Source organism: Heterodontus francisci, chromosome 13 (assembly GCF_036365525.1).
Source record: "Heterodontus francisci isolate sHetFra1 chromosome 13, sHetFra1.hap1, whole genome shotgun sequence".
NCBI lineage: Eukaryota > Metazoa > Chordata > Chondrichthyes > Heterodontiformes > Heterodontidae > Heterodontus > Heterodontus francisci.
In genome coordinates, this window is record NC_090383.1 from 119,958,778 (window position 1) to 120,030,091 (window position 71,314).

Consider the following 71,314-nt stretch of genomic DNA (forward strand, 5'->3'; position numbering starts at 1 on the left):
AATACAATAAATCAAAAAAGCAACATTTAAAGGATGTAGCACAGGGGAAGAGGCTGAGGGAGAGGAAGGCCAGGAGGAATCAGTCTTTGTTGGTATTTTAAAGAAGTCTTGTAGCTGGTCTTCCAGTTGGGAGGGTGGGGTGATGTCTTCACCTGGGTCAGCTGTAAGATGCCCAGGCACACGCCTCCTTCGATGTTCAGATAAGAGAAAAGAGAAGAGAAGTCTCTTCACCTGGGCAGCTCCAGCTGTCCCAGTCTTAGTAGTTGGGGTGGGGAGGGAGCTCCCTATCCAAAGATGCTAAACACAGGAGCTCCCTATTGAACAATGCAGCCCCACCCAAGGTCTTCAGGTCTCTTCTTTCCCCACCCCCAACAATCAATGAAAAAGACTTCAGGATAAAACAAACTCACAAAAGAGCTTCCAGTTCTTCGCCTTCCTTCCTTTGTTGAAATTTGGAACAAACTTTTGTTTCAGTTTGAATCTCCCTCTTGCAGCAGTCACACAGCCTGCAGCCTCCAACCTCTGCACACAGCCACAGTCAGCTGCACCTCGTTGATGCACTCAGGCTCCCAAATCAGAGAGCAGCCAATCCCAGTTTTTTTTTTTTTGTCCCGCCTCCGTCACGATCCCAACCCCAGGATCGATGGCAGAGGAGTCCTCTCTGGGTTCTATTGTGAAACTGGAGCCTGTAGGCACCAGCGGTCCAGGACCCCCCTCCACCTCCATCCCCAGGCCAATGAGTGGTCCAGGGGAGACAGAGGTTCTGGACTCCGGGAAACCAGCCGGAGCCGAGACTGGAGGCGGAGGGAGGAGGCTATCTCCCGCTCCGCCAGCACCCACAGGCCCAGCAGATGGGGCAGCATTCTCAGTTATAACTGGGTCGGGTGTCTCCTGGTTGGTGGTGGACTCCGGCTGGGAGGCCCGACCCTCTGGGGCCTCGCCCTCCCCTTCATTCAGGGCACCCGACCCAGTAGCAGTGGCAGAATGGGCGGCGTCCCCAGGCTCCCCCACCACAAGCAGGGCCCCACTTACTCCTTCAGGAGGGGCCTCAAGTACCGGGGCCTTCCCCTCCCCTCCATCCTGAGGAATAGAGTGCTCCTGCCCGGACTTTGCAGCCTTGGTGGTGGCGGTAGGGTAACCTGGGGACCCGAAACAGGAGACAGCTCCCCTCCAACAGATGGGCCCTGCGCCTCAGGGCCCCTTGTTACCTCTGTGGAGGGGTGCCTTCTCCTCTTTTTCCCAGTTGTGTGCGGAGGCTCAGCCAATCCCAGTGCTGTACCTGTCCTGGGAGTGTTTGATGGGGACAGTGTAGAGGGAGCTTTACCCTGTATCTAACCCCGTGCTGTACCCGTCCTGGGAGTGTTGGATAGGGACAGTGTAGAGGGAGCTTTACTCTGTATCTAACCCCCATTTTTTTTTCTCGTTTTTTTTTAAGGTGGCCTTTATACCCCAGGCCTCTTTTATATTTTTCATGTCGAGGGGGCCTTTATTCCTTAGGCCCCCTTTATATACAAATTTACATTTTTAAAATAACTTTATTAAAACCAGATAAGTAAATAAAAAACTCAAATTAAAATGCCATTCTCGGCGTCAATGATGTACTCCAGTCCCTGCGGTGCCCACCGGTCGCGGAAGGCCTCAAGCTTACCGGCGGACACCGCATGCTCCTTCTCCAGGGACACCCGGGCGCGAATGTAACCGCGGGAGAGGGGCAGGCAATCGGGGAGGACGTACCCCCCGACGGCCCGCAGCCTGGACCTGTGAATTGCCACCTTGGCCAGGCCCAGGAGCAGACCGACGAGGAGATCCTCCTCCCGGCCCAAGCCCCTCCACACCGGGTGCCCAAAGATCAGGAGCGTGGGACTGAAGTGCAGCCAGAACTTGAGGAGCAGCCCCTTCAGATACTCGAACAGGGGCTACTTCGCACATTCCATATATACATAGAACACGGACTCGTCCAGGCCGCAGAAATTACAGACGGCCTGGGAGTCCGTGAACCTACTTAACAGTCTATTGCACAGGACTGCTCTGTGCAGCATCCTCCACCCCAGGTCCCCGATGTAAAGTGGGTGTACTCCCGCATGGATTTCCCCTCGTCGCCAGATGGTAACATAGACCGTGTCCGGACAGCAGGCAAGGGCGAGGACATGGAGAGTGTGCAGGAGCAGCTCATACAGGAAACCCCTCTGCTCTGTGTGGAATGGCATAGAGGGCATTTCCGAGAGGCAGCTCAGGTAGTGTGGGACCAGCACCCAAGGATGGTTTTGGGGTCTGGGTCTGATGAGCAGTTCTGGCCGAGTGGGGGTCAGCTCGGCCGGGAGCGCTCCACACTCCTGCGCCCCGTCGTCACCTGCAGTCAGGGGCATTCCAGGGGCTTCGATTACTCCTCCACGAGTTGGTCCATCCCCAGAGCCAGCGGCCCGGACAGCCAAGGCGCTCTCCTCCAGAGGGGTCCACTGGCAGGAAGGTCCCGCCCATGGTGAGCCCCCTACTCAGGGCCAGGACCATCGCCCGCTCGGCCTTCGGAAAAAAACACAGCCTTCCCATACACCTTTGAGACTGTGACAATGGCCAGGGGGCCAACAACCACGGCATTGCCTTAACATAAGCCTCAATAGTCATAGTTGTGTGGGTGTAACACTTCACCCCATGCTTTATTGTCAGGATTTTAAATGGTAATAGGGATGTAGGAGCGGCTGTAGCAGTTGCTGCAGCATAGGAAGACCACACCACCGGAGAGGACTGTGAAGCCATGCAGTAGAAGAGTCACATCCACCGTTGAACAAAATAGAGTTGAGAAAAAAATTTGTCTCACAAATACGTTGCTGGGATTTATGGCAAGGGTGGAGAGGCTCAAGGAGAGGAAAGCCAGGAGGTATCAATCTCTTTGTAGATGTTAGCTAAAGGCAGTTTTTCCGCTGGTGTTCCAGTTGGGGGATGGGGGCACGATGTCTTCATTTGGGACAGCTGTAAGCTGCCAGGCACAATTTGCTTCCGATGATGAGGGAAAAGAGAAAGTCTCTTCACCTGGGCAGCTCCAGCTATCCCAGGCTAGGTCGTTGGTGTGGGGAGGGAGCTCCCTATTCAATGGTTTTAAACACAGGAGCTCCCTATTGAAACAAAACAGCCCCACCCAAGGTCTTCAGGTCTCTACTTTCCCTCCCCCCCACCCCCCACCCCCCAACAATCAATGAAAGAGCTTCAAAAACCCAAACTCACAAGAGCTTTCAATTCTTAGGGCCTGCTGTTTTCTTTTTTTGGAATAAGGATAGATGGAAAAACATTCCTTTCAATCTCAGTCTTTTTCCTTGCAGCAGTCACTCGGCCTCTAGCCCCAAGCACACAGCCACAGTCAGCTGAACCTCATTATCCACTGAGCAGTCCTCAATCAGGCAGCAACAAACCCAGTGCTGTTCCTGCCCCAGGAGTGTTTGATGGGGACAGTGTAGAGGAATCTAACCTGTACTGTATTTAACCCTGATCTGTAAAAATGGTTAAGGACCAAAAATTGACTCCCCCCCACAACCCAAACAAAAAAATGTTCTAGTTTTCTAGTTTAGTAATGATATAAAAAGGAATTGAGAATTAATTCTACTGTCTGAACATGGAATAAACAACTGTTTCTGTATACAAACAGTCTAATGATACGTTGGTGTCTGCTAAACAATATTAATCTTGTTTTGTCTCTTACAGCCATCGGCCAGTCTCCCAGATTTTACTCATTTGTTACAAAGAGGAATCACTCAGTGTTGATCTGTGAGTCTGCCGGATGGTATCCAGCACCGAGTGTGACCTGGCAAAACCGCCGGGGGCGCAACATCACCAAATACTCACAGACCCACGAGACAGACAGCAGGGATGGCATGGTGCGAGTGCGCAGTGCCATGGAGTTTCCCACTGGCTCCAATGGCAGCTACACCTGCGCCATCTGGAACCAGCTGCTCTACCAGGGCACCTCTTCCATTTACACCCTGCCCAGTGAGTACCATACAACCCAACCCATTGACACCCTGTCCGGTGTGCACCATACAACCCAACCCATTTACACCCTGTCCGGTGAGTACCATACAACCCAACCCATTTACACACTGCCCGGTGAGTACCATACAACCCAACCCATTTACACCCTGCCCAGTGAACACCATACAATCCAACCCATTGACACCCTGCCCAGTGAACACCATACAACCCAACCCATTTACACCCTGCCCAGTGAGTACCATACAACCCAACCCATTTATACCCTGTCCAGTGAATACCATACAACCCATCCCATTTACACCCTGCCCAGTGAGTACCATACAATCCAACCCATTTACACCCTGCCCAGTGAGTACTATACAATCCAACCCATTTACACCCTGCCCAGTGAGTACCATACAACCCAACCCATTTACACACTGCCCAGTGAGTACCATACAATCCAACCCATTTACACCCTGCCCAGTGAGTACCATACAACCCAACCCATTTACACACTGCCCAGTGAGTACCATACAACCCAACCCATTTACACCCAGCCCAGTGAGTACCATACAACCCAACCCATTTATACCCTGCCCAGTGAGTACCATACAATCCAACCCATTTACACCCTGCCCAGTGAGTACCATACAACCCAACCCATTTACACCCAGCCCAGTGAGTACCATACAACCCAACCCATTTATACCCTGCCCAGTGAGTACCATACAACCCAACCCATTTACACACTGCCCAGTGAGTACCATACAACCCAACCCATTTACACCCAGCCCGGTGAGTACCATACAACCCAACCCATTTATACCCTGTCCAGTGAACACCATACACGCAACCCATTTACACCCTGCCCAGTGAACACCATACAACCCAACCCATTTACACCCAGCCCAGTGAGTACCATACAACCCAACCCATTTATACCCTGCCCAGTGAGTACCATACAACCCAACCCATTTATACCCTGCCCAGTGAGTACCATACAACCCAACCCATTTACACCCAGCCCAGTGAGTACCATACAACCCAACCCATTTATACCCTGCCCAGTGAGTACCATACAACCCAACCCATTTACACCCTGCCCAGTGAACACCATACAACCCAACCCATTTACATAAAATAAAAGCAAAATACTGCGGATGCTGGAAATCTGAAACACAAACAAGGAATGCTGGAAATACTCAGCAGGTCTGGCACCATCTGTGGAGAGAGAAGCAGAGTTAACATTTCAGGTCAGTGACCCTTCATCAGAACTGAAAGATATTAGAAATGTAAAAGGTTTTAAGCAAGTAAAGCGGGGTGGGGCAAGAGATAACAAAAGAGAAGGTGTTGATAGGTCAGGGGGTCACAGAGAATAACTGACGAGAAGGTCATGGAACAAAGGCAAAAAGTTAATGGTGTGCTGAAAGACAAAGCATTAGTACAGAGAGGGTGTTAATGGACAGAAAACTGAGCAGCCTGGCCTCAAGCACAAACATGAAAAAAACAGTGGATAGGCACAGTAGAAACAAACTAAAATAAAATAAACACAAAAAAGAAAAAAGAAAAAAAAAACTAAAAAGAAAAATAAACACGGGGGGCCCTGTCATTCTCTGAAATTATTGAACTCAATGTTCAGTCCGGCAGGCTGTAGTGTGCCTCATGGGTAAATGAGGTGCTGTTCCTCAAGCTTGCATTGATGTTCACTGGAACACTGCAGCAATCCCAGGACAGAGATGTGGGTATGAGAGTAGGGGGGGGGGGGGTTGTAATGGCCAGCAACCGGACAGCAACCACCACCGCTTTACTTGCTTAAAACCTTTCACATTTCTAATATTTGCCAGTTCTGATGAAAGGTCACTGACCTGAAATGTTAACTCTGCTTCTCTCTGCACAGATGCCAGACCTGCTGAGTATTTCCAGCATTTCCTGTTTGTGTTCCTGCCCATTTACACCTTGCCCAGTGAGTACCATACAACCCAGAGAGTGGTGAGCCTGTGGAATTCGCTACCACAGAAAGTGGTTGAGGCCAAAACATTGCATGTTTTCAAGAAGGAGTTAGATATAGCTCTTGGGTCTAAAGGGATCAAAGGATATGGAGGGAAAGTGGGAACAGGTTACTGAGTTGGATGATCAGCCATGATCACAATGAATGACAGAGCAGGCTCGAAGGGCCGAATGGCCTATTCCTGCTCCTATTTTCTATGTTTCATTGTTTCTATACCCTGCCCAGTGATTACCAAACAATCCAACCCATTTATATCCTGCCCAGTGAGTACCATACAACCCACCCCGAAATGAATAGAAAGGACTTGCATTTGTTTTGCACCTTTCACAGCTTCGGGACATCCCAAGATGCTTTAAAGTCAAAGAAGTAATTTCAACACTGCTCTCTGGCTCTTCCTCAAAGTAATTACTTTGGCATCTTCACATCCATCCAAGAGGGCAGACAGGGCCTTGGTTTAACACCTCATCAGAAAGAGGGGAGATTTAATAGAAATGTACAAGATTATGACAAGCTTAGATAAGTGAGACAAGAAAAAAACTGTTCCCATTAACTAATGGTACAAGGACGAGGGAACACAGATTGAAGGTTTTGGACAGGAGATTCAGGGGGAATGTGAGGAAAAACTTTTACACAGCGAGTGGTAATGACCTGGAACTCACTGCCTACGACAATGGTGGAAGCAGAGATGATTAATGATTTCAAAAGGAAATTGGATGGGCACTTCAAGGAAATACTATGGGGGTCGAGTGCTCTACAGCGAGCCAGCATGGACTCAATAGTCTGAATGCTCTCCTTCTATGCCGTAAATGACTCTATGGGCTGGATTTAATGGGCCCCCCTGAGATGGGGTTGGAGGCAGCAGGTCCCATAGGATTGCGAAGGGTGGCAGGAGCACAGGGCCTCTCCGCCTCCCCGTCGCCCAGCGATTTTCCGGGGGTGGGATAGGCCAACAATGGCCTTCCCATGCAGGGGCCAGTTGTGGCCCTTAAGTGGCTTATTAACGGCCAAATAAGGGCCTCTTCCCACTGCTGTTGGGATTTAACCAGCAGCAGGGAGTGTCTCCACCACGCAAGGAGGGCGCCTTGTAAAATGAGCTGGGGAGAAGGGTGTTGTCCCTCCTTTGTGGGTAATCTGTGACCCATGGAGGACCACTGCTGGCAAAATATACAACTCCATGGACTCCCCTGTCCCTGGACTTCACGCCCACCCTCCCAGCCTGCTCACCGGGGCCTTCCAGACTGGCCCCGGTGAGCCCTCTTCACTTACCTGGGCCTGGATCCAAGGCCTCTGCATTACCAGCAGTGGCCACTGCTCCCGGTGTCACCGCCAATACTGCTGAGCTGCTGGCCATGTGATTGGCCGGCAGCTCTTGGTGGCGGGATCCCCATCTTTAAAGGGATGGAGATCACGGTGCCAGAAACGTAGACTTCAAAATGCATAAGGGTTGCTCCGGGGAAGCACGAAAAGGCCGAGGTGGGGTTCCTCCCTCCTTTTCAGCCCAGAGCTGGGTTTCGTCCAGAAAATCCAGCCCTATGATGCTGTGACTCTATCACACTGACAGCATTCCCTCAGTCCCCCCTCCACAATGGTGGCCCAGCTGCTGAAGACATTGTTTAATTTAAAAGTTGAAAAGGTTGAGGAGAGGCTGCTTCAACATGGCGACTGCTGTTCCTTCCGAGCGCTCCTACGGTCCCTCCAGCTTTGAGAGCCCACTCACCCTCATTAATCGGATGGTGACGCAACCTCTGGCCACCAATTGGCCAATTCAGGGACAGTCACTGCCGGGTGACAGTTTCCCACATACACACATTGCAGGGTTGTGACTGACCCTCCCCTCCCCTCTCCCAGGTGCCATTTGACCCTGACATTGGGCTCCCAAATCAAAACCTAAAATCCTGCTTCATATTTTATATTAGTGGGTCAGAAGCTAATTACAGATGAGGAAGAGCATTTGCCCCATTTAGATTAACCTTTCAAAATATCCCAATGCACAATGGACCCCCCCACCCCACCCCACCCCATTCCAGCACCTAGTTCTTGGATGATTCAGACCTCTTTGTCTTCACTCATCCCTCTGGAATTCCATATTGCACATGTTGATTAATGGCCTTATGGAGAGCCTGCTGAGATTAGTGCCAAATTCCCCCACTACCAGTTTCAACCTGCCCTTCCCTTGCACTCCTCTTGCAATTGAATTTATAGAGATTTATTCCCATATTTCCCACTTCTCTACCATTTACAATTGTTAAAGGTCACCTCTCAGCTGCTTCCTTACAAGGCTGAATAGCCTGAGTCTTGAACTTGGGGACCAATTTCATGATTAAATGCCTCCTTTGTGTCTCTGTGATTGGTCACAGTCTTCAAAGCGCAGTGTGCCTGCCAATAGCTTCCCATGGACTAGCCAATGGCAGCTCTGCATTGGTTGGCCCTGTTTGATGTCAGGTCTGCTGACAGTTCTTTGTCTGTTCATCATTGGCTGTTTTTACATCATTCATCGCATGTCCGCCCTGCTCATTTTCTCTTCCCCAGGAGAATACATTGTTTTGTTCTGCATTGAATTTTACTTGCCCTTCTTCTACCCATTTGCAGGAATTGTTCATCTTATTTTGTAAACATTTTATGCTTGATTGTAACTAGGTGCAACGCTTTGGAGTGTGAGGTGGGTGAGGGGGGTGAGGTGAGGTGTGTAGGGGAGGCGGGAGGGAGAGTAAGGGGAGAAGGCAGGTGAGGCTGAAATGATGGGGGAGATGTGAATGGAAGGGAGGGGAGAGGGGAGGGGTGAGGGTAAACCAAACCCCAATTTGTGTTTTAATTGGGCCTAACCTGCCCCAACCTCAAGCAGGCCCCAGCCCAGCAGTAGGCCCAAGGGAGGACTGCCAGGATCCCGATGGGAAGTCATTCCCCAAGATCTAAGCGTCTTTACCATCCCACTTTATCAGGGAAGAGAAGCCTCAAAGTGACATTGCTAAAAACTGCTTATGTTTCTCCTGCGCCAGCTCTAGGGAATGGTCCATACATCCACTCACGGGTAACGGGTGGTGGACGCTCAGTGCTGACCTGCCAGTCTTCCGGCTGGTACCCTACCCCCGAAGTCAGCTGGCACAACAACCTGGGTCACACTATGACCAAGTTCTTGCAGACGGAGTTGAGCAACAGCACTGACGGGAGTGTGTCCGTCAAGAGCACACTGAAGCTGGAGGCCGGGTCAAATGGAAACTACACCTGCACCATCTGGAATCCAATGTTAAAGCAAGGATTGTGCTACTGCTTCACTGTCCTGAGTAAGTACAGTCACTGAGAGTTTTTCACTGGATAGTTTAGCATTGCTCCCTGTATTTGACCTACCTGTATCACAATCTATTGTTAAACTGACATGGTCAGTCCCAAGACTGCCCTAGAACTGCCTGCAAGTGGAGTGAGAGTGACAGAGACACTGTGAGTTAGGGAAGTCTGGGCTTAGTGCCCAGTGTGTGACAGCAGTACAGGCGAATGCTTGGATATCCCAGAAAATGTCAAAGGAATTTATTCATTCTGCATGACCCGGTGAGTCTGGAAAGTGTTTTCCATCTCCACGGTGACAAGAGTTTCTCTCGCTGTTGGGATCACTATCCTGGAATCTTGTTTCTTTTCCAGCTTCCCGATATAAGGAGATCCGATCGCATTGGTACGCTGTTGGCGCTATCGTTTCCACCGCCATATTTGCCGTTGCTGCAGTGATCAAAGCAAAGAACTTCATCATGCAGATAAAAAAGGAAAGGAAAGGTACGGACTGAGTGTGAGTGTGTCAACTCATCCATCACTGAATGTACACACATGGCCCTGTTGTGCACACACACTCAAACATACTCAAACATGGCCCTCTCGCACAGACGTACACATGAGCATGCACACACACCCTCACACTCACACACTCTAACACACACTCAGACACATATCCTTCTCTCTTGCACGCGTGCCACACACACATGAATCTTTATGGTCCACTTTATTGAGATGTTACAAACCCTGAAACTGAGAGGGATAGAGAGACACATAGACAGACCCTGAGAGAATAGAGTGAGGATTACAGGGAGAGAGAGAGAGAGAGAGAGAGAGAGAGAAACAGCATGTGAAAGAGAGGAAGAGAGAAGTTTTTTTTATTTGTTTCATGGGATGTGGGCATCACTGGTTAGCCCACCATTTATTACCCATTCCTAATTGCCCTTGAGAAGGTGGTGGTGAGCTGCCTTCTTGAACCGCTGCAGTCCATGTGGGGCAGTTACACCCACAGTGCTATTAGAAAGGGAGCTGCAGGATTTTGACTCAGCCACAATGAAGGAATGGCGATATAGTTCCAAGTCAGGATGGTGCGTGGCTTGGAGGGGAACTTGCAGGTTCCATGCATTTGCTGCCTTTGTTTTTCTAGTTGGTAGAGGTCGCGGGTTTGGAAGGTGCTGTCTAAGGAGCCTTGGTGCGGTGCTGCAGTGCATCATGTAGATGGTACACACTGCTGTCACTGTGCGTTGGTGGTGGAGGGAGTGAATGTTTGTGGATGGTGTGCCAATCAAGCGGGCTGCTTTGTCCTGGATGGTGTCGAGCTTCTTGAGTGTTGTTGGAGCTGCACCCATCCAGGCAAGTGGAAAGTATTCCATCACACTTCTGACTTGTGCCTTTTAGATTGTGGACAGGCTTTGTGGAGTCAGGAGGTGGGTTACTTGCCGCAACGCACCAAGGTTCCTTAGACAGCACCTTCCAAACCTGCGGCCTCTACCAACTAGAAGGACAAGGGCAGCAGATGCATGGGAACACCACCACCTGCAAATTCCCCTCCAAGTCACACACCATCCTGACTTCGAACTATATCGCCGTTCCTTCACTGTCGCTGGGTCAAAATCCTGGAACTCCCTTCCTAACAGCACTGTGGGTGTACCTACCCCACAGGAACTGCAGCGGTTCAAGAAGGCAGCTCACCATCACCTTCTCAAGGGCAATTAGGAATGGGCAATAAATGCTGGCCTGGCCAGCGATGCCCACATCCCGTAGAGTGATACAGCACCGAAATAGGCCCTTTGGCCCACCAAGTCCATGCCGACCATCAACTACCCATTTAATCCTACATCAATCCCATTTTCCCTCTCACATCCCCTCAATTCTCCTACCACCTACCTGCACTAGGGGCAATTTTTTTTTACAATGGCCAATTTTCCCATCAACCCGCAAGTCTTTGGCATGTGGGAGGAAACCAGAGCACCCGGAGGAAGCCCACATGGTCACAGGGAGAACTTTCAAAATCCACACAGGCAATACCCAGAACTGAACCCAGGTTGCTGGAGCTGTGAGGCTGCGGTGCTAACCATTGCACCATTAATGAATGAATTAAAAAAATGATTCCAAGCCTCTGATCTGCTCTTGTAATCATAGTATTTATGTTGATGTTCTAGTTCAGTTTCTGGTCAATGGTAACCCCAGGATGTTGATAGTGGGGGATTCAGCAATGGTAATGCCATTGAATGTCAAGGGGAGATGGTTAGATTCCCTCTTGTTGGAGATGGTCATTGCCTGGCACTTGTGTGGCGTGAATGTTACACACCACTTACAGCCCAAGCCTGAATGTTGCCCAGGTCTTGCTGCACCCGGCCACGGACTTTCGGGTATAGGGAGAGGTAGTGAGAGGCAGAAAGAGGGAAAGCAAGCGAAATAAAGGGAGAGAGTGCACAAGTGAGAGGAAGTGAGAATGAATGTAGAAAAAGATAGCATGAGTGAGCAAATGAGAGTGAGAAAGATGTAGCATAACTGAGTGAAGGGAGGGAGAAACAGACAATGTCCGGTATTAGTGAGGCTCTGAGTTCATTGCGTGATGGTCAGAATAACTTTCCTTTCTGCTGTTTACAGGTCATGCTGCTTATTCACCAGCAGAGTGAAGACACTGGGGACTGAGGAGGTGTCAGAACCTGCTGGATAATCCAGAATAACACATCTCCAGTGAAAGGGGTTTGGTCAAACAAGCTCACCACGGATTATCTTCTGAACAAGAAACCAGCACCAATGGCAAACTGTTTGGCTGACTGCAATGTAGGGCGGATTGGACTTTAACAGAATAAATATATATTGTTAGCGAGGTATTTGTCCTGTTTGTTTTGTAATTTCAATCAGAGAAGATGGTGGGTTGACAGAGCTGTGGCCCTTAACTCCCCAGTCAGTGGTCACCCGAGTCGGTCGTGCTAATGGGAGAGAATGAGAATTGAAGGGACAGAGCTCATGAGTGAGGTCAGTGGAGGCTCATTGGGGGAAGAATTGAAACAATGGCAATCCTTCAACGTAGAGAGTCTCAGAGTATTATTGAGCAGATAGAGGACAGCAAGCAAGAGGAACAGGAGAAATTTAGAGGGGATGCAGCACCTGGTTAGAGATGGATTATAAGATACTCTTGGAAAGGTGATGTGTGCTGAGTGGGAGTTATTTTGACTTTAGGAAACATTCTCTCTGGAAATAGTTTCCCTGTCTCTACCCAACAAATTGTTTGTCATTTTAAACACCGCAATCAGATCAGGCCTCAAACTTCAGATGTCTCATGATTGGGCATCCAGTTAGTGAGTCTATCTGTCACGGTAAACCTCTCGAGTCTGACTGTGTTTTGAGGATAAACAGATTCTCCTGGATAATATTAAGAGGAGCCTCAGCAATGGGAAGTCTGGGAGTGTTTAAAAAGTCTGATCTGTCAGTGAGATGTTGAATGTGATCAGGTTGGAGCTCGATCCCAGTCAGGGTGTAGACCCCCCTCCATTCCCCGTGTTGGTACCTCCCTGACTGTTTATCAGCTTCAACCTTCCTGTGTTGTAGAAATAACATGTTTGTGACCACAGTGAAAGGCGAGAAAACCCTCTGTATTCCGGGAAATCACATTATATGTATTTTCAGTTTCACTTGATCTCTGATTCCCTCTGCTGGTTGGAGCCCTGAGTTGAGCTGATTTACGAAAATGTCATCCTCAATGAGTGGGAAAATGTGGGCCTTGGTTTCACCAAAAAGACAGCAGCTGTGACAATGTAACACTCCCTCAGTACTGCCCGACATCGATGTGCTAAAGCCCCTGCAGTGGGATTTGAATCCACAGCCGTGTGACAGAACGATCAGAGAACTACCCACTGAGCCACAGGAAACAGTACAAAATAATGAGAGTGAGAATGAGAAAAGTAAGTAAAAGCAAGACAACGACACCATCCTCCCTCCAACTGTCCTTTTCTCTTCAAGGACCTTGAATGTGGTCACCACCCAACTCATCCCCATCACCCTGGTCAAAGGCACCAGTGATGCCCCGAGTGACTGTAGCCATGGCTTACTGCCAAGGCTTCTATTCTCACCATTGATACTGTAGATCAATCTGATCGTGCTCATGCCTCACAACAACAACTTGCATTTATATAGCACATTTATAGAGTAAAATAGCCCAAGGTGCTTCACAGAAGCATTACCAAGAAATATTTGGCATGACACAAGAGATACTAGGTCAGGTGACCAAGAGCTTGGTCAATAGGTCGGTTTTAACGAGCATCTTAAACGAAGAAAGTGAGGTGGAGAGGTTTAGGGAGGGAATCCCAGAGCTTAGGCCCAGGCACTGAAGTCACATCCATCAATGGTGGAGTGATTGAAATCGGGATGTGCAAGAGTCCAGAATTGGAGCAGCACAGAGGAGGGATGGACACAAAGAGAGGGGAGAGAGGGGGATGGACAGAGAGAAAAGAGGGGGGATGGACACAGAGAGGTGAGTGAGGATGGGCACACGGAGGTGGGGAGAGGGTGATGGATACAGAGAGAGGGGGAGGGAAGATGGACACAGAGAGAGGGGGAGGGGGGATGGAAACATAGAGGGGAGGGATGATGGACACAGAGGGGAGAGAGCGTGGATGGCACACAGAGAGGGGTGAGGGGATGGACACACAAAGAGCGGAGAGAGGATGGACATACAGAGGGGGGAATGGGGGAAGGACACAGAGATGGGAGAGGGGAATAGACACAGCATGGGGGGAGAGACAGAGAGAGATCACGATATGTCCTGACAGATGGATATCTATCCAAATTCTCTGAATCACTACATCAAGTGTGCAGGCAGGCATTGACTACTTGTGCAAGCAAAAATAATGTCAGATATCTCACTAAACAGGGAGTAATGGGCTTTAAACTGCACTGTGTATTGTTGGCATTAGATTGTCCGATACACTTTATATACAAATTAATTACCCCCAGAACCGTGACTGAGCCAATAATTTTGTCAAATGTCCGTGATGCAAGTTGTTGGTGATTATCCCTGCTCTGGTATCATTACCCATATTGCTACCCTGCCTTGTCCTGGCATTTTACTTTACCACATCTCCCCTCATGTGATCCCACCCCCGGGCTATTTAGTTTAAAGAACTCTCTAACGCCTAGTTTCTGACTCGCCACAACACAGATCCCAGCACGGTTCAGGTGAAGACCGTCCCCAGTGGTACAGCTCTCTCTTTCCCCAGTACTGCTGCCAGTGTCCCATGAATCAAAGCCCATTTTGCCCACGTCAATCTTGAAGCCAGGCATTCATCTCTCTAATCTTATTTACCCTTTGCCAATTTGCTTGTGGCTCCAATAGTAACTTGCTGGAGGACCATCAACTTGGTGAAAGACACGTTTTGATCTGCCTGAAATTTGCTGGTTTTCCAGTGCAAAGAGCTGTTCACGACTGAGTGTTGCAGACAACACATTCCAAGGTCCAGGACTGCATGTTGAGGGACGTACCAAAGCTTGGGGCAGCTGCTGCAAAAGCTCAATGGGGAAAGGCCAGTGACTAAGGCCCTCCTGTCATAGTATACCAAGGGGCTGGAAACTGTGTAAAACTCCTCGGCTGTATGCACCACAGAATGTTTTGACATGTATTTTAAATGTAGATTGTTAACATAACCTTAAGTGGCAAGTGTAGTGAAGTAGCTCATGTACTCTATAGAAAGGAACTGATCTACATTGCACTTTATGTATTGTCAATTTGAATTGTTATGTAATTTCTTTTCCAAGTTTTATGAATAAATTATATTTTTCGAAACCAAACAGCACGGGAGAGGGGTCTACAGAGAGACTGTGATCAGCTGTCACATGGCCAGGCCACATGATCGGATGTGACATTATCATAGGAAGATAGTGATATATAGATAGAGGAACAGGACGAGGCCATTCAGCCCCTTGAGCCTGTCCTGCCATTCAATCAGATCATGGCTGATCTGTATCGCAACTCCATTTACCCCCCCCCCCCCCCACCCCACTTTGTTCCATTTCCCTCGATACCCTTAACCAACAAAAATCTCTCAAACTCCGTCTCGAAAACTCCAGTTGATCCCCCAGCCTCAATAGCTTTTATTGGGGGAGAGAGTTTCAGATTTCCACTCCCTTTTGTGGGAAGAAATACTTCCTGATTTCACTCCTGAATGGTCAGTCTCTCATTTTAAGATAATGTTCTCTTACTCTTGATTATCCCAGAGGAAATAGTTTCTCTGTATCGAGATAACAAATCCTTTTGTTAATTTGAAGAACTCAATCAAATCACCTTTCAGGTTTTATGCGAGGAGGCTCCCAGTTAGTGACCCTATCTGTCCCAGTTTGCAGCTTGATCCCTTTTATCCCCAAAAATATGCTTTATTCATAAAAATCTGTAAAAAAAAATGCGTTACAAAATAGTTCAAAACAGCATCAAGTTGACATTCCAAAAGGTGCAAAGAAAACCAGTTTTCTTCAATACAGGAGTGAGTTGCCTCACAACCTTTCCATTCCATTTTACCTGCCATGTACATTTTACAGCAAATCCATATTTGGTGTATACAGCCCAAGGGGTTTTCCATGGATCCGGCCTCTCAGTTCACTTTGGTTGGAGGACCTTACACTGTGGCCTTTCCCCATTGAGCCTTTACAGCGGCTGCCCCAAGCTTTCGTGCATCCCTCAGCACTTAGTCCTGGACCTTGGAATGTGCCAGTCTGCAACACTCGGTCGTGGACAACTCTTTGCGCTGGAACACAAGCAAGTTTCGGGCAGACCAAAGAGCTTCTTTCACCGAATTGATGGTCCTCCAGCGGCAGTTGATGTTTATCTCAATGTGTGTCCCTGGGAACAGCCCGTAGAGCACAGACTCCTGTGTTATAGAGCTGCTTGGGATGAACCTCGACAAAAAGCACTTCATCTCTTTCCTCACTTGCTTTGCAAAGGAACATTTCAGAAGGAGGTGGGCAACTGTCTCTTCCCCACCGCAGCCACCTCGAGGGCTGCGTGTGGAGGGGGCGAGACTCTGAGTGTGCATAAAGGATCTGACGGGGAGGGCTCTTCTCACCACCAGCCACGATACGTCTTGGTGCTTGTTTGAAAGTTCTGATGATGAGGCATTCTGCCAAATGACTTTGGTAGTCTGCTCGGGGAACCATCCGATCGGATCCACCATCTCCTTTTCCCGTAGGGCCTTGAGGACATTCCATGCAGACCACTGCCTGACGGATTGGTGGTCAAAGGTGTTTTTCTGAACAAACTTTTCCACATAGGATAGGTGGTACGGCACAGTCCAACTGGATGAAGCGTTCTGCGGCAATGTGACCAGGCCCATCCTTCGCAACACTGGCGACAGATAGAACCTCAGCACGTAGTGACACTTGGTGTTTGTGTACTGGGGATCTACACACAGCTTGATGCAGCCACATACGAAAGTGGTCATCAGGATGAGGGCGGCGTTGGGTACATTTTTCCCGCCCTTAACCAGAGGTTTGAACATCATGTCCCTCCCGATCCATTTTAGATCTCCAGATAAAGCGGAAAATGGCTCGGGTGACCGCCACAGCACAGGAGTAGGGTACGGGCCAGACTTGCGCCACATACAACAACATGAGCACCTCGCACCTGATGACCAGGTTCTTACCCACAATGGAGAGAGATCGCTGCTCCCACATGCTCAGTTTATGGTGTATCCTGGCTACTCGCTCCTTCCAGGTTTTGGCGCATGCCCCGGCCCTTCCGAACCATATCCCCAGCACCTTCAGGTAGTCTGACCTGACAGTGAAGGGGACAAAGGATTGGTCGGCCCAGTTCCCAAAGAATGTGGCCTTATTCTTGCCATGGTGGACTTTGGCTCCCAAGGCCAGTTCGAACTGGTCGCAGATGCTCATCAGTCTGCGAACGCACAGCGGTCCGAGCAGAAGACGATGACGTCATCCATGTACAGGGAGGTTTTTACCTGACTGCCTCCGCTGCCTGGGGTTGTCACCCCTCTTATGCTCACATCCTTCCTAATGGACTCAGCAAAACGTTTGATACAGCAAACAAACAAGACAGGGGAGAGAGGACAGCCCTGTCTGGCTCCAGATTTGATCGGGAAACATTCCGATTCCCATCCATTGATTGAGACTGCGCTACTGATGTTTGTGTAGAGCAGTTTGATCCAATTGCAGATTCCCTCCCCAGACCCCATTTTGGAAAGCATGTCCATCATGTAGGTGTGCGATATCCTGTCAAAGGCCTTCTCCTGGTCCAGGCTGATGAGGCAGGTGTCCACCCGCCTGTCCTGTACAAAGGCAATTGTATCCCTGAGTAGCGCGAGACTATCAGAGATCTTCCTGCCAGGTACAATACAGGTCTGATCAGGGTGGATCACCAACTCCAGAGCAGACTTGACTCGACTGGCGATGACTTTGGACAGAATCTTGTAGTCAACATTAAGCAGTGAGATGGGCCGTCAATTTCTGATTTCTGCCCTCTCCCCCTTCCGCTTGTAGATGAGGGTGATGATGCCTTTCCTCATGGATTCTGACACGCTGCCAGCCAGGAGCATACTCTCGTATATTTCCAGCAGGTCCGGGCTGACCCAGTCCCACTGGGCCGAATACAACTCAACCGGTAAGCTGTCGCTTCCGGGAGTTCTACTCATCTTGAGGCCTTTGTCAGCTCATCCAGAGTTAGCGGCTTGTCCAATCTCTCCCTCCTGCTGTCATTTAAGACCTCTGTGATAGATGACAGGAAGGACTGGGAGGCTCTGCTGTCTGTGGGCTTCATATCATACAGCCCAGCATAAAAGGATTTGCAGATCCTTAGTATGTCGGACTGCGAAGACATTACCGAGCCATCCTCTTCCTTCAGGCTGCTAATCACAGAGCTCTCTCTCTGTACCTTTTGGAAGAAGTAATGCAAGCACGTCTCATCCTGCTCAACAGAGCGGACTCTGGACCAGAAGATGATCTTGGAGGCCTCCATGGCAAAGAGCGAGGCCTGCTGGCTCTTCACCTTATGGAGGTCCTCCTTGACCTCAACCCCCATCGACTGCAGCCGGAGCAGATTTTGCATTCTTTTCTGGAGTCGGGACATTTCCCTCTGTCTCTCTCTCGCCCTCTGAACACCTTTGAGGATAAAGAACCTCTTGATGTTCTCCTTGATCGCTTCCCACCAGTGAACTGGAGACTCAAAGAGGGGTTTCACGGTTCTCCAACCTTTGTAATCCCTCTTGAGTTCCTCAACTTTCTCTGGGGTTAGCAGTGTAGCATTGAGCTTCCATGTCCCCCTGTCAACCCACTGGTTATCCTGTAAGTTACAGTCGGCCAGTAAGAGGCCATGGTTGGAGAAGAACACTGGCTTGACGTCGGTGGATCTGACCGTGACAGCACGGGACACAAACAGGAAGTCAATCCTGGAACGGGCAGACCCATCCGATCTTGACCAGGTGTATCTACGCTGTGCTCCATCTGCAGGTTTTCTGAAGACGTCGTGCAGTTTGGCATCTTTTACTGTTTCCATTAGGAATCTGGATGTAGCATCCAGTTTGCTGTCGTCACTGCCGGATCGTCCAGCTGCATCGATGATGTAGTTGAAGTCACCGCCTAGAATGACCGGCCTGGACGTCGCCAGCAGCAGTGGGAGCTGCTGGAAGACGGTCAGCCGCTCGCTGCATTGAACCAGGGCGTACACGTTGATCAACCGGAGCGGAGCGTTGTTGTACATTACATCTGCTACGAGGAGGCGACCGCCCAGCACCTCCTTAACTTCAGAGATGGTGAAGTTACCTCCACGCAGCAGAATACCCAGGCCGGAGGAACGGGAATCATTTCCCCCTGACTGGATCGATGGCCCGTGGGACCACCATCATAACCACTGCCTGTAGGTACTGAGGTGTGGTATTCCATACTCCTGCAGAAACAGTAGGTTGGCTTTGACCTTGGCGAGGTAGTCCAAGGTTGAAACACTTTGCGTAGTGGATTTAATGCTACGCACATTAATTGAAGCAATCTTTATACCCATTTTTAAGTTAGTTGTTGCTTCCCACACCATTTGTCCTTGCTAGTCCCAGTCCTTTGGTATGTTCCTGCATACCCATAGTGTACACAAGCTGTTTCACGTTTGTTGGGCCCCGAAACCCCTCCTGGTTTCTCATGCAGGGTTTGTTCCTCTGGGGTGACATCAGGGAGGTCTTGTAGGCAGCAAGGCTTGGGCTGTCCTCTGCTGTTGGTATCTTTTCCCTCTGTTCCTCCTCGAAGACATCACTGCTCCCGGCTTCCCAGAGCTGGAGTGCGCCAGACACTTCTTTGCTCTCGGTGTCCCGGAGCTGGGATGCGCTGAGCATGTCGCTAGGTTTGGCGCTTTGGGTTTGATGCGCACTGGGCCCATCAGAGCTTCCAGTGCCCGGAGCTGGGGGGCTTTATCTTCCAGCTCCTTTGAGTTCTGTCGCTTCTTTTGCAGGTGCCGTTGTTCTGGCCCTTCCTCATCCACTGAAGAGGAGCTGCTGTAGTCTGTCTCAGACAGTAGCCTCCTCTTGCCACTGGTTTGGGTGGTGGCCTGTTCCTTTTTTGGAGGTTTTTTCTTTATGGTTTTCCTTTGTACCGCTTGCCACTGATCTGTTTGTCCATCTGCTGCCTCCTCCTCCATTGATTCCGTCTGTAGAGGAGGGGTTTCCGGGCACAGGGTAGGTGTTGGGTCACTGGTTGCAGCTGCCTCCCCTTTCTTCTCCTTCTCAGGTAGACTTTCCTCACTGCAGAGAAGGTTGCTTGTCTCCTTCCCAGCACCAGACGCAGTCACCATTCCTTCTCCCGGTCTTTCCCTGGACCTTGCCACCTGAGCATAACTGAGGCGGTGTTTGGGGCAGGTTTTGTAGAGGTGGCCTGCCTCACCGCACAGGTTGCAACACTTAGTCTGCTTACAGTCCTTGATCTGATGGCCTTCCTTCTTGCAGTTCTTGCAGACGACTGTGCTGCAGTTAGCTGCCACATGACCAGATTTGACACAGGTGCGACAAACTCTGGGCTGCCCAGTGTAGACCAAGAAGCCTCGACTTCCCTCGATCGTGAAGCCAGAGAGAAGGTGGATGATGGCTCCGTTGGCATTGCCCTTCAAGGTCACCTTGACCTGCTGCTTGCTGGGCCAAATCCCAAATTGGTCCTTGACATCAGTGCTGCTGCCGGCCACCTCGACGGACCTGGCGAGGAAGGTGAGTACATCCACGACAGGAACATGGGGGTTGTAGAGGTGAATAGTCACCACCCGGTCGCGTTGTGACGACAGCGTGAAGAGTGGCTCCACTGTGAGGATGGACAGCGGCGCCTGGTTTCCCCTCTCCTTGTACACCTTCAGGAACTTGATGCATCCCACCACGGCCTTGAAAGTCATGTCGAAATATCCACTGCTGGGGAAGTCCTGCAGGCAGAAGATGTCCACAGCTTGGAATCCACAGCAATCAATAAGGATTTTCTTAATGAAGAAGGTACGGTCAACCGGTGCATCTCCTTCCTTGTCGTTCACCACCACTCGAACGGTGTTACGCACTCCCTGGCCTGAAGCTTGGTCAGGGTACAGGCCCCTGTCTCGGTGTTGGAATCTCCTTTACCAGCTTTGTCATTCCTGTGTTGTATAAATAATGTGTTTTTGATACAATGACTGGCCAGGGAACCACCTGTATTCCAGGAAAACATATATTTTCACTTGACCTCTGGTTCCCTCTGTTGGCTGCAGCCCGAACAGAACTTAATTGTTGACAAATCAATTTTCAATTTGAGAGCAAACAGCTTAACATCAGACCCAAAATGCAGCAGCTCCCTCAGTACTGGCTGGAACTCTCAAGCTCAAGTCTCTGAAGTGGGGCTTGAGCCTACAATCTTCTAACTCAGAAATGAAAGAGCTACTCACTGAGTCCCAGCTGATAGCACACAGCATTAACAGTGAGATTGGGAAAATGCAGAACACCACAGGATGGTGACACCATCCTCCCTCCAACCTTCCTTTTCTCTTCAAGGACCTTGAACGTGGTCACCACCCAACTCATCCCCATCACCCTGGTCAAAGACACCGGTGATTTCTTTCCCAAAAATATACTTCATTCATAAAAATTTATAAAAAATACATAACAAAACAGTTCAAATTTGACATTTTGGAAAGTACAATAGAGATCAGATTCCTTCGATACAGCTCTTGCCGTTCTGTTTTATATGCAATGGACATTTTGCATTACACAGCAAAAACATTTTTTGTGCATACAGCTCGAGGGGTTTTACACTGTTTCCAGCCCCTCGGTTCACTATGGCAGGAGGACCTTACACAGTGGTCTTTTTCCCTTGAGCCTTTGTGGCGGCTGTCCCAAGCTTTAGTGCGTCCCTCAGCACGTAGTCCTGGACCTTGGAATGTGCCAGTCTGCAACACTCGGTCATGGACAACTCTTTGCAAAGAACGAAGAACAAAGAACAGTACAGCACAGGAACAGGCCATTCGGCCCTGCAAGCCTGCGCCGATCTTGATGCCTGCCTAAACTAACACCTTCTGCACTTCCGGGGCCCATATCCCTCTATTCCCTTCCTATTCATGTATTTATCAAGATGCCTCTTAAACGTCGCTATCGTATCTGCTTCCACCACCTCCCCTGGCAGCAAGTTCCAGGCACTCACCACCCTCTGTGTAAAAAACTTGCCTCGCACATCCCCTCTAAACTTTGCCCCTTGCACCTTAAACCTATGTCCCCTAGTAACTGACTCTTCCACCCTGGGAAAAAGCTTCTGACTATCCACTCTGTCCATGTCGCTCATAACTTTGTAAACCTCTATCATGTCGCCCCTCCACCTCCATCACTGCACTGGAAGACCAGCAAGATTCGGGCAGACCAAAGAGTGTCTTTCACCGAATTGATGGTCCTCCAGCAGCAGCTGATGTTTATCTCGGTGTGCGTCCCTGGGGACAGCCTGTAGAGCACAGACTCCTGTGTTACAGAGCTGCTTGGGATGAACCTCGACAAAAACCACTGCATCTCTTTCCACACCTGCTTTGCAAAGACACATTCCAGAAAGAGGTGGGCAACCATCTCTTCCCCCACCACAGCTACCTCGAGGGCATTGTGCAGAGGGTGTGAGACTCCGGGCATGCAGGAAGGATCTTATGGAGAGGGCTCTTCTCACCACCAGCCAAGCTATATCTTGGTGCTTGTTTGAAAGTTCTGGTGATGAGGCATTCTGCCAAATGACTTTGGCGGTCTGCTCAGGGAACCATCCGACCAGATCCACCCTCTCCTTTTCCCGTAGGACCTTGAGGACATTCCGTGCAGACCATTGCCTGATGGATTGGTGGTCTAAGGTATTTTTCTGCACAAACTTTTCCACAAAGGATAGGTGGTACGGCACAGTCCAACTGAATGGAGTGTTCTGGGGCAATGTTACTAGACCCATCCTTCGCAACACTGGGGACAGATAGAACCTACCTCTCCTTCTGTTTATCTGTGTGTTGTAAAAACATGTTTTTGGTCACAGTGAGGGGATAGGAATCCCCCTGTATTTCGGGAAATCACATTCTATTTTCACTGCTTTGACTTTCATTGATCTCTGCTGCCTTCTGCAGGTTGGAGCCCTGAGTTGAGCTGATTTGTAAAAACCCATCCTCAATGAGGGGGAGACAGGGCCCGTGTTTTATGTCACATCTGAAAGACAGTATTTCCAATAATGCAACACTCCCTCAGTACACTCCTGGATTTTGTGCTCAAGACTCTGGAGTGAGGATTCTGACTCTGAGGTGAGTATCCTCCCCCTTCACACTTCACCTGTGGCTCAGTTGCCCCCAGTCTTGTCGCTGAAGCGAGTATGTTGTGGGTTCACGCCCCACTCCAAGGACTTGAATGCAAAAAGCAAAATGCTAACGGTGCAGTACTGAGGAAATGCTGCACTGTCAGAGGTGCTGCCATTTGGATGAGCTGTTAAACTGAGGCCCTGTCTTCCCTCTCAGGTTAATGTTAAAGATCATGTGGTACTTTATTCAAGAAGAGCAGGGGAGTTATCGCTGGTGTCCTGGCCAATATATATCCCTCAATCATCACTAAAACACATCATCTGATCATTACTATACTGCTTTTTGTGGGAGCTTGCTGTGCACAAATTAGTTGTTGCATTTCCTACAATACAACAGTGACGGCATTTCAAAATTACTTACTGGCTGTAAAGTGCTTTGAGACATCCTGTGATAGTGAAAGGCACCATATAACTGTAAGGTTGTATTGTTTAACCACTGAGCCACAGCTTTTTAAAATTTGTTCACGGATACAGGTGTCGCTGGCAAGCCGACAGTACAGAATGTAGGGAGTGAGAATGAGAAAATGAAGAACAACACGGGATGGCGACACCATCCTCCCTTCAGCCTTCCTTTTCTCTTCAAGGACCTTGAACGTGGTCACCACCCAACTCATCCCCATCACTCTGGTCAAAGGCACCAGTGATGCCTCGAGTGACAGTGGCCATGGCTTACTGCCAAGGCTTCTATTCTCACCATTGATACTGTAGATCAATCTGATCATGCTCACTGCCTCACAACAACAACCTGCATTTATATAGCACCTTTAATGTACTGAAATATCCCAAGGTGCTTCACAGAAGCGTTACTGAGAAAAATTTGGCTCCAATACACATAAGATACCAGATCAGGTGGCCAAAGGTTTTGTCAATGAAGTAGGTTTTAACAAGTGTCTTAAAGGAAAAATTGAAGTGGAGAAGCTTAGGGAGGGAATTCCAGAACATAGGGCGCAGGCAGCTGAAGGCATGGCCACCAAAGATGGAGCGCTTAAAATCAGGATGTGCAAGAAGCCAGAATTGGAGGAGCACAGAGATCTCGGTAGGCAATTGGGGTGGAGGAGGTTACGGAGATAGGGAGTGGGTGAAGCCATAGAGGGATTTAAACATAATGATGAGTATTTTAGAATTGGGTCTTTGCCTGGGAGAGATCCAGTGTAGGTGATATCTGAAATCAGAACAGATGGGTGGATTGACTCCCCAGTCAGTGGCCACTCAAGTCGGTCTTGCTAATGGGAGAGAATGAGAATTGAAGGGAAAGAGCTCGAGAGTGGAGGCTCATTGGGAAGTGTTGAAACAATGACAATCCTTCATTGTAGAGTCTTGGAGATTTTAATGAGCAGATAAAAGACAGCAAACTGGAAGAAAAGGAGATGTTTAGAGGGGACACAAGGCCTGGTGAGAGATTTTGTGTTTGTGTAGACAGTTTGCTTCACTGAATAGATTAGGCAGGGCCAGTTCTCATAATAAGAAGTTATGTAAGGGCAGTGCCAGGGTAGGTGTCAGGACATGGTTCATTTCCCAGACAATAATGAACTCTGGAACAAGCTGTCAGCTCAAGCGATGAATCTCGATTCATTGCATTCCTTCTGCTGCCTGTGTCTCAACTCACACCAAGTCCTGTTCCCCGATCACCCCTGTGCTCGCTGACTACATTGCCTCCTGTTCAAGAAATGTATTGATTTCAGAATTCTCATCCTTGTTTTCAAATCCCTCTATGGCCCGGCCCCTCCCTATCTCTGCAATCTCCTCCAGCCCCACAACCCTCCGAGATATCTGCATTCCTCTAATTCTGGCCTCTTGAGGATCCCTGATTATACTCACTCCACCATTGGTGGCTGTGCCTTCAACTTGCCTAGACCCCAAGCTTTGGAATATCCTCCCCCCTACACCTCTCCACCTCTTCCCCTCACTGTCCTCCTTTAAGGCACTTCTTAAAACTACCTCTTTGATCAACTGTTTCGTCACCTGACCGAATATCTCCATATGTGGTTCGGAGTCATTCTTTGTTTTGCAATGCTCGTGTGCAGCACCTTGGGATGTTTTATTGCATGAAAGGTGCTATTTAAAAGTAGGTTATCATTGTTATTGTTGAGAGCTCCGGTTTCTGGTTGGAGATCACCTCATATAAAAGATAGGAACTGCTGGGAATTCAGGGCCAGAGAGATCTCCTGGCATTTCAATTACCTTTGGGGAGCTTGGGTGGTTCTGAGAGGGAGTTCCCAGAATTTTTCTCACAATTTGTCCTGGGTATTTATAGAATCATAGAATGAAATAGCACATGAGGCCATTCAGCCCATCATGTCTGTGCTGGCTCTGTGAAAGAGCTATCCAATTATTCCCACTCCTCTGCTCCTTCCCCATAGTCCTGTTAGTGGGTTTTCCACTTTGCCTGGCAGGTTACAATGTCCCAGGTGGGGTTGGGAGCATCTGCTGTGATGCACAAGGAATCACGACTGTGTGGGACAGGCTGGATGGGTTTTCCCTGTCTGCCATTCATCACACATTTGTAGGACGCAGACTCCATTCCAATTCTGCATGATGGGTGTGAACTGCCGTTACCTAAATGAGAGAATGTAATCAGGGTACCCACTCTACTGGATTGTCCGGGAATTACCTGTGACTGAGGATTGATCCGCTGGGCACCGCGGTAGGAACCCTGGAGGACAGGAAGAGTTTAACGCCCGTGTTTTATGCCTGTGACCTTCCATTGTCAGGTGACAGGGGAAGAGTCACGGTTCTGAGAACCTCTCACACACCAACAGCTCCAGGTGTGAAACCACAAGCAGATACACTCAACTACACAGAACACAACCTCTAGACAGTAAATGCACTAAAATTCTGAATAACACAGGCACGTGCCATGTGATCAGCTGTCACATGGTCAGGCCACATGATCAGATGTGACATTATCATAGGAAGATAGTGATATATAGATACAGAGGAACAGCAAGGAACCAGTTAGTCACGGGAGCCTGTTTGGCCATTCAGCTAGATCATGGATGATCTGTATCTCAACTCCATTTACCCAACTTTGTTCCATTTCCCTCGATACCCTCACCCCCAGAAATCTCTCAAACTCCGTCTCGAAAACTCCAGTTGACCCCCCCAGCCTCAATAGCTTTTATTGGGGGAGAGAGTTTCAGATTTCCACTCCCTTTTGTGGGAAGAAATGCTTCCTGATTTCACTCCTGAATGGTCAGGCTCTCATTTTAAGATAATGTTCTCTGATTCTTGTTTATCACAGAGGAAATAGTTTCTTGTATCTACCCAACAAATCTTTTCCTCATTTTAAACAACTCAAATCAGATCACCTTCAATCTTCAGGTTTTATGCAAGAAGGCGTCCAGTTCATGACCCTGTCTGTACCAGTTTGGAGCTTGATCCCGGTCAGGGTGTAGACCCCAGTCTTACTGCTGGTACCTCCCCTATACACCCCTGTCTCAGTGTTGGTACCCCCCATGTAGACCCCTCTGTCTGTGCTGGAATCTTCCTTACCAGCTTTGCCCTTCCTGTGTTGTAAAAATCATTTGTTTTTGACACAGTGAGGGGCTGGGATTCCCCTGTATTCCTGGAAATCACATTATATTTTTACTTTCACCTGACTTCTGGGTCCCTCTGCTGGCTGGAACCCAGTGCAGAACGGAATTTTTGAAAAATCCATCTCCATCTCGCCCAAAGGACAACAGCTGCTTTATCAGCTTTGCTGTCCTTGTCTTCTAAAAAATAACATGTTTCTGGCCACAGCGAGTGGCCGGGAATCCCTCTGTATTCTGAGAAATCACCTTATATTTTCACTGCTTTGCCCTTCACCTGATCTCTTGTTCCCTCTGCTGGTTGGAGCCCTGAGTTGAGCTGATTTGTAAAAATCCATGTTCAATGAGGGGGAGACAGGGCCTGTGTTTTATGTCACATCTGAAAGACAGCATTTCCGACAATGGAAACTCCCTCAGTACACTCCTGGATTTTGTGCTCAAGTCTCTGGAGTGAGGATTGAACCCACAACTTTCTGCCTCCGAGGTGAGTATCCTCCCCTTCACACTTCACCTGTGGCTCAGTTGGCCCCACTCTTGTTTCTGAACCCAGTATGTTGTGGGTTTAAGTTCCACTCCAAGGACCTGAGTGTAAAAATCAAAATGGTAACAATGCAGTGCAGTACTGAGGGAGTGCTGCACTGTCAGTAGTGCTGTCACTTGGATGAGCTGTTAAACTGAGGCCCTATCCTCTCTCTCAGGTCAATGTAAAAGATCCGGTAGTACTTTTTTCAAGAGGATCAGGGGAGTTCACACAGAATCTTTACAGTGCAGAAGGAGGCCATTCGGCCCATCGCCTCCACACTGGCTCTCTGAAAGAGCAATTCTCTCAGTTCCATTCCCCTGCTTCTTCCTTTTCATATAACTGTCTAATTCCCTTTTGAATGCGTCAGTTGAACCTGCCTCCACCACGTTCTCAGCCAGTGCATTCCAGACCTTAACAACTCGCTGCGTGAAAAAGTTTTTCCTCATGACACCTTTGCATCTCTTACCAAATACTTTAAATCTGTGCCCTCTTGTTCTCGATCCTTTCATGAGTGGGAACAGTTTCTCTCTATCTACTCTGTCCAAACCCCTCATGATTTTGAATACTTCTATCAAATCACCTCTCAGCCTTCTCTTCTCCAAGGAAAACAGTCCTAACTTCTCCAATCTATCTTCATAACTGAAATTCCTCATCCCTGGAACTATTCTCATGAATCTTTTCTGTACTCTCTCCAATGCCCTCATGTCTTTCCTATAGTGCAGCGCCCAGAACTGGCCACAATACTCCAATTGAGGCTGAACTAGTGTTTAATACAAGTTCAACATAACTTCCTTGTTCTTGTACTCTATGCCCCTATTAATAAATCCCAGGATACTGTATGCTTTATTAACTGCTCTCTCAACCTGTCCTGCCACCTTCAATTATTTATGCACATATTCACCTAGGTCCCTCTGCTCCTGCACCCCCTTTAGAATTGTACTCTTTATTTTATATTATCTCTCCATGTTCTTCCTACCAAAATGAATCACTTCACATTTCTCTGCATTGAACTTCATCTGCCACCTGTCTGCCCATTCCACCAACTTGTTTATGTCCTTTTAGAGTTCTATACTATCCTCCTCACAGTTCACAATGCTTCCAAGTTTTGTATCATCTGTAAACTTTGAAATTGTGCCCTGTACACCGAGGTCTAGGTCATTAATATATATCAGGAAAGGAAGGGTCCCAATATTGATCCCTGGGGAGCTCCACTACAAACCTTCCTCCAGCCCTAAAAACATCCATTAACCACTACTTTTTGTTTCCTGTCACTCAGCCAATTTCATATCCATGTTGCTGCCGTCCCTTTTATTCTATGAGCTACAAGTTTGCTCACAAGTCTGTTGTGTGGCATTGTATCAAATGCCTTTTGAAAGTCCATGTACACCACATCAACAGCATTGCCCTCATCAATCCTCTCTGTTACCTCCTCAAAAAACTCCAGCAAGTTAGTTAAACATGATTTTCCCTGAAGAAATCATGCTGGCTTTCCTTAATTAACTTGCATTTGTCCATGTGACTTATTGATTTTATCCTGAAATATTTTCTCCAGAAGTTTTCCCACCACCGAAGTTGAACTGACAGCCTGTAGTTGCTGGGCTTATCTTTGCACCCTTTTTTTGAACAAGGGTGTAACATTTGCAATTCTCCAGTCCTCTGGCACCACCCCCAAGTGACAGAAAAATTATGGCCAGTGCCTCTGCGATTTCCGCCCTCACTTCCCTCAGTATGCTTGGATGCATCTCATCTGCTCCTGGTGTTTTATCCACTTTAAATACAGACAGCCTATCTAATACTTCTTTATCAATTTTAAATCCCTCTAGTGTCTGACTTACCTCCTCTTTCAACATTGCCTGGGTTGCATCTTCTTTCTTGGTAAAGACAGATGCAAAGTATTCATTTAATACCTCAGCTATGCCCTCTGCCTCCATGTGTAAATCCCCTTTCTGGTCCTAATCAGCCCCACTCCTCCTTTTACCACCCTGTTACTATTTATATGTCTATAGAAAACTTTGGAATTTCCTTTAATGTCAGCTGCCAGTCTCTTTTCATGCTCTCTCTTTGCTTCTCTTATTTGCTTTTTCACTTCCCCTCTGGACCTTCTATATTCAGCCTGGTTCTCAATAGTATTTTCTACCTGGCATCTGTCATAAGCACACTTTTTCTTCATTATCTTAATCTCAACCTCTTTTGTCATCTAGGGAGCTCTGAGTTACCGCTGGTGTCCTGGTCAATATTTATCCCTCAATCATCGTCACTAATACAAATCATCTGATCATTATTTTCTGCTTTCTGCGGGAGCTTGCTGAGTGCAAATTAGCTGCAGCGTTCCTACATTACAAAAGTAACGACACTTCAAAATTGCTTCATTGGCTGTAAAGTGCTTTGGGATGTCCTGTGGTAGTGAAAGATGCTATAGAAATGCAAGGTTTTTTTTGCCACTGAGCCACTGCTGACAGTACAGAATGTAGGCAGTGAGAGTGAGAAAAGGGAGAACACGACGGGTCGACATTCCCATCATTCCTCCGATCTTCCTTTTCCCTCCAAGGTCCTTGAACGTGGTCACCACCCAACTCATCCCCATCACCCTGGTCAAGGGCACCAGTGATGCTCTGAGTGACTGTAGCCATGGCTTACTGCCTCGGCTTCTATTCTCATCGTTGCTACTGTAGGTCAAACTGATCATGCTCACTGTCTCTCAACAACAAAAACGTGCTTTTATATATCACCTTTAATGTAGCATAATATCCCAAGTTGCTTCACAGGAGCATTATCAGACAAAATTTGACTTTGCGCCTCATAAGGAGATATTAGGACAGAAAAGGCTTGCTTAAAGAGGAAGGCTTTAAGGAGCAGCTTGAAGGAGGAGAGGCAGGAAGGTTTTAAGAGGGATCTCTGTAGTTTAAGGCCCAGGCAGCTGAAGGCACAGCCGCCAATGGTGGAGTGATTAAAATCAGGAATGCACAAGAGGCCAGAATTACAGGAGCGCAGATACCTCAGAGGTTGTGGAGCTGGAGGAGGTACAGCGATAGGGAGGAGGGCAAGGCTATGGAGGTACTTACTGAGAAAATTGCTGGAGCTGGGGGCAGATAAGTCCCAAGGTCCTGATGGACTTTATCCTAGGGTTATACAAGAAGTGGCTGGTGAGATAGTGGATGCGTTGGTTTTGATTTTCCAAAATTCCCTAGATTCAAGGAAGGTTCCATTACACTGGAAAATAGCCAATGTAACTCCTTTATTCAAAAAGGGAGGGAGAGAGAAAGCAGGAAACTACAGGCCAGTTAGCTTAATATCGGTCAGAGGGAAAATGTTAGAAGCTATTATTAAAGATGTTATAGCAGGGCACTTAGAAAAATTCAAAGTAATCAGGCAGAGTCAACATGGTTTTGTGAAAGGGAAATCATGCTTAACCAACTTATTGATGTTCTTTGAAGAAGTAACGTGTTGTGGATAAAGGGGAACTGGTGGATGTACTGTACTTAGATTTCCAGAAGGAATTTGATAAGGTGCCACATCAAAGGTTATTGCAGAAAATAAAAGCTCATGGTGTAGGGGGTAACATATTGGCATGGATAGAAGATTGGCTAGCTAACAGGAAACAGAGATTAGGTATAAATGGGTCATTTTCTGTTTGGCAATATGTAATGAGTGATGTGCCACAGGGATGAGTGCTGGGGCCTCAACTTTATACAATTTATATAAATGATTTGGATGAAGAGACCGAAGGTATGATTGCTAAATTTGCTGATGACACAAAATAGGTAGGAAAGTAAGTTGTGAAGAGGACATAAGAAGGCTACAAAGGGATATAGATAGGTTAAGTGAGTGGGCAAAGATCTGGCAAATGGAGTATAATGTGAGAAAATGTGAAATTGTCCACTTTGGCAGGAAGAATAAAAAATTAGCATATTATCTAAATGGTGAGAGATTGCAGAGCTCTGAGATGCAGAGGGACCCGGGTGTCCGAGTGCATGAATTGCAAAAGGTTAGTATGCAGGTACAGCATGGACTTAGGAAAGCTAATAGAATGTTATCATTTATTGCAAGGGCAATTGAATACAAAAGTAGGGAGGTTGTGCTTCAGCTATACAGGGCATTGGTGAGACCACATCTGGAGTGCTGTGTACAGTACTGGTCTCCTTATTTAAGGAAGGATGTAAATGCATTGGAAGCAGTTCAGAGTAGGTTTACTAGACTAATACCTGGAATGGGCGGGCTGTCTTCTGAGGAAAGGTTGAACAGGCTAAGTCTGTATCCACTGGAGTTTAGAAGAGGAAGCGGTGACTTGATTGAAACATATAAAATTCTGAGGGGCTCTTGACAGGGTGGATGTGGAAAGGATGTTTCCGCTTTTGGGAGAATCGAGAACGAGGGGTCACTGTTTAAAAATAAAGGGTTTCCCGCTTAAGACAGAGATGAAGAGAAATTTTGTCTCTCAGAGGGTCGTGAGTCTTTGGAATTCTCTTCCTCAAAAGGCGGTGGAAGCAGAGTCTTTGAATATTTTTAAGGCGGAGGTAGATAGATTCTTGATAAGCAAGGGGGTGAAAGGTTATCGGGGGTAGGCGGGAATGTGGAGTTGAGGTTAAAATCAGATCAGCCATGATCTTGTTGAATGGCGGAGCAGACTCAAGGGGCCGAGTGGCCTACTCCTGCTCCTAATTCATTTGTATGACTTGAAAACAAAGATGAGAATTTTAAAATTGAGGTGTTGCCAGACTGGGAGCCAGTGTAGGTCAGTGAGCACAGGGGTGATAGATGAATGGGACATGGTGTGAGTAAGGATACAGGCAACAGAGTTTTGGATAAGCTGAAGTTTACGTATCCCTGTGGCACTGAATTCTCTTGGTCTGCATCCCTATCTGCTCCAATACACCCATTCCTTTATCTTAAGCATCATCTTTTCAATTCTTCGTATAATCTTGTTCTCCATCTACCAGTAGCACCATTCATGGCTAGTGATCCAACTGTGGCACACAGCCCGATTCATTTCAGTGCACAGAAATAAATCTATGGTAACTTGGTGGTTCTTATTGTACTGTTGCCTGGCAACATTGCAAAGGAATGAGACTGGTGCAAACTATCAGTGAATATCAATAAGCTGCCTGGCTGACACTGAGGGTGACAGTAGGGGAAGAGTAAGAAAGGACCCTTTGTGTATTCAGCATGCCACGTGCTCACTGAGTACAAAGGGGCTGAAATCTGTAAAGGTCAAATGTAGGATGTTTTCAAGCCTGACTTTCATCCACTTTGAAACAGGCAACCTTTACTGGGAATATTAAAGATACAAAATGCACAGACCTAGAATTTTGGCAGAGTTGTTCCTATTTTTCAGGTGCTAAATGGCCCCCTCAGCCTCCAATATGGCTCATAACAAGTCACCCACCATATTGGTCTGGGCAAACGACTAGGCGTCCGGGGACTAGTGACTGAAATAAAAGCAAAATACTGCAGATGCTGGAAATCTGAAATAAAAACAAGAAATGCTGGAACCACTCAGCAGGTCTGGCAGCATCTGTGGAAAGAGAAGCAGAGTTAACGTTTCGGGTCAGTGACCCTTCTTCGGAAGTGACTGAAATTGGTCTTAGGGCCTTTGAATATGCAAGTCAGCCTGTTTGATGCCCCCATTGCAATATTGTGTTGTCCTGAGACAGCCGAATCACCAGGACTGCATGTGGCCCAACAGCCCCTGAAGGATTGTTTTTGGCCGTCACGTCCAGTCACCAACAAGATAAGTTTTAAAAATGGACTAACCTGAAGGTGGAGCTGGGAGGAGCTTCCGACTGACACTTAACACCACTGCCCCCCACCATGATCTTGAACCCCCATCACCCACCCACACCCCCCCCCCCAATCACCACAGCAACCATCCCTCGCCATTCCAGCCATGCACTGGGTTAAAATCCCAAATATCCCCCTTCCCAGTATATATGATTTTGATAGAAAAAATAAGTACTCCCACATCATGCTTAAGATGCCACTCATAAACTCGAGTGATTTTTTTGGGTAAGTTGCATCAGGGGATATGGAGCAAAGGCTGATAAATGGAGTTGTGATGAAATTGAATGGCTGTCAAAAGGGAACTGGATATATACGTAACCAGGAAAACACTTGCAGAGCTATGGGAAAGAGCAGGGAAGTGGGACTAATTAGATATTTGTTTGAAGAGTCAGCACAGGCACAATGGGTAGAATGGCCTCCTTCTGTGCTGTATAATTCCAAGAACAGGCTCAAGGGATTCAATGACCTACTACTGTCCCTATATTTACTTTCAGCTGATCTATCAGATGACTTACTCAATAACCAGACTTTTTCTCTTTACTTAATGCTTTCTTTAAAAAATTACAAGTTACATATAATTGGCATTGCCTGAAAGCTCACTTTCCTTCAGTTTAGGAAGCATAATTCTCAGGCCATCCATAACCTTGTGCACTTGTGTCCCAGTCAACAGCAGCTCACTGCCTGGGACTTGCTGCTGAATATGTGCACAGGTCTCTACTATAAACGGAATCAGTGGCCCCAGGCTGTACATGTGCTGTGTCTGAGCTTTCAACACACTCACTCGCCCATGAAGAGCAGACAGATGTTGGAAGCAGTTCTTGAGTTTAGACTGTGCATTGGCCAAGGCAGAACGCGATTGTTTGATCTTCAGTAACTCTGTCTTCACCCCACTCAGAGTCTCTGCTGCCTTCTCCATTTCCTTCTCCAGCTCGGGTATCTGCCTGTTGAGTTGGTTCAGTTCCTCCTCATCCTTCGTGATGCTCGCCTTCAACTGTGAAAAGTCTTCCAAAGCTATATCCACTTCAGACTTCCTGTATACTCGCTCTTTCTCAAAAGCTACTGCCATTGGGATCCCTGGAAGAAAAATCAAACGTATATCTCAAGCTGAAGTGATAGAACAAATCCTCAATTGCACCTTTCCCAACTCAGTTAACCTTATAGATCCCTGTCATCAATTCCCACCCCCACTGAGAATCAATCCACAGATTTTTAATTCCCAGCTCCACTGAAAAACACCACTACAATTCCGAGGTCTCTCAAATTCCAAACCCATAAACTCCCAGCTGATAGCAAAGCTGTCGATCAATAATTATCAATCCCACCAAAAATCTATCATTTCTGTCTTTGGGCGGCACAGTGGCGCAGTGGTTAGCACCGCAGCCTCACAGCTCCAGCGACCTGGGTTCAATTCTGGGTACTGCCTGTGTGGAGTTTGCAAGTTCTCCCTGTGTCTGCGTGGGTTTCCTCCGGGTGCTCTGGTTTCCTCCCACATGCCAAAGACTTGCAGGTTGATAGGTTAATTGGCCATTAGCAATAGGTAGGTGGTAGGGAAATATAGGGACATGTGGGGATGTGGTAGGAATATGGAATTAGTGTAGAATTAGTATAAATGGGTGGTTGATGGTCGGCACAGACTCGGTGGGCCGAAGGGCCTGTTTCAGTGCTGTATCTCTAAACTAAACTAAACTGTCATTGCTGATTTCCACTAGCCCCCAAAATCCCCCAAAACGTTGATTTTAAAATCCTTGCCCTGATTTACAAATTCTTCCCCGGTCTCTATGCTCTCTGGCCCTATGTCCCAGAGCACACACTGTTGCAAAGTTTACTTTCCTCTCCTTTCACTGCCCAGTCAGCAGTAGGGGCTTCAGTTGTTAGCTCCCTATACTCTGCACTCTTCCTAAAATATTTCACATCCCTACATTCCCCGCACCCCACCCCCTTCCCCGTCTTAAACAGCTTCATCGAAACCTAACTCTTTCATTGTGTTGTCCTACTGGCTGTTTAGTCCTTGTTCGCTCTGTCTCCTGCCCTTTACCCCAGAAGCTCCATGGAATGTTCTGCTTTGCCTAAGACATGCAAATTGAAAGAAAGAACGAACTTGTATTTATATAGCACCTTTCACAACCACAGGGCATCCCATTGGGCTTTACAGCCAATGAAGTACTTATTGAAGTGTAGTCACTGATGTAATGTCGAAAATAAGGCAGCCAATTTGTGCACAGCAAGATCCCATGAACAGCAATGTGATAATGACCAGATAATCTGTTTTTGTGATGTTGATTGAGGGATAAATATTGACCAAGACACCAGGGAGAAATTCCCAGTTTTTCTTCGAATAGTGCCATGGCATCTTTTACATCCACCCCAGACAGCAGACAGGGCATTGATTTGTTGTTGTAGTGAATTAAAAGGAGGAAAGCAATGTGGAGAGGCGGAGATAATTCCCGAGCTTAAGGTCTAGGCAACTGAAGGTGCGGCCATCAATGGTGGAGCGATTAAAATCAGGGATGCACAAGAGGCCGGAATTAGAGAAGCACCGATATCTTGGAGGGTTGTGGGACTGGTGGAGATTACAGAGATAGCGTTTTAAAATAAAGAGGTTGCCAGATTGGGAGCCATTGTTGGCCGGCCAGCCAGAACGGGGGTGATGTTTGAACGCAACTTGGTTTGAGTTAGGAAACGGGCAGCAGAGATTTGGATGAGCTCAAATTTCCAGAGAGCTGAAGATGGAAGGCTGGCCAGGAGAGCTTTGAACTAGTCAAGTCTAGGGGTATCAAAGGCATGGGATGGGGGTTTCAGTAGGAGATGGGCTGAGGTGGAGGAGGAGTCGGGCGATATTATGGATGTAGAACGGGTCAGTTTTTGCAACAATATTTAATTCTCCTTCGACACGTTCTGAAATGCTACCTCTTACCGATACATGGGATAACAAAACTCAACCCAATTCCGATGTCTCTTCCAGTTTGCTTTTCTCCCTTTTTAGCCCTGGCTGCTCTCAGCGTCTGCTCCGCTTGTTTCAGCCAAATTGTGGCTGTTTGGACTTGGCCCTTCATCTGTTGCCTCCGAATCTCCACTTCTGACAACTGATCTTGCGTCGATTTGATGTGTTTCTGCAGCTCTTTCTGTTCCTTGCTCAGTTTGCCATGCTGAGCCATTAGTTTTTCACAATTGGTGTCAATGAGATCGACAACATTGCTGGCAGCCTCCTCCGCCGCCAGGGTTTCTCTCTGTGCCGATTCAATCTCTCTTTTGAACTCTTTACAATCAGGCTCGCTGAGTTCCCCTCCTCCCGTGTTGACCGCAAATTCAAGAAAGGACAGGATGGAAGAGATCCCCTTGAGGAAATGGGGCAAAGTGGCCTCTTTGAAATCCCTTTCGTGCATCTCACAATCCTCCATTGTGTTTAGGGTTAACCTGCAGCATCAAAAGCAATGAATACCAGACCGTATCGATGAAAGACAGAAAATACACTGACATCAACATCAATTCCCATCTACAGCAACAGAAATTAGTTAGGTCAGTAGGAGTTGGTCTCAGAGGTAGGAGAGAAAGCAGAAAGTCAGAGCACTAAGTGGATCTAGGAGATGGGAAGGATCAAGAGCAGGGTAATCTGGAGGAAGAAGATAGGGGTAGGCAGCAAAGTATTACATTGTAGGAAGCAGACGGAGATAGTGGAATGTAAGAGATGGGTAGAGATTAGATTAGATTAGATTAGAGATACAACACTGAAACAGGCCCTTCGGCCCACCGAGTCTGTGCCGAACATCAACCACCCATTTATACTAATCCTACACTAATCCCATATTCCTACCAAACATCCCCACCTGTCCCTATATTTCCCTACCACCTACCTACACTAGTGACAATTTATAATGGCCAATTTACCTATCAACCTGCAAGTCTTTTGGCTTGTGGGAGGAAACCCACGCAGACACAGGGAGAACTTGCAAACTCCACACAGGCGGTACCTGGAATCGAATCCGGGTCCCTGGAGAGTAGGGGTAGAATGTAAGGATAGGAGATAAAGAGGTATGATAGGAGATAGGAGTAGAGATAGAGGAAGGTAGTTCTTCACAGGGTGAGTTCTTGATCTTGGATATTAAGAAGCACTGCTATGGACAACAGCACAACCCAGCTGATTGTGCACCTTTCAGCAGCTGGTAACATTGGCACAGTCCCAGGTAAAGGCCATCACTACTCTTCCAGTTCTGGTCCACTGTCCATCTCTCAACTCCTTCATCACTGGCAAAACCTTCAGCCATCCTAGTCTTACACTCTGAAACTCTCTTTCCAAACCCCTCTACTTTGGAAAGCTACCCCTCCTCATCTTCTAAAACACCCTCAAAATCCAATTCTTCCAGTATGTCTGTGGTCTCTCTCCCCACCCCCGCCCCCCAACAAGCTCCCATCCCTGCCCCAGGATCTCATCCCCTTTCATGAATGGGAGGGGAAAGAAGGGAATGGGAATAGATCCCCAGTGAGAGCTGGGGGAAGAAACATAGAAAATAGGAGCAGGAGTAGGCCATTCGGCCCTTCGAGCCTGCTTCACCATTCATTATGATCTTGACTGATCATCCAACTCAGTAACCTGTTCCCGCTTTCGCCCCATACCCTTTGATCCCTTTAGACGCAAGAGCTATATCTAACTCCTTCTTGAAAACATACAATGTTTTGGCCTCAACTGCTTTCTGTGGTAGCGAATTCCACAGGCTCACCACTCTCTGGGTGAAGAGATTTCTCCTCATCTCAGTCCTGAAAGGTTTGCCCTATATCCTTAGACTATGACCCTGGTTCTGGACTCCCCCACCATTGGGAACATCCTTCCTGCATCTACCCTGTCAAGTCCTGTTAGAATTGTATAGGTTTCTATGAGATCCCCCCTCACTCTTCTGAACTCCAGTGAATATAATCCTAACCGACTCAATCCCTCCTCATACATCAGTCCCGCCATCCCAGGAATCAGTCTGGTAAACCTTCGCTGCACTCTCTCTGTAGCAAGAACATCCTTCCTCAGATAAGGAGACCAAAACTGCACACAATATTCCAGGTGTGGCCTCACCAAGGCCCTGTATAATTGCAGCAAGACATCCCTGCTCCTGTATTCAAATCCTCTTGCTATGAAGGCCAACATACCATTTGCCTTTTTTACCGCCTGTTGCACCTGCATGCTTACCTTCAGTGACTGGTGTATGAGAACACCCAGGTCTTGCTGCATATTCCCCTCTCTCAGTTTATAGCTGTTCAGATAATAATCTGCTTCCTGTTTTTGCTACCAAATTGGATAACCTCACATTTATCCACATTATACTCCATCTGCCATGCATTTGCCCGCTCACTCAACTTGTCCAAATCACCCTGAAGCCTCTCTGCATTCTCCTCACAACTCACTCTCCCACCCAGTTTTGTGTCATCTGCAAATTTGGAGATTTTACATTTAGTTCCCTCATCTAAATCATTAATATATATTGTGAATAGCTGGGGTCCTAGCACCGATCCCTTTGGTACCTCACTAGTCACTGCCTGCCATTCGGAAAAAGACCCATTTATCCCTACTCTTTGTTTCCTGTCTGCCAACCAATTTTCTGTCCATCGTAATACACTACCCCCAATTCCATGCACTTTAATTTTACATGCAAACTGCACACATAATGGAAGAGGTCGATTGCTTTGGAATGTTTCACTTTGTAACAGCGCTACAGTAGTCCCCGAGTCCAGGGCTCGGGGTCATGGGTTATAGTCTCAGAATAAGAGAGCGGCCATTTCAGACTGAGATGAGGAGAAAGTTCTTCACTCAAAACGTTGTGGCTCTTTGGAGTTCTCCACCCCAGAGAGATGTGGATGCTCAGTTGTTAAGTGCATTCAAGACTGAGGTCAATAGATTTTTGGGTCCTAGGGGAATTAAGGGATGTGGAGATGTGCGAACGTGGAGTTGGGGCAGAAGATCAACAATGACCTTATTGAATAGCAGAGCTGAAGGGGCCATGCAGCCAACTCCTGCTCCTATTTCCTATGTTCTTATGAGACACAGAACAATACAAAGAGATCACCTCTGACCCAACTACAATGTTTAATCAGCCCACATTCCATTAAAATCCCAATGGGGGATACGGCTTGATTTTGGAATGATTTGTTCTTTTATTGCTTGGGGATTGAAACAAGAGACAGTGTCCAGCTCTGTCTCATGGCTTTCGCAAAATAGCAGTACTCCTCTCAACAAACTGCATTGATTACAATCGTGTTGCAGTGTGAGGGACTTTAAACAATCTGAGATGCAAATTTTGCATCAGTTCTGAGGACTTGTCTATGGTGAAGCTATACCTTAGTAAGGTCTCAGAGCACTGTGCGCAGTATTGGGTTCCATGCAATAGGAAGGATATTGAGGCTATAGAGAGGGAACAACATATATTCACTAGAATATTGCCTGGTAATACAAAAAGGAAGAAATATTTGAAATATTGGCGCTGTCTTCATTAGAATTATGGAGGGTTTAGGGTGCACTCACATTGGTTTATAGTTATGAAGGGGTGGGACAGAGCAGATAGAAACAGATTCATCTGGTGGTTGAGGGGTTTAGAACGAGGGCCCATAGTTATATTAAATAAAAACAGTTTATAACAGAGAGCATGTAGTCAAGATATATAATGAAAGACCATTTTGAATGAAAATGTAACCTGGCCCTGGGCTGGAAGTGCTGAGTAATACCTCATGGTTCAATGGTCCATACAAAGGAGAGACTGATCACCATGGAAACCTATATACCCGGGTTCCGGACTGGCTGAAGTAAGAATCACCATGGAGACCTGTGTAAACTGAGCCACATCAAAGACAATGGTTGAAGAGGGTGTCAATCTATTCCTCAGCTGTATTCGAAGAAGATCATGGGTGGAAAGCAACCAACCCAAAGATGTGGTTCCAATCTAGGAGACTATACCACCACCTGATCCGAAAAGGACCTCAACAAAGACCTCTGCCGAGAGTGCAGACTAGGCCTCAATTTAACATCTCATCTGAGAGACAGCATCTTCGACAATACAGCATTCCCTCAGTACTGCACTGTGGGTGTCTGCCTGGATTATGTGCTCAAATCCCTGGAAAGGGCTTGAACCCACCAGCTTCTAAATCTGAGGTAAGAGTGCTGCCCACTGAGCCACAGCTGATACTCATAAGTGATTTTCAAAAGGTAGCCAAAATATCTGTGAAGAGGTAAACACATCTGTATGACTGGCATCCTCATCATTAACCATTTATAAATGGCCTGTTCTTGACATATCACTAACATTAACTGACATACTATGAACTTTGTTATCACACAGATTCTTGACTCAGTCATCCACATAAAGTAGTCTTTGTATGACCACTTTCATTTCTGACAAATGTCCTTGTCTCACTGAAAGATCCTTTATTTAGGAGAGGACAAAGAGTCTGTTGCTGTTCAACGAGCATTGATACTCATTTGTCCAAAAATGTCACCATCGCTCAGTCTCCAAGTCGCAATTAATACTGACCTTCAAAAGCCCATTCAATGCAGCAGGAAGCTTTAAACACTGGCCAAACATTGCAGGGAGATGGTTCAAATAATGACTGCACTTTCTGTTAAGGTCAGACAAGAGGGATGGGACAAACCATCCAAAACAGAAAACATAAGAAATAGGAGTTGGAGTAGACTATCCAGCCCTTCGAGCCTGTTCCTTCATTCCATAAGATCATGGCTGATTTTCTACCTCATGTTCGTAACTCCATTTTCCTGCACTATCCCCATATCCCTTAATTCCTTTAGTGCCCCAAAATCTATCGAACTCTGTCTTGAATATCACAATGACTGAGCATCCACAGCTCTCTGGGATAGAGAATTCCAAAGAGTCACAACTCTGAGTGAAAATGTTTCACCTTATCTTAGTTCTAAATGGCTGACTCCTTATTCTGAGACTGTGACCCCTAGTTCTACACTCCCATCCAGGGGAAACATATTTTCAACATCTACCCTGTCAAGTTCCTTAAGAATGTTATATTTTTCAATGAGATCACCTCTCATTCCTTTAAACTCCAGAAAATATAGACTTAGTTAACTTAATCTCTCCTCATAGTGTCAACCCAGGAACTTGAATCTTCATTGCACCCCCTCGAAGGCAAGTATATCCTTCCTTAGGTAAGGAGACCAAAACTGTATTCGGTACTCCAAGTGTGACCTCACCAAGGCCCTATACAAGTGCAGTAAGACTGCTTTTCTCTAATACTCCAATCCCTTTGTAGCAAAAGCTAATATACCATTTGCCTTCCTAATTGCTTGTTGTACCTGCAAGTTCATTTTCTCTTATTCGTATACAAGGAAACCCAGGTCCCTCTGAATGCAAATATTTCTCAGTCTCTCACCATTTAAAAAATACTCTGTTCTTCTATTTTTCATACCAAAGTGCATCACTTCACACTTCCCCATATTATGTTCCATCTAACATGTTCGTGCCCACTCACTCAACTTGTCTATATCATTTTGCAGCCTCTTTGCATCCTTCTCACATCTTACTTTCCCACTTAACACGTTGTCAGCAAACTTGTATACATTATACTCAGTCCCTTAATCTAACTCAGTGATATAAACTGTAAATAGCTGAGGCCCATGCACTGATCCTTGCAGTACCCTGCTACCTCTTCCATTGACCTAATACTATCTTAAAATCCTCTTGTTAGCCATGGTTGGACCACTTTTTCTGTGGAGTTTTTATTCCTTAAGGGAATATATTTGTTGTGAATTATGAATTAATTATTTAAAGGCTGGCTATTGCTTATATGCCATCTTGTCTTTTAATATAGTTTCCCAATCTGTCTTAGCCAACTTGCTCCTCATAAATATATAGTTTGCTTTGTTCAGATTTAAGACCCTAGTTTTGGACTTAACTATATTACCTTCAAACTCAGTATAAAATTCTATCATATTATGATGACTCTTCCCCAGAGGCCCCATTACTATAAGGTTGTCAATTAACCCTTTCTCATTGCACAATACTATATCTAAAATAGTTTCCTAGTTGGTTCCTTAATGTTCTGATCTAGAAAATTATCTTGTAGACATTTTATGAACTCATCCTTCACACTATTGCTGCAAATTTACACAGTCTGCATGACGACTAAAGTTCCCCAATGATTACTGTATTTCCCTTGTTACATGTACCTATAACTTTCTGATTTACACTCGGCCCTACACTACAACTACTGTTAGGGAGCCTATAAACTACTACCACCAGTCTTGCTGCCCTTGTTTCTTAGCTCCACCCAAACCAATTCTACATCTTGATCTTCTGAGCTAAGATCCTTTCTTTCTGCTGTCTTTACTCTGTTATCAGGGCTACACTACCTGTCCCTACCCCATTTCTGCCACCTCCTTTCCATTTTACCTCTCTCTCCTAGAAGTTAAGTATCCTGGAATATTTAGTTCCCAAACTTGGTCACTCTGCAACCACAGCTCTGTAATGACTAAAAGACCAAACTCAGTCAATTCTATCTATGCTTTTAATTCATCTGTTTTATTGTGAATACTTTGTGCATTCAGATATAGTGCCTTTAGCTTTATTTTTTTCTGTTTTTCTCTGATGTTACCTGAGTCAAATGAATGCCCTATTACCTATATTAAGCCGTCTGTTCCTTCCTGAGTCACTCTGCTTATTTTTACCCAAATAGTTACAGCATTGACAATTCCATAGAAGCATAGAAAAATAACAGCACAGAAGGAAGCCATTCAGTCTGTTGTATCTGTGCCGGCCAAAAACTAGTCGCCCAATCTAATTCCACCTTCCAGCACCTGGTCCATAGCCATGCAGGTTACAGCACATCAGGTGCAGGTCCAGGTACGTTTTAAAAGAATTGAGGGCTTCCTGACAGCTTTTGAATTTACCCTTTCCTGTACCGTCCTAGTGCGACAAAAGCAAAATACTGCAGATGCTGGCAATCTGAAATAAAAAAGAAAATGCTGGAAATACTCAGCAGGTCAGGCAGCATCTGTGGAGAGAGAAACAGAGTTAATGTTTCAGGTCAATGATGTTTCATCCGAACTAGAAAGTGTCAGAGATCAGCAGCTTTCAAACAGGTACAGAACCAAGAAAAACTGGGTGGGGAAGAATGAAGAAGTAGGTTTACACTGAACAGAATAAAAACAGATTAAAACATACACAATTGAAAGAAATGTTGAGGAGTCACAAGGACTAGAATGGAACAATAATTCACCTGCATGAAATAAATGAAGACACCAGTCATACTCACACCCCAATCAGACAGCAATGGTGAATCACACTCTGCCTGTCTGAAGGGAATGGTGAATGTAGAATCATAGAATGATATAGCACAGGAGGCCATTCAGCCCATCATGCCTGTGCTGGCTCTTTGAAAGAGCTATCCAATTAATCCCATTTCACTGCTCTTTCCCCAGAGCCCTGCAAAATTTTTAAGTTTTTAGTTTTTAATTATGTATCCAATTGCCTTTTGAAAGTTATTATTGAATCTGCTTTCACTGCCCTTTCAGGCAGTGCATTCCAGATCACAACAACTCGTTGTGTAACTTTTTTTTCCCACATGACACCTCTGGTTCTCTTCAATTACCTTCAATCTATGTCTTTTGGTAACTGACCCTCCTGCCACTGGAAACAGCTTCTTCTTATTTACCCTATCTAAATCCTTCATGACTTTGAACATCTTCTTAAAATCTCTCCTTAACCTCTTCTGCTCTAAAGAGAACAATCCCAGATTCTCTAGTCTTTCCACATAACTGAAGTTTGCATTCTTGGTCCCATTCTAGTAAAGCATAGTCCAGCGATGCCTGGGTTAGACAGAGTGACTGTTTGTAAGGAGGTGATCTTATTCCTTTATACACCAGGGCAGCGCTCTGCTCCTCACATGTACAGTGTTTGGAGAGGATCATAGTCAGAGCAGTCAATACATTGTGCCCTAAAACTCTGTGAATGGTCTCAGCACTTTGTAAAGCTAGTCTGATAGTGGACTGGAGTTATACTGCACACAGTTCCAAGCCCGATGCTGTGAGATGGCATTCCCAATTAGGACTGGACACCAGAGCTTGCTGCCACATTTGTGTCAATGGGTAGGACAGCAGCAGTATAACTGGCATCACAGGAATCCTGTGGCAGTCTGAGATCCAGTGCCCGTTTTGAGGGTAATTGCTTTACTTTCCCTCCTTTATTTAAAATATTGACAGCTGTGTAATTAAATCTCTTCCCCTCAAAAAGCCCATTGTCGATTTTATTTGGCTTCGAACATTAGCCATTTGGGATCGGACAACCGAATCCTTTGGGGCAAACAGTTTGAAAAGTTTTCTCTGCCAAGTAATGGAGTGTGGAATACAGACAGATCCCTGCCAGAGAGAGGTGGGCATCGTCAATCAGCAGCTCTGCTCCACTCCAGTCCAGTCAGCAGGCTGCCCAACCACACCAGCAATGTCCAGAACCCCCACTCACTGCTGACCACCCCAGTGGACAGCAGTGAAACAAACTTGATCCTAACTGAAGGGTCACTGACCTGAAACGTTAACTCTGCTTCTCTTTCCACAGATGCTGCCAGACCCGCGGAGTATTTCCAGCATTTCTTGTTTTAATTTGGTCCTAACTTCACCCTGACTGCTGCCCTTTCTCCTGTGGGGAAGATTGGCTCAGATCTTTACCCCTGATCTCACCTGTCACCCCAAGCCAATCCTTCACCCCTGTTCCAAACTCACCTGTCTCACCACTCCCCCCTCTCAAACCCATCTCTCCCCATACACTATCATGGGAATTTATAACTATGGTGACTGCTTCTCCCGCTCATTTCTGCAGTGACTTCTGCCCCGTTTCCCTCTTCCCTTTCCGGACATTCCTGAACCACACTCACTGACATCCCGACAAACACTCCGTGAGCCCAAGCCCGGACCCGCTCTCCAACAGCGTCTTACCGTGTGGCAGGTGCTCTGTCCTGGGAGCTCGCCCTCTGTCCTGGTGCAGTCCCGGGCGGACTGCCCCCCTGTCTCTGTCTGTCCCGGACGGACTGTCTCCCTGTCCCGGGCGGACTGTCTCCCTGTCCCGGGCGGACTGTCTCTGTCTCTCGGGACTGGATCCGATTTTTATGAATGAACACTGATCCCAATGACGTGCTCGTTAAAATAAAATAGCCAATCAATGGGTTAAAGATTCAAACCCAAAGAGTTGAACGGAGGGAGGTGAGGAGTGTGCAGAATAACATGAGGAATAGTTTCCCGAGAAATAACAGAGACAAATAGATAGACAGTGAGAGACACAAACACACAGAGAGACATAGAAAAACAGACAGAGAAACGGACACACAGATAGTCACAGAGAGAGACTGAAAAATGGACAGAGAGAGAGAGAAATTTAAATATCTTACCTTGTCACAAGTAAAACATTACTTCGGGCAATCTGACCAATCAGAAATATCATCAAGGTTTGCATGTCAGTTGAAAGGACGCTTTTGATAATGTTAGAATGATGGAATGTTCTGGTGCAAAAATAATCCCGTTGGCTCATTAAATCTGCACTGGCTATTTCTCCACAGGAGCCATTGTGTCCTATGTCACTCTCCAGCTCCCCCTCCAGAGTCTTCAACATTCCTCTTTGTCAAAAAACTATTTAAATCCCTGTTAACGTAAGTGAGGGACTTTTCTTCCGCAATAATTTCAGCAATACCACACTCTAACTACTCTAGGTACAAAGAATTCCTCCCTAACCTTATAGTCATTGATTAACTTTCTCAGCAAGATTTTCTACAATAAATTAAAAGTTGCTCGGATGGTTGTTGTTTTCCCAGTACTATTTGACAACAAGCACTGATCAAGATCATGCCCAAGTCTAATTTGTGCCACTCATTCACCACTGTGTCTTCAGCGATTGTTAAAAATTCTTTCATGGGATGTGGGTGTCACTGACAAGGCCAGCATTTGTTGCCCATCCCTAATTGCCCTTGACAACGGAATGGCTTGCTAGACCATTTCAGAGGGCAGTTAAAGGTCAGCCATATTGCTGTGGGTTTGGAGTCACATGTAGGCCAGACCAGGTAAGGACAGCAGATTTCCTTCCCGAAATCAAATGAACCAAATGGGTTTTTATGACAATCAGTGATAGTTTCACAGTATCATTACTGAGACTAGCTTTCAATTCCAGATTTCAATTAATTGAATTTAAATTCCACCAGCTACCCATGGGATTTGAACACATGCCCCAGGATATCCACCCAAATCTCGGCGATTACTAGTCCATTGACATTACCACGACACCAGCATCTGTCCCCACTTCAAGTAATAGCTTGGCATACAATAGTAATATCGCACAATTAAAATGATAGAACTCATATTATAGAACAGCAGCAGATGAGCAGAGGTGAGGTGGTGATGGGTCAGATTATGGAGTTGGAACTCGTCAGCCTTGGTGTTGGAAGCTCAGCTCAGGTTCAAACGGGACGGTGAGGTTACAAACAGTCTGGTTCAGCCTGAGACAGTAGCCAGTGAGGGATATGGACATACGAATATATGAACATATGTATTAGGAGTAGGATCCTTGACCCCTTGAGCCTGCTCCACCATTCAATAAGATCATGGCTGATCTGATTGTAAGCTCAACTCCACATTCCCGTCTACCCCCGATAACCTTTCACTGCCTTCCTTATCTATCTACCTCTGCCTTAAAAATATTTAAAGACTCTGCTTCCACCATCTTTTGAGGAAGAGAGTTCCAAAGATTCATGACCCTCTGCGAGAAAAAATTTATTCTCATCTCTGTCTTAAATGGGCGACCCCTTATTTTTAAACAGTGATCCCGAGTTCTAGATTCAAGGGGAAACAGCCTTTCCACATCCACCCTGTCAAGACCCCTCAGGATCTTATATTTTTCAATCAAGTTGCCTCAAGTAGCTAGGAAATGGAAATCATGGCACAGGTCAAAGTCAATGACTTTGGTCTTCCCCATATTTAGCTGGAAGAAATTCTGGTTCCTCCAGTACTGAATGTTGGTTAAGCAGTCTGACAACACAGAGAGTGAAAGGGGTCAAAAGAGGTGGTGATGAGATAAGGCTGGATGTTGTCAATGTTGTCAGGTTCATGTGGAACCTGACTCTATATCCAGGGATGAGGGGCAGCGGGCCGATTAGAAAGAGGTAGCAGCCAAGGATAGATTATTGTGATAATGATAGGAAGTCATTGCTGAAGATGCCTTAGCTATGATTGTACAGGGTAAGAGAGAGTGGTCCCACTGAACGGGACAAGAAAGCAGAGGCTTTGGAGGAGGACAGTTTGTATCAAAGGAAGGACAAGGAAGGAAAATGAATCATGGGGTGGAATTTTATAAGCGCTGCAGCATTCCTGACAGCAGGACAGGAAGTTGTCGTAACTTCCAGTTCCGCCAGAATTCCCGTTTGCCAAGCGATTTTATATGTAAATTAGCCATGCGGTGGCGGCCATGGGGAACACGTGGAAACCAGCCATCACTGCCCCAAGCACCATGATTGCCACATATATAAAACATTCTGGGCTTGCAGCCTCAACGAGCAGCAACCTTCCTTTCATGTAAGTATTGTCAGAATAACTTAAATTGAAGCTTTTACTTAAATCAAAATAATTTTTGTCTCCCTTACTTTGTAAAACTCACCACCAACTTCACATCATTTATTTCCCCTACAGCCAAAGTTAATCAAATGTCAGCCAGCAGGCAGTGACCCGCCCCACGGTTCAGTGATGCCTCCCTGCAGGTTCTTCTCCAGGCCTCTTCCCTTCCGCCTGACCAAGGTGGCCTGGATGGAGATAGCGGAGGAGGTCTTGAACCGTGGGGTAACTCAAAGAACATGGGTGCAGTGCCGCAAGTGAATCAATGACTTTCTCAGATCAGCGAGGGTAGGTGGTCCTGGTGAGGCTGCTCCATTGATTTTTTTCCATGGCCCGTGTCTGTAAGGCAAAGGTGACACAAGGAATGCACTGGAATCTGTGAGCAGCCTTGGTGCCATTCACTAAATGATGTTGTGCCAAGATGAAGATTGGCCTTGTTTGTGATTGGATGTGTCGTGCGAAAGCCAATGCAGAATGAGTGATGTTGATGCATGTATGCAATGATTGTGATGCATCATTTGCCACGTCATTAAATCTGCACTGTCTGTTGCAGGATAAACAAAGCCATAACCACTGCAAGCATGCTATGACGGGAGGAGGTGTTCCTGATCTTTGGCTACTGACCACGGCTGAGGAGGAGACTTCGGAGATTGCGAGAGAGGAGGGGGGCAGGGTGAGTGGAGTTGGCGAGGCAGGAGCCACAAGGTGTAAAGATGAAGTGTCACCTCTACTTTTGCAGACATATGTGGAAACTGAAAGAAATTGTGTGAACTCAAGTGAAGCACATGTTTAAAGTGCTTCTGTTTGTGTCTCCACTGCAGGTGCCCATACTCAAGTAGCAGAACACCGCGAAGCCCAAGAATTCTCCTCTGGGGAGCAAGAAGAAGCCAAAACCCCAGAGTGTGCACGGTCACCTGCCTCTAGTTCCACCTCCGCCAGCACAGACACATCCACATGGTCTGCAGGAGGATTAAGATTAGAATTTGAGTAACAAGCTGGTGTGCATGACACAAACACGTCCCAGCAGCTGATGGAGCATGTGCCAGTCGGGTCCTCTGACAATCGAAGGACTCCTGGGGACCAGGCCCCTGCTCAGCCCCACGCTCATGATGATCCTCTGTTTATTGTTATGAGAAGTCTGCTAGATGTGCAGCAAAACCATGCGGAAGATATGTCAGAGATGCCTGAGGTCATGCGTGGCTTTGCGTGTGCCATGGAGGAGTCCATGCAAGCCATGACGTCTGCCATGTCCCAGACATTTGAGCATATGGCTTCCTCAGCCGAGAGTCCGGTGAGCTCCTTGACGAGTCTGGTTGAGCACTCAAGCCATATGTGATCAGACATGCACTCCATCACTGTTGCTGTGGGTTCCATGCAGCGGAGTCTAAGCGAGAGGGGGATGAGGAACCTGGACCTCTCTCCCTGTGTTCCTTCCCTCAGGGTGACAGGCAGGAGCCGTCGTGCACACAGATGGAGGAGGGCATGTAAGCCCCGGGGCCTTCCTCTCAGGACATCCCTGGGGCAAGCAGCGTCTCGTCCTCCCCCCCCCCCCCCCCACACTGATCCCCTTACCTCCAGCAGGAGAGCAGACGGGGGATACTCAAGCACCATTGCTGCAGTAGGATGGAGCCATCAAGACCCCGCTCCTCCAGAGGACGCCCACCACAGTCATTCACTGCAATGGGTCAGGGCACTAAGCAGACTGCCTCCCCCTCAGCTGCTAATGTCAGGGTAGCACCTAGACGTAGTGGGAGAAAAAGGAATTTTTTTTTATTCATGGAATGTGGGTGTCACTGGCCAGGCCAGCATTTATTGCCCATCCCTAATTGCCCTTGAGAAAGTGGTGGTGAGCTGCCTTCTTGAACTACTGCAGTCTATGTGGGGTAGGTACACCCAGAGTGCTGTTTTTATTGACTCCGTAGCAGTTAGATACAACTGAGTGGCTGGCTAGGCCATTTGATAGGGCATCTAAGAGTCAACCACATTGCTGTGGGTCTGGAGTCACATGTAGACCAGTTGGACAGCAGATTTCCTTCCCTAAAGGACATTAGTAAACCAGATGGGTTTTTACAACAATCGACAATGGTTTCATGGCCATCATTAGACTAGCTTTTTAATTCCAGATTTATTAATTGAATTCAAATTCCACTTTCTACTGTGGTGGGATTTGAACCCATGTCTCCAGAGCAATACCCTAGGTCTTTGGGTTACTAGTCCAGTGACAATACCACTAGGCCACCATCTCCCTGCAAAATTGAAACAGTTTTGAGCATGAAGGTGGCACGGGTGCTGTACAAATTGTGACAATAGAAAAGATTTTGAATACATTTTTATTTATTGCAAAATTTGATCTACTCAGTAATATTTTGCTTGGTTACAGATGGATACAAGGATGTTTTTTGAAGGCCTTTGACAGGAACACAATGATGCTTGCAAAGCATCTCAGGAAATATCCAGTGTCCATAACTCATTGGAATTTTAGCCTTCAATCTTCAGTGATGGCTGCTTTCCTATTGATGAATAATAACTTTTTCCAATATTGTTATGTCTTACTTTTATTTTCTTTAGTCATAACCTAACACTGCTTGCAGTGTTGTGTTGTCGCATTCATTATAGCCAATGGATGTTTCAAATGTCAATCACATGAAAGTGCAGTCACGCTTCGTTAAGATGGAAGCAATGAATAACACCTCATGCAAAAGGGAATTTCTGTGGGGTATTGTTATGTTTCTCCTCCCGACGTTCCTTGATGATGTGACTTATTGTTGGCTGAAACATGCATAATTGAAGTTCTCCCTGATGCCCCTTGCATGTCTCTCCATGGCCCACATATCGATGATGGTATCATTACCAAAGCTGTCCTCCTCCGCATCCTCTTCATAGTCATCCTCATCTGAGGAAGACTGCTGTTCCTCCTGTTCCTCCGCCTGCAGAATGTTGCCGCATCTAATTGCAAGATTGTGTAAGGCACAGCGAACAACGATTATTTGTGACACCCTGTGTCATTACTGAAGAGCCCCTCCAGACTGGTCAAGGCAACGGAATTGCATTTTCAGCATGCCAGTGGTGTATTCAATGATGTCCCTGGTGGATACGTGAGCGACATTGTACCTCTCTTCAACAGTGCTTTGGGACTAATGTACTAGTGTCATCAACCACATACAAAGGCTGGTTAGTTATAGAGTTATACAGCACAGAAATAGGGCCTTCGGCCCATCGTGTCTGTGCTGGCCATCAAGCACCTAACTATTCTAATCCCATTTTCCAGCACTTGGCCCGTAGCCTTGTATGTTATGGCATTTCAAGTGCCCATCTAAATACTTCTCAAATGTTGTGAGGATTCCTGCCTCTACCACCCCTTCAGGCAGTGCATTCCAGATTCCAACCACCCTCTGGATGAAAAACATTTTCCTCAAATCCCCTCTAAACCTCCTGTCCCTTAAATCTATGCCCCCTGGTTATTGACCCCTCCACTAAGGGAAACAGTTTCTTCCTATCTAACCTATCAACGCCCCTCATAATTTTGTATACCTCAATCATGTCCCCCCTCAACCTTTCTGCTTTTTTAAAATTCATTCATGGGATGTGGGCGTCACTGGCTATGCCAGCTTTTATTGCCCACACTGGGAGGCAGTGGCGTAGTGGTATTGAAACTGGACTAGTGACCTAGGGTATTGCCCTGGGGACATGGGTTCAAATCCCACCACAGCAGAATTTGAATTCAATTAATAAATCTGGAATTAAAAGCTAGTCTAATAATGGCCATGAAACCATTGTCGATTGTTGTAAAAACCCATCTGGTTCACTAATATCCGTTAGGGAAGGAAATCTGCTGTCCTTACCTGGTCTGGCCTACATGTGACTCCAGACCCACAGCAATATGGTTAACTCTTACATGCCCTCTGAAATGGCCTAGCAAGCCACTCAGTTGTATCATACCACTACAAAGTCAATAAAAAGGAATGAAACTGGACGGACCACCCGGCATTGACCGAGGCACTGGAAATAGCAACGGCAAACCCAGCCCTGTCGACCCTACAAAGTCCTCCTTACTAACAGCTGGGGGCTTCTGCCAAAGTTAGGAGAGCTGTCAGGCAACAGCCTGACATAGTCATGGGGGAGCATTTCGGGAAAAGTGACCATAATTCCATAAGTTTTAAGGTACTTGTGGATAAGGATAAGAGTAGTTCTCGGGTGAAGGTGCTAAATTGGGGGAAGGCTAATTATAACAATATTAGGCAGGATCTGAAGAATTTAGATTGGGGGCGGCTGTTTGAGGGTAAATCAACATCTGACATGTGGGAGTCTTTCAAATGTCAGCTGATTAGAATCCAGGACCAGCATGTTCCTGTGAGGAAGAAAGACAAGTTTGGCAAGTTTCGGGAAGCTTGGATAACGCGGGATATTGTGAGCCTAGTCAAAAAGAAAAAGGAAGCATTTGTAAGGGCTGGAAGGCTAGGAACAGACGAAGCTCTTGAGGAATATAAAGACAGTAGGAAGGAACTTAAGCAAGGAGTTAGGAGGGCTAAAAGGGGTCATGAAAAGTCATTGGCAAACAGGATTAAGGAAAATCCCAAGGCTTTTTATACATATATAAAGAGCAAGAGGGTAACCAGGGAAAGGGTTGGCCCACTCAAGGACAGAGATGGGAATCTATGTGTGGAGCCAGAGGAAATGGGCAAGGTGCTAAATGAGTACTTTGCATCAGTATTCACCAAAGAGAAGGACTTGGTGGATAATGAGCCTAGGGAAGGGAGTGCAGATAGTCTCAGTCATCTCATTATCAAGAAGGAGGAGGTGTTGGGTGTCTTGCAAAGCATTAAAGTAGATAAGTCCCCAGGGCCTGATGGGATCTACCCTAGAATACTGAGGGAGGCAAGGGAAGAAATTGCTGGGGCCTTGACAGAAATCTTTGCATCCTCATTGGCCACAGGTGAGATCCCAGAGGACTGGAGAATAGCCAATGTTGTTCCTTTGTTTAAGAAGGGTGGGAAGGATAATCCAAGAAATTATAGGCCGGTGAGCCTTACGTCAGTGGTAGGGAAACTATTAGAGAGGATTCTTCGGGACAGGATTTACTCCCATTTGGAAACAAACAAACTTATTAGCGAGAGACAGCATGGTTTTGTGAAGGGGAGGTCGTGTCTTATTAATTTGATTGAGTTTTTTGAGGAAGTGACGAAGATGATTGATGAAGGAAGGGCAGTGGATGTTATCTATATGGACTTTAGTAAAGCCTTTGACAAGGTCCCGCATGGCAGACTGGTACAAAAGGTGAAGTCACACGGGATCAGAGGTGAGCTGGCAAGATGAATACAGATCTAGCTCAGTCATAGAAGAGGGTATCAGTGGATGGGTGTTTTTCTGAATGGAGGGAAGTGACTAGTGGTGTTCCGCAGGGATCAGTGCTGGGACCTTTGCTGTTTGTAGTATATATAAATGATTTGGAGGAAAATGTAGCTGGGCTGATTAGTAAGTTTGCGGACGACACAAAGGTTGGTGGAGTTGCGGATAATGATGAGGATTGTCAGAGGATACAGCAGGATATAGATCGGTTGGAGACTTGGGCGGAGAAATGGCAGATGGAGTTTAATCTGGACAAATGTGAGGTAATGCATTTTGGAAGGTCTAATGCAGGTGGGAGGTATACAGTAAATGGCAGTATTGACAGGCAGAGAGATCTGGACGTACAGGTCCTACAGGTCACTGAAAGTGGCAACGCAGGTGGATAAGGTAGTCAAGAAGGCATACGGCATGCTTGCCTTCGTCGGTCGAGGCATAGAGTATAAAAATTGGCAAGTCATGTTGCAGCTGTACAGAACCTTAGTTAGGCCACACTTGGAATATTGCGTACAATTCTGGTCGCCACACTACCAGAAGGACGTGGAGGCTTTGGAGAGGGTACAGAGGAGGTTTACCAGGATGTTGCCTGGTCTGGAGGGCATTAGCTATGAGGAGAGGTTGGAAAAACTCGTATTGTTTTCACTGGAACGACGGAGGTGGAGGGGCGACTTTATAGAGGTTTACAAAGTTATGAGCGGCATGGACAGAATGGATAGTCAGAAGCTTTTTCCCAGGGTGGAAGAGTCAGTTACTGGGGGACATAGGTTTAAGATGCGAGGGGTAAAGTTTAGAGGGGATGTGCGAGGCAAGTTTTTTACACAGAGGGTGGTGAGTGCCTGGAACTTGCTGCCAGGGGAGGTGGTAGAAGCAGATACGATAGCGACGTTTAAGAGATATCTTGACAAATACATGAATAGGAAGGGAATAGAGGGATATGGGCCCCGGAAGTGCAGAAGTTGTTAGTTTAGGTAGGCATCAAGATCGGCGCAGGCTTGGAGGGCCGAATGGCCTGTTCCTGTGCTGTACTGTTCTTTGTTCTATCCCTAATTGCCCTTGAGAAGGTGGTGGTGAGCTGCCTTCTTGAACCACTGCAGTCCATGTGAGGTAGGTACACCCACAGTTCTGTAAGGAAGTTCTAGGATTTTGACCCAGTGATAGTGAAGGAACGGCGATATAGTTCCAAGTCAGGATGGTGTGTGACTTGGAGGGGAGCTGGCAGGTGGTGATGTTCCCATGTGTTTGCTGCTCTTGTCCTTTGAGGTGGTAGAGGTCGCGGGTTTGGAAGGTGCTGTCTAAGGAGCCTTGGTGCGTTGCTGCAGTGCATCTTGTGGATGGTACGCACTGCTGCCACTGTGCGTCGGTGATGGAGGGAGTGAATGTTTGTGGATGGTGTGCCAATCAAGCGGGCTGCTTTGTCCTGGATGGTGTCGAGCTTCTTGAGTGTTGTTGGAGCTGCACCCATCCAGGCAAGTGGAGAGTATTCCATCACACTCCTGACTTGTGCCTTATAGATGGTGGACAGGCTTTGGGAAGTCAGGAGGTGAGTTACTCGCCACAGGATTCCTAGCCTCTGACCTGCTCTTGTAGCCATGCTATTAATATGGCTACTCCAGTTCAGATTCTGGTCAATGGTAGCCCCTAGGATGTTGATCGTGGGGGATTCAGCGACGGTAATGCCATTGAATGACAAGGGGAGATGGTTAGATTCTCTCTTGTTGGAGATAGTCATTGCCTGGCATTTGTGTGGCGCGAATGTTACTTGCCACTTATCAGCCCAAGCCTGGATATTGTCCAGGTCTTGCTGCATTTCTGCACAGACTGCTTCAGTATTTGATGAGTCACGAATGGTGCTGAACATTGCGCAATCATCAGCGAACATCCCCACTTCTGACCTTATGATTGAAAGAAGGTCATTGATGAAGCAGCTGAAGATGGTTGGGCCGAGGACACTACCCTGAGGAACTCCTGCAGTGATGTCCTGGAGCTCAGATGATTGACCTCCAACAACCACAGCCATCTTCCTTTGTGCTAGGTATGACTTCAACCAGCAGAGAGTTTTCCCCCTGATTCCCATTGACTCCAGTTTTGCTAGGGCTCCTTGATGCCATACTCGGTCAAATGCTGCCTTGATGTCAAGGGCAGTCACTCTCACCTCACCTCTTGAGTTCAGCTCTTTTGTCCATGTTTGAACCAACGGCTGTAATGAGGTCAGGAGCTGCGTGGCCCTGGCGGAACCCAAACTGAGCAGGTTATTGCTAAGTAAGTGCCGCTTCATAGCACAGTTGATGACGCCTTCCATCACTTTACTGATGATTGAGAGTAGACTGATGGGGCGGTAATTGGCCGGGTTGGACTTGCCTTGCTTTTTGTGTACAGGACATACCTGGGCAATTTTCCACATTGCCGGGTAGATGCCAGTGTTGTAGCTGTACTGGAACAGCTTGGCTAGGGGCACGGCAAGTTCTGGAGCACAGGTCTTCAGTACTATTGCTGGAATATTGTCAGGACCCATAGCCTTTGCAGTATCCAGTGCCCTCAGTCGTTTCTTTATATCACGCAGAGTGAATCGAATTGACTGAAGTCTGGCATCTGTAATGCTGGGGACTTCAGGAAGGGGCCGAGATGGATCATCAACTCGGCACTTCTGGCTGAAGATTGTTGCAAATGCTTCAGCCTTATCCTGCTCTAAGGAAAACAACCCTAGCCTTTTCAGTCTCTCTTCATAGCTGAAATGCTCCAGCCCAGGCAACATCCTGGTGAATCTCCTCTACACCCTCTCCAGTGCAATCACATCCTTCCTATAATGTGATGCCCAGAACTGTACACAGTACTCCAGCTGTGGCCTAACTAGCATTTTATACAGCTCCATCATAACCTCCCTGCTCTTATATTCTATGCCTCGGCTAATAAAGGCAAGTATCCCATATGCCTTCCTAACCATCTTATCTACCTGTGCTGCTGCCTTCAGTGATCTATGGACAAGTACACCAAGGTCCCTCTGACCCTCTGTACTTCCTAGGGTCCTACCATCCATTATATATTCCCTTGCCTTGTTAGTCCTCCCAAAATGCATCACCTCACACTTCTCAGGATTAAATTTCATTTGCCACAGCTCCGCCCATCTATATTTATTTATTTTATTTCTTTATTTAGAGATACAGCACTGAAACAGGCCCTTTGGCCCACTGAGTCTGTGCCGACCAACAACCACCCAGTTAAACTAATCCTACATTAATCCCATATTCCCTACCACCTACCTAACATAGGGGCAATTTACAATGGCCCATTTACCTGTCAACCTGCAAATTTTTGGCTGTGGAGGAAACCGGAGCGCCCAGCGGAAACCCAGACGGTCACGGGGAGAACTTGCAAACTCCGCACAGTCAGTACCCAGAACTGAACTCGGGTCGCTGGAGCTGTGAGGATGCGCCATTGTGCTGCCACAATCCTGTAATCTAAGGCTTTCCTCCTCACTATTTACGACACCACCAATTTTCGTGTCATCTGCCAGCTTACTGATCATACCTCCTATATTCACGTCTAAATCATTAATGTACACTACGAACAGCAAGGGTCCCAGCACCGATCCCTGTGGTACACCACTGGTTACAGGCTTCCACTCGCAAAAACAACCCTCGTTCTTCGAGAACTGCTGGTAGCTGGGCATTCCTCAAAATATATGAGTCATGACAGCTCACTGGGAAATGTGCGCAAACATAGTTGATTCTTCGGCTGTGATCGTAAACCAGTTGCACGTTGAAAGAGGGGAAGCCTTTGCGATTGACAAAGACAGCAGCTGGTTCCAGGGAACTCTAATGACCACATGGGTGCAGTCGATCACCCCTTGCACTTTAGGGAACCCAGCGATGGTGCTGAAGGCAGAAGACCTTGCTGTCCTTATCTACAGGTAAGTAAATGAAATCATTGGCACATTGAAAAAGGGCATTGGTCACCTCTTTGATGTACCCTGTGGGTCGCAGACTGCGATATGCCACATATGTTGCACATTGATTCCTTGAAGGAGCTGCTGTAAAAAAAAATTGAGTGCAGCAGTCACCTTGAGGGCAACTGGCAAGGGATTCCCACCAAACCCAAGCAGTTGCAGGTCATGCTGCAGGATGCTACAAATTTCTGTGACCATTTCGTGTGACATCCTTCAGCCTCTCTGACATTTGAAGGTAATTTATCCTCATCCTGAGGGTGCAATGGCGTGCCGGCGCCCGTCTTCGATAAGGCCGTTCCTGGATTTATCATTCAGAGCATCCTCACCTTCCTGTTCTGCCTGTTGCTGGCACTCAGGCATCATGAGTTGAGGAAAAAGAGCCCTCCTTAGTTTCTCTCTTTGCTCTTCTTCCCGTGGCACTGGACAAATTGGGTGTATGAGACCCATGTCGCTGTGGCTTTTCTGAACAAATAAGCAGAGTGTGGTGATTCAACCCTTTTTTGACGCTGAGCTGAAACGTCGAGGCAATGAGCAGCTCCCTTATATGTGCCTTCAAATTGCAGCCGAGCTGAAGACACACCCACTGTTGTTTGCCTCCTCCTACTCTCCTTGAGCGTCCATTGGAGAAAATGGTGCACATGGAATTCAGGGCAAGTCTCCTCACCTTCCTGCAAACTTCTAGCTTGTCCCACATGATGTTACTGTTACCTTTCCCTCTGTTACCATTGAGCCTCCCCCATTACTGTGCACAATGCATTCATGACATCCCTCTCCCTGTTCCTACTCCTATTACTATCGACATGCCAACTCTTATCCTTGAACTTCCTAATATCGAACTGACCATTGCTGCCGAATCCCATTCTTTTCCATATGAAAATGTCGATTTCCCACCCATTAGTCTTGACTTTCCCTCTACAGAATCCATTTGCCCCCAATGACTGTGCCTATTCTCTCTGCTAGCCAGTACCCTCAATTTGCCCCACAGCTCCCCGGCGCTGACAGCACTCATCACTCCTTTTAGGCTCCTGTCAAATATCTTCACACGGTACTGATCTAATCCACCCACCACCCCCGTAGCTGACAACATGCACCTTCACCCTCAACATCAACCATTCAACAATTTGGTTACTCCACTCCATCCTGCCCTGCTCTTCGATGCATCTGATCTGCCCCACCCTTCCCTCCCCAACTACCCACCCCTGCTCCTCCATGTAGCCCCTGCCCATGCTGTCATTTCCATCTCCTGAGATGATTCACCCTCGCTGGTTCCGGGACTGGAGGCAAACATCCATTCCAATGGTGGTGTTAGTTTAGCACAGACCTGAGACTAAACTGCACAAATCCGACTGTTGTACGCCATGTTGAAACATTCGTGAACCGGGTGGCACGGGAATATCACTCACCGTTCAGTTCATCTTGCAGGTAGGGCTAAATCCTAACTATGTGTAGGGTAATGAGTATTCATGCTATTTAAATGAATGCAAAGCCGCAATCCGCCACTGTGCTGGGGGCAACCCTGGAATGCCGCAAAGCTGCCGCTGACTTAATTCCTCTCCAATATCCCGCAGTCGCGAATCGGATCAAACACCTCCCGCCTAATTATATCACCCCGCACGCCACCAAATCCGTCGCGACCAACTGCATAAAAGTCCCCTCATGGTGACAGCCACAGGAGACATTGTTTCTAAGGTTGGTGAGGGGGAGGGGGAGGGTGAGGGAAACCCCTGATTGCAGGAGTTGTGGGAGAGATGGGGGCAGATTTAGGAGAAGATATTGATGGGGGAGGGGCTGATAATGCTGGAAGAGATCCAGACAAACCCTGCAATGAGGGAACCATTTACAACGACAATGTCACCAATGAACAGACCCGGAGCTGGAATCAGAGCGGGGGGAGGGAGAGCAGCCCGACCCCGCCGCCCGACCCCGCACTCGGCGACGCCTCCCAGCCCAGGCCCGGTACCCGGGCTCGGAACCAATCTCCGGGTCTGAGGCACCCGGGAGCGGGCGTCGGTGCGGCACAGGAAGTGGGGGAGCTGATTCCGGGGCGGACGGTTTCCGGTTGGTGGTTTCCATGGCGGCGGGAGCCGGTGAGTGGCTCCGCGGGCGGCGGGGATGGGGCGCGCGGGCTCCGGACCCCGCTGATACCCGGCACCAACTCCCGTTCCCGACCGGCGATTGAGCGGAGCCGCTCCTTCCCCACCCATAAACCTCCCTCTCCTCCCTCCTCACCCTCTCCTCCTCCCTCCTTCCCAGTTGCCCCCCCCCCCCCCCCTGTTGAGATTGAGGGGAGATTAGATTATTAGATTATGAAAGGTTTAGATAAATTAGACAAGGAAAAGCTGTTCCCATTAACTGATAGTACAAGGTGACACAGATTGAAGGTTTTGGGCAAAAGATGCAGGGGGAATATGAGGAAGGACTATTTTACGCAGCGGCTGGTAATGACCTGAAACTCGCCCACAAGGGTGATGGAAGTGGAGACTTCAAGAGAAAGTGGGATGGCCACTTGAGAGAACCAGACTTGCAGGGCCACAGGGACTGAGTGGGGGTGTGAGGCTGACAGGATAGCTCCATGGAGAGTCGGCATGGACCTGCTGGGAAGAATGGCCTCTTTCTGTGTCGTAAATGATTCTATCACTCATATTTAGTTATGCTGAAACTTCTTTTCATTAACCACTGTGATTGTATGTTAAACCCCTCAGTGCTGTGAAAATGCAGGCCCCTATTGGACACACAAGGCCATTACTCCAGCTCACACTGGCTCTGATCAAACCTGATGCTGTGGCTCACCCACTAATTCTGCAGGTAGGAGATTTCTGTTAACGCATTCATCCTGGGGGCGTTAGTTGCTGCATGATTTATTATGACGTTTAGCAACTCCCGCACCTTCCTGGTATATGTGTGTGGATTGGCCTACAGTTCAATTAAAGGAAGAAAAAAACATGCATCTTACTTGACTTTGGGACGTCTCAAACACTTTATGGCCAAGAAGGTGCCGTTCCCACCACTTAAAATGTCCACGATTAAACCGGCCAGTCGCTTAAAATGGCTGAAAAGTGATGACCATTAGCCATCTGTATTAAAGTCTATTTTAAAGTTGCCAATTACAGTGTCCTAAATGCTCTTCATTTCCGGTAGGAAGAGCTGTACTTATACACTAGTTCACACCTTCATTAAGGTGCACTGAATGCAAGAATAAACATAAGTAAATATCTCCTCATTCCCATCCAGTAACTTCTTGTGTACTCAAGCCGTTCTAATCTCTGTGGTGTGGGGTTACAGCTGACACTAAACACTGACTGCAGCAGCAAACATGACTGGAAAGAGGAAATCCATGAGCCTGGGAGCCAAGATTGAGCTCCTGAGCAAGATTGACGAGCTGCCCAAGATGAGCCACCGTGACCTGGCCCAGTACCTCGGGCTTCCCAAGTCCACTGTCTCTGACTTGTTGAAGCAGCGAGACAAGCTGTACAGCGAATGGCATCAGGACTCCAATCCCAACCGGAAAAGGAAGCGTGAGGGGAAGGATGTGGAAGTGGAAGAGGCACTGCTCCGCTGGTTCCAGAACGCACATGGGAGAGATGCCATCGTCAGTGGCCGTCTTCTATCCCAAAAGGCCAAGCTGTTGGCCGCAGCCCTAGGAAAGCCCGATTTTAACCCCTCGGAAGGCTGGCTCCAGCGATGGAAGTCGCGGCACAACATAGTGTTCCGACGTCCACAGCGGGAGAAGCACAACTCTGGAGGGAGAGGTGTGGAGGAGTGGACAGAAGAGGTGTTACCCAGGCTACTTGAAGGCTACGGACCCCAGGACATCTTTAACTGTGATGAGACTGGTGTTTTCTACAGGTGTGTTGGATATGACATGCTGGCCTCACAAGGGGAGGATTCCATCGGCTGTAAGAAAGCCAGGGAAAGACTTTCCGTTATGGCCTGCTGCAATATGGATGGCAGTGAGAAATGTGATCTGCTGGTGATTGGAAAGGCGCAGAATCCCCGCTGCTTCAGAGGAGTCCACCACCTGCCTGTGACTTATCGGGCGAGTAAGACTGCCTGGATGACTGGGGACATTTTCTGTGAATGGATACGCCAGTGGGATCGCAGGCTGATGGGTCGTCGAGTTGTCCTGTTCCTGGATAACTTTTCTGGACACCCTTGTGTCTCTGGGCTAAGGAACATCCGTCTTGTGTTCTCCCCTTTCGACACCGTCTGTCTGACCCAACCCTTGGAGCAGGGCATCATCTACCGTATGAAGCAACATTACATCAAGGCAATGAGGGAGAAGGTTCTTGAAGAGATGGACAGTAGGACGGAGCTGACTGCAGCCCAGTGTGTAAAAAGAATCTCTCTTTTGGATGCCGTCCGTCTGTTGAAAGATTCCTGGGACTCGGTCGATCAGCAAACCATTCAGCAATGCTTCAAGAAAGCGGGCTTTCTAATGACTGATGGTGGGATAATCGGGGGATTGCAGGCTGTGGCTGCACCGGACGGTTTGACAGAGGAAGAATTCTCCCACCTGTGTCACCTCGGGGACCACAATGCTCCATATGAAGCTGAGACGGACGACATTGGAGAGGTGGTGGATGCAATGCGAGCCCAGAAGCCAGAGGAGGGAGAGCAGGACCTGGATAGTGAAGAGAGCTTGGTCACGCCGGCAGATGTGCGCTCCGCAGTTCTCACATTGCGACGTGCTATGGAGCAGCACCCCGATATAAAACCGGACTGGGAGACTCTTCGAAAGGTCGATCTAGTCTGGCGTCCGTATTGCCTGAGGAAGACTGCCCAAACTCTGATCCCAGAGCACCTTGGAAACCTGTAGGACTGATGTACAATCTTAAAATTTTTAATGTAGTTTAATGTTTTATTACTTTTTTAGTTTTAAAGACTGTTTTACCTTTTATTTTTTTCAAAGAATGATACAGCACAGGAGAAGGCCATTCGGCCTGTCGAAGCTTTGTCAGCTCTTTGAAAGAGCTATCTAATTAGATCCACTCCCTGCTTTTTCCATTGCAAATCTTTCCTTTTTTATATATCTGTGTATATATATATATATATATATATATATATATATGCCATTATGGTTTCAATAAAGCTAGTTGCATCGCACCCAGTTTTGTTTAATTTATTCAGTTGTGATCTATACCGTTCTAGCTATTTAGTGGAGTGCTGTAATAGTGTTACCCCATTATACCAGCCATCACATATAGCAGGCCAATCATGTTAGCACAAACGTGCCAGCTATAAGTGGTGAGGACTGTAAGTTTTGAAATGTAGCATTGAAGGAATGTAGGAAACATGGCAGCCAGTTTGTGCGCCACAAGATCCCATAAGCAACAATGTGATAATGACCACATAATCTGTTTTAGTGACATTGGTTGAGGGATAAATATTCGCCCCAGGACACTGGAAAGAACTCCTCTACTATACCTTGAAATAGTGCAATGGGATCATTTACGTCTGCCTGAGAGGTCAGATGGGTCCTTAGTTCGATATCTCATCTGAAAGATCTTAGCAGTACTCCCTCAGTACTGCACCTCAGCGTAAGCCTGGATGATGTGCTCAAGTCCCTGGAGTGTGGCCCATAGCTTTTTGATAGAGGCGAGAGTGCTGAACAATAGTTGACACCATTGACTATGCTTGTGTGCTCTCGGGTTTAGAAGGTTGCGGAGTCATCTGATCGAGGTGTATAAAATGATAAAAGGATTCGATTGGATCGATACGGAGAAAATACTTCCTCTGGTGGGGGAATCTAGAATCTTAAAAATTACAGCTAGGCTGTTCAGGAGTGAAATCAGGAAGCACCTTTTCCAAACACAGGGTAGTGGAAATCTACAACTTTGTCCCTCAAAAGGCTGTTAATTGTCTTTTGTTGGCTCAGGGATATGGAGCAAAGGTGGGTAAATGGAGTTTGGGTGCTGATCAGCCATGATCTGATTGAATAGCAGAATGGGTTCGAGTGGCTGACCTCCACCTGTGGTTTCACACGCCTCTCTCAGTAGTGCTGTTAAGTGGAGTGGAGTCTGTGCCTCTTTCCTCAATCCTGTGTGGAGAGCTATGAGAATGAGGAGCTGAAATCCCTCTCCCTGCCACACCATGAATGCAGCAACTAAGCTTGTGCTGCATCCTGTAGAGGAAACCTAATGCAGTAAGTTAAGAGTTCTGGATCTTCATTTAGCTATGAGTTGAGCTCACAATGGCACCGGGCAAGAGATTTAGGGACAGGTCTCCCTTACAAGAAATAAAAGGAAGAATCTGCATTTCTGTAGCGCCTTTCACAACCTTAGAACCTCTCAATGCACTTTACAGCCAGTGAAGTACTTTTTCAAGTGTAGTCATTTTTTTTTCTCTCTCTCTCCCTTTCCCTCCCTTCCTCCTCCTCTGAGAGAGCTTTTGTGTTTTTCTTGCTTTCAATCGTATCCTTTGATCGTGTGGCAGATTTTGAAAAGAGCAGTTTGCAGTAGCGCTTTCCCTTCCCCACACCCTGTAATGCAGCGCGGCCATTCCCCCACACCCTGTAATGCAGCGCGGCCATTTCCCCACACCCTGTAACGCAGCGCGGCCATTTCCCCACACCCTGTAACGCAGCGCGGCCATTTCCCCACACCCTGTAATGCAGCGCGGCCATTTCCCCACACCCTGTAATGCAGCGCGGCCATTTCCCCACACCCTGTAACGCAGCGCGGCCATTTCCCCACACCCTGTAATGCAGCGCGGCCATTTCCCCACACCCTGTAATGCAGCGCGGCCATTTCCCCACACCCTGTAATGCAGCGCGGCCATTTTCCCCACACCCTGTAATGCAGCGCGGCCATTTCCCCACACCCTGTAATGCAGCGCGGCCATTTCCCCACACCCTGTAACGCAGCGCGGCCATTTCCCCACACCCTGTAACGCAGCGCGGCCATTTCCCCACACCCTGTAATGCAGCGCGGCCATTTCCCCACACCCTGTAATGCAGCGCGGCCATTTTCCCCACACCCTGTAATGCAGCGCGGCCATTTCCCCACACCCTGTAATGCAGCGCGGCCATTTCCCCACACCCTGTAATGCAGCGCGGCCATTTTCCCCACACCCTGTAATGCAGCGCGGCCATTTTCCCCACACCCTGTAATGCAGCGCGGCCATTTCCCCACTCCCCCTAATGCAGCGAGGCATTCCCCCACACCCTGTAATGCAGCACGGCTATTCCCCCACACCCTCTAATGCAGCATGGCCATTCTCTCACACCCTCTAATGCAGCGTTGCTATCTCCCACACCCCCTAATGCAGTACTGCCTTCTCCCACACCCTGTAATGCAGTGCCGCCTTCTCCCACACCCTGTAATGCAGTGCCGCCTTCTCCCACACCCTGTAATGCAGTGCTGCCTTCTCCCACACCCTGCTGCAGTGTGTCTTTACCCCTCACCTGCTAATGCAGCACGGCTTTTCCCCATAACTGTTGCCACTAGTTCACCCCTGCAACTGGAAGCAGTGATGACCTTGGGAAATCAGTTGGACCTGCCAATTGCTGTGTTGGATTTGCAGGGCAACAAGCCTGGGTTAGACCCCATCTACTACGTTCAGTTTTGGGTACTGCACCTCAGGAAGGATGTATTGATCTTGGAGGGGGTGCAATGCAGATTTACCAGAAGGAAAACCGGGTTAAATTATGAGGACAGGTTGCATAAACTGGGTTTGTATTCCCTCAAATATAGAAGATTAAAGGGTGATATAATTGAGATAGTTAATATGGTAAAAGGATTTGATAGGATAGATAAGGAGAAACTATTTCCTCTGGTGGGGAAATCTAGACCGGGGGGCGTGGGGTTGCGGGGGCGCAATCTTAAAATTAGACTGTTTAGAGGTGCTGTCAGGAAACACATTTCCCCACAATGGTGTTGGTGATATTGGAATTCTGGACTCTCTCCCAAATGACTGACAGTCAATTAGAGCTTTAGAGACTGATAGTTTTTTTTATTAGGTATCAAGGGATATGGAGCAAAGGTGGGTAAATAGAGCCGAGATTCAGATCCTCTTGTTCTGTTTGAATGGTGGAGCAGGCTAGATGAGTTGAAGACCTCTTCCTTCTCCAGTGCTTGTCTGAATCTTGCAGGAATCTCAGTAAATTGGCCTTTAGCTGCAGTACTGATGGCTTCCAGCTGGCAGTGCCGTCATTTCTCAGCTTTATGCCCCAACAGGGAGCACACTCTACAGTATTAGAAGGTCTTGCATTTACGTAGCACCTTTCACAACCTCAGGATATCACAAAGCCCTTTACAGTCAATGAAGTACATATGAAATGTAGTCATTGTTTATAATATAGGAAACACAGCAAGCTGCCACAAACATCAATGTGATAATTGAGGGATAACTGAGGGTGGCGCAGTGGTTAGCACCGCAGCCTCACAGCTCCAGCGACTCGGGTTTGGTTCTGGGTACTGCCTGTGCGGAGTTTGCAAGTTCTCAGGTTTGCCTCAGTCATGCACTGGAATGTCAACCTGAGTTCTTGCTCAAGTCCATGTAGTGGGAATTGAACCTACAACCTCTGACTCAGAAGTAACAGTGCTACCAACTGAGCCACAGCTGACACAGTGTAGAAAGATCTGGCAACAGTGTTTGACATTTCTTTCTCTATTTCACAGCTTCCTGCTTTCTCTTCTGAACCCCCTAGCTCTAAGATTCTACCCCCTTGTTCTGGCTTCCCCCTCCAGTAGAAATAGTTGCTCTCTATCTGCCCCATCAACTCCCTTTAAACACAATTAGATCACCCTAGACCTTCCAACCACGTCTTTTATGAAAAAAAATAACAAATTAAATATACCTTATAATTTCCCCCCCATGCCACGGTTTTGGCCATTTCTAAGCAGTTTCTGAGGTCTGTAGTGTTGGGTGAAAGCTGGAACTGTAGTGAGCTGGGTAACTGTGAACATGTTCAGCGGTCAAGGTTCATCATATGGATCGTACAGGGTGTGTAGCTGAGGCTGGGAGAGCTGCAGGCTGTCAGTGTGAGGTCAGCCAGGGTGGCTGCTCTCTGGCTGAGACTGTGTGGGTGTGTCTGTTGGGTGTGGACTGGGTCAGCTGAACTTAGAAGACTTCTTCACCTGTCCCAATGCCCAACATTGAGGTTGACTGACCTGTGAAGAATTATCAGACCAGGGGAGCAGCCCCACGGATTTGTGACCAACCCTGATTGTTTCCCCAGGGGGTCCCGAGGGCTGTAATCGTTCACTATTCGAATCTCTGTAGCTCTGTATCACCTTTTGCTGACTGTTGATTTCAGGCTATCCATCAGAAGATATTGGACAACAACTTCATCATCCTGATGCACAAGTACTTAAAATGGGGTCAGGAAGAGTCTCGGAAGTTTTACGCAGAGCATTCAGGTATGGGTCCACCTTCCTGGGAATATTGACAAGTATATTCAAATATTTCCTTTTTTTAATTCATTCATGGGATGTGAATGTCACTGGCAAGACCAGTATTTATTGGCCATCCCTAATTGCCCTTGTGAAGGTGGTGCTGTTCCCATGCACCTGATGCCCTTGGTCTTCTAGGCAGTAGAGGTCACGAGTTTGGAAGATACTGTCAATGGAGCCTTGGCTAGTTGCTGCAGTGCATCTTGTAGCCCCCATGTGCTGGAGATGGATGGGGTGCCAATCAAGCAGGCCTATTTGTCCCAGATGGTGTCTGGCTTCTTGAGTGTTGTTGGAGCGGCACCCATCCAGGCAAATGGAGAGTATTCCATCACACACAAAAACAAAAAGTGCTGGAAATACTCAGCAGGTCTGGCAGCATCTGTGGAGAGAGAAGCAAAGTTAACATTTCAGGTCTGTGACCTTTCATCACAACACTCCTGGGAATATTAACAAATATCATCACACTCCTGACTTGTGCCTTGTAGATGGTGGACAGGCTTCGGGGAGTCAGGAGGTGAGTTACTCGCTGCAGGATTCCTAGCCTCTGACCTCTTCTTGTAACCGCAGCATTTATATGACTGGCCCAGTTAAGTTTCTGGTCAATTGTAACCCCCAGATGTTGATTGTGGGGGATTGAGCGATGGTAATGCTGTTGAATGTCAAGGAAAGATGGTTAGATTCTTGGATGTTCATTACCGAGAACTTGGTGGCAGTTGTTAAAAGTACAGAACATAAAGGATCAGTCAGTCGATGATCAGTACGGAGGAGGCACTACACTGGCGGAGGGGCAGTATGGAGGGAGCGCTGCACTGGCGGAGAGACAGAATGGGGGGAGCACTGCACTGACAGAGGGGCAGTGCTGAGGGAGCGATGCACTGTCCAGGCAGTACCGGGGGAGTGCAGCACTGTCAGGGCAATACTGAGGGAGTGCAGCACTGACAGAGGGTCAGTACTGAGGGAGCCTCTGACATGCTCTTGTAACCACAGTATTTATATGGCTGGTCCAGTTAAGTTTCTTGTCCTTTGTAACCCCCAGATGATGATTGTGGGGGATTAAGCGATGATAATGCTGTTGAATGTCAAGGGAAGATGGTTAGATTCTCAGATGGTCATTACCTAGAACTTGGTGGCAATTCTTGAAAGTTGAAATTACAGAACATAAAGGATCAGCCTGTTGGTGAGTACTGAGGGAGCGACGCACTGTCAGAGGGGCAGTGCTGAGGGAGCGACGCACTGTCAGAGGGGCAGTGCTGAGGGAGCGACGCACTGTCAGAGGGGCAGTGCTGAGGGAGCGACGCACTGTCAGAGGGGCAGTGCTGAGGGAGCGACGCACTGTCAGAGGGGCAGTGCTGAGGGAGCGACGCACTGTCAGAGGGGCAGTGCTGAGGGAGCGACGCACTGTCAGAGGGGCAGTGCTGAGGGAGCGACGCACTGTCAGAGGGGCAGTGCTGAGGGAGCGACGCACTGTCAGAGGGGCAGTGCTGAGGGAGCGACGCACTGTCAGAGGGGCAGTGCTGAGGGAGCGACGCACTGTCGGAGGGGCAGTGCTGAGGGAGCGACGCACTGTCGGAGGGGCAGTGCTGAGGGAGCGACGCACTGTCGGAGGGGCAGTGCTGAGGGAGCGACGCACTGTCGGAGGGGCAGTGCTGAGGGAGTGCTGCATGTCGGAGGGGGAGTGCTGCATGTCGGAGGGGCAGTACTGAGGGAGCGCTGCATGTCGGAGGGGCAGTACTGAGGGAGCGCTGCATGTCGGAGGGACACTACTGAGGAAGCACTGCACTGTCGGAGGGGCAGTACTGAGAGAGTGCCCCACTGTGGGAGGGGCACTACTGAGAGAGTGCCCCACTGTGGGAGGGGCTGTACTGAGAGAGTGCCCCACTGTGGGAGGGGCAGTACTGAGAGAGTGCCCCACTGTGGGAGGGGCAGTACTGAGAGAGTGCCCCACTGTGGGAGGGGCAGTACTGAGGGAGTGCTGCAGTGTCAGAGGGTCAGTACTGAGGGAACGCTGCACTCTTGGAGCAGCAGTGCTGATGGAGTGCCGCACTATCGGAGGGTCAGTACTGAGGGAGCGCCGCACTGGCGGAGGGACAATACTGAGGGAGCGCCGTACTGTCGGAGGGTCGGTACTGAGAGAGCGCCGCACAGTCAGAGGGACAGTACTGAGGGAATGCTGCACTCTTGGAGCAGCAGTGCTGATGGAGTGCCGCACTATCGGAGGGTCAGTACTGAGGGAGCGCCGCACTGGCGGAGGGACAATACTGAGGGAGCGCCGTACTGTCGGAGGGTCAGTACTGAGAGAGTGCTGCAGTGTCAGAGGGACAGTACTGAGGGAATGCTGCACTCTCGGAGCAGCAGTGCTGAGGGAGGGTCAGTACTGAGAGAGTGCTGCAGTGTCAGAGGGTCAGTACTGAGGGAATGCTGCACTCTCGGAGCAGCAGTGCTGAGGGAAGGTCAGTACTGAGAGAGTACCTCACTGTCGGACGGGCAATGCTGAGGGAGTGCTGCCGTGAGAGGGTTAGTACTGAGGGAATGCTGCACTCTCGGAGCGGCAGTACTGAGGGAGCGTTCTATTGTAGGGAGGTTCAATACTGAGGGAGTGCTGCAGTGTCAGAGGGTTAGTACTGAGGGAATGCTGCACTCTCAGAGCAGCAGTACTGAGGGAGCGTTCCACTGTAGGGAGGGTCAATACCGAGGAAGCGCCGCACTGGTGGAGGGACAGTACTGAGGGAGCGCTGTACTGTCGGAGGATCAGTACTGAGAGCGCCGCACAATCGGAGGGACAGTACTGAGGGAGTGCTGTACTGTTGGAGATGCTGCTTTTCGAATGAGACATTAAAGTCCCTGTTTAGGTGGATGGACGGCACTTGTTAATTGGTCTGATTTCATCATTAGTGTAAGTGTATGTTTTCTCTGATTTGTTGTATATTTACAGGCAGATTCTTCTATCAGCGAGTGGTGGAGTTCATGGCCAGGTGGGTTTTACAGGCACTACAAAGCAAAGTCTGGATTTCTGATGGCGGTGTTGTCTAGTCTGGCATTGCCACTATCTCCTTTCACAGTTGTGGGCAAAGTTGCTTTGCCTTTAACCTTGCTGCTTCACCTCTCTTTGTTTGGCAGTGGACCCATGAGAGCATACGTCCTGGCTCACGAAGATGCAGTCTCGCGCTGGCGTCATCTGATGGGCCCCACCAAGGTGTTCCGTGCACGCTACTCTGCTCCAGAATCGATCCGTGGCAACTATGGACTGACAGACACAAGGAACACGACGCATGGCTCAGGTGAGGATCCCTAGCTCAAACAGGGCTTTACTGGGACTGAGAGGGCTTTCACTAGAGAGTCTGGTAACCTCCTTGTATCTCTGAAGCCCAGCTCTCGAGCAAAAGGAATGTTTGTCTTCAACTTATACCTACCCTTATTGTATTGAAGGCTATCTCAAACAGAGGCAACTTTAGACTGCTGCTTTCTAACTTGTTGCACCATTGTTTACTTCCAGCACTACAATATTACCTGCCCCAGTATCTCTCTCACTCACTGTCCCTCAGTTACTTCTACAATAACAACAGACAATGCTGGCAACACTCAGCAAAAGCCGAGTGCAGGCAGGTGAACATTTCAGGTGTAGGCTCCCCATCTGATCTCTGGTCAGGCCTTGTGGCTGGGCTCTGATGATGCTTATCAAACAATATCAGCGAGGGGAAACCTTGTGAATCCGTGAACATTTTCTCTCCCTCCCTGTCCCCGAGTGGTTTTATTAGATGGTTTGGACTGTGAGACATGGAGAGCAGCCTTCAGCTCACATTGACTCTGCTACACCAGGATTGTGCCCTCTGCTAACAGCAGGCACACTCAAACTTCAGCTGAGCAGTCCCGGTTTGACCCTGTGATCTTTACTTGGTTAAAATAAGTTTATTTGTAAATATTGGGTATGTACTAAAATGTGCAGGGGAGTGGGTCTAATTGAAAAGCTGTTTCAAAAAAAGGCACAGACCTGATGGGTCTAATGGCCTGCATCTGTGCTGTATGATTCTTTGAAATTCACCCCATTTAACAAGGTGTTGGTTTTCTTCTTGGTCAAGGCTGAACAATCAGGTTCACAGAACTCTTTCTAACCCTCTTTGAATTTGAAGGTTCAGTCCAGGAGGGGGGTCATTCATTCCATTGTGAGACCTGAATGTTTTGCAGTGTTGCTTTCTGTCCTATTCTGATGCATGTTTCTCGTTTTTCCCTTTCAGACTCGACAGAATCGGCAGCAAGGGAAATCTCCTTCTTCTTCCCAGAGTTTAAGGAGCAGCAGTGGATCAGCACTGAGGAGATGTCCTATCGCCAGGGGCAATACTTCTACCATTCAGAGAAACAAGTGCACCTGCTTAGCAAACATCAGAAGCATTCAGTCCAGGCTCAAGGGAGCTGACTGCAGGTGGGGTTCGAGGAAGCCGACTGCAGGTGGGGTTCGAGGAAGCTGACCGCAGGCGGGGTTCGAGGAAGCTGACCGCAGGCGGGGTTCGAGGGAGCTGACCGCAGGCGGGGTTCGAGGGAGCTGACCGCAGGCGGGGTTCGAGGGAGCTGACCGCAGGCGGGGTTCGAGGGAGCTGACCGCAGGCCGTGCTTGGGGGAGCCGACCGTAGGCCTGGGCTCGGGGGAGCCGACCGTAGGCCTGGGCTCGGGGGAGCCGACCGCAGGCCGTGCTCGGGGGAGCCGACCGCAGGCCTGGGCTCGAGGGAGCCGACCGCAGGCCTGGGCTCGAGGGAGCCGACCGCAGGCCTGGGCTCGAGGGAGCCGACCGCAGGCCGGGCTCGAGGGAGCCGACCGCAGGCCGTGCTCGGGGGAGCCGACCGCAGGCCTGGGCTCGGGGGAGCCGACCGCAGGCCTGGGCTCGGGGGAGCCGACCGCAGGCCTGGGCTCGGGGGTGCCAACCGCAGGCCTGGGCTCGGGGGTGCCAACCGCAGGCCGTGCTCGGGGCCGCCGACCGGAGGCTGTGCTCGGGGGAGCCAACTGCAGGCCGGGTTCCGGCATGCCGACCGGAGGCCGGGCTCGGGGGAGCCGACCGCAGGCCTGGGCTCGGGGCCGCCGACCGGAGGCCGTGCTCGGGGCCGCCGACCGCAGGCCGTGCTCGGGGGAGCCGACCGCAGGCGGGGTTCCGGCATGCCGGCCGGGCTCGGGGGAGCCGACCGCAGGCCGTGCTCGGGGCTGCCGAC

General features: G+C 48.0%; 2 protein-coding genes across 5 annotated transcripts in view; one reads left to right on the forward strand and one right to left on the reverse strand.

The window, feature by feature from the left end:
• Positions 1-33,412: 33,412 nt before the first annotated feature.
• LOC137376160 (myosin heavy chain, cardiac muscle isoform-like) lies at positions 33,413-45,499 on the reverse strand. Of its 2 annotated transcripts, none has more exons than XM_068044186.1 (3): positions 45,236-45,499; positions 35,775-36,274; positions 33,413-33,934 (listed from the first exon to the last, which is right to left on the reverse strand). In XM_068044186.1, exons 1-3 carry the CDS (start codon positions 45,454-45,456, stop codon positions 33,429-33,431), a joined length of 1,227 nt encoding a protein of 408 aa, XP_067900287.1. In that variant the 5' UTR covers positions 45,457-45,499; the 3' UTR covers positions 33,413-33,428. The 2 variants fall into 2 exon arrangements, with proteins under 2 accessions (XP_067900287.1, XP_067900288.1); XM_068044187.1 differs by lacking the exon at positions 45,236-45,499 and adding an exon at positions 44,787-45,170.
• A 13,253-nt stretch (positions 45,500-58,752) lies between these two features.
• Positions 58,753-71,314, forward strand: part of nme6 (NME/NM23 nucleoside diphosphate kinase 6) — a 13,217-nt gene continuing 655 nt past the window's right edge. The window contains exons 1-6 of one of the 3 annotated variants that reach the window (XM_068045615.1): positions 58,753-58,814; positions 59,430-59,532; positions 65,984-66,086; positions 69,052-69,091; positions 69,237-69,397; positions 70,352-70,536. In XM_068045615.1, coding sequence (XP_067901716.1) covers positions 59,440-59,532; positions 65,984-66,086; positions 69,052-69,091; positions 69,237-69,397; positions 70,352-70,530 — 576 coding nt within the window. In that variant the 5' untranslated portion in view covers positions 58,753-58,814; positions 59,430-59,439 and the 3' untranslated portion in view covers positions 70,531-70,536. Of the gene's footprint in view, positions 58,815-59,429; positions 59,533-59,958; positions 61,800-65,983; positions 66,087-69,051; positions 69,092-69,236; positions 69,398-70,351; positions 70,537-71,314 lie in introns of those variants that run through there. The other 2 variants (XM_068045614.1, XM_068045613.1) reach the window with 2 other exon arrangements.

Bases quoted from the DNA above. Each gene is read 5' to 3' on its own strand.
- LOC137376160 (XM_068044186.1), bottom strand. From the start codon at position 45,456: ATGTTGAAGACTCTGGAGGGGGAGCTGGAGAGTGACATAGGACACAAT. The intron at 36,275-45,235 runs GTAAGATATTTA...TTGATGCTGCAG, and splicing joins AATGTTTTACTTGTGACAAG to GTTAACCCTAAACACAATGG. The intron at 33,935-35,774 runs GTAAGAGGTAGC...TTTTTCTTCCAG, and splicing joins TTTTGTTATCCCATGTATCG to GGATCCCAATGGCAGTAGCT.